The 72,089-nt window shown below is 37.4% G+C and overlaps 1 protein-coding gene across 1 annotated transcript; it reads right to left on the bottom strand.

Moving 5' to 3' along the window:
• Positions 1-22,248: 22,248 nt before the first annotated feature.
• Positions 22,249-60,968, bottom strand: LOC135083249 (uncharacterized). Its single transcript, XM_063977984.1, has 7 exons — positions 60,621-60,968; positions 58,873-59,357; positions 57,362-57,463; positions 36,864-36,972; positions 34,075-34,221; positions 30,939-31,073; positions 22,249-23,078 (listed from the first exon to the last, which is right to left on the bottom strand). The coding sequence occupies exons 1-7, from the start codon at positions 60,835-60,837 to the stop codon at positions 22,945-22,947; spliced, it is 1,329 nt and encodes a 442-aa protein (XP_063834054.1). The 5' UTR covers positions 60,838-60,968; the 3' UTR covers positions 22,249-22,944.
• Between the last annotated feature and the right edge of the window lie 11,121 nt (positions 60,969-72,089).

Here is a 72,089-nt window from a genome sequence, read left to right as displayed (position 1 = left end):
GGACCGAGGAAGAAGAAGAAGAAGTATCATACGTGTCCATCGTATGGTACTTAGGTTATGCGAGGCAGGAAGGGTTTACTACTGCAGCATCCTTCCTTAACTCTAAAATTATTGATGGTGATAATTGTGAAAAAAATATTTTTATTTAAAGAAGTACTACCCCCTTATTAATAAAAAGTTACACCTAGGAAGAACCTTGGATTAAAATGACATTTCCATACCAAATGACAATTTAAGCTACTTACTTACTACTTACTTCAACTAGGGTGTAACTTTTATTAATAAAGGGGTTAAAGTTTTATTAATTCTTAAGGGTTTTATTATGAGTTGCTAAAGCGAATAAACCCACAAGACCCAATAAGTCCACCTACAAGATGGACCGACGACCTCATAAAGGTAGCGGGAAGGCGCTGGATGCAGGCCGCCACCAACCGGCCATTGTGGAAATCATTGGGGGAGGCCTATGTTCAACTGGACGTCCTACGGCTAAAATGATCATGATGATTATGATGAAAGCGAATAAAGGGCTAATAGCTTGGGTAGTTCATCGTAGGTATAATCCTTTCCTTTTCAATGCTTCTTTTAGTTATATTAATAGATTGTAGTCATAATACATACTCGTATACATGGATGATCTGTTATAGTTTCATTATAATACTTAGTGGAATTACTGCTTTCAAAACGTGAATTAGAACTGGCCCCATAGCAGACATTTTCCTACATCTAAAGGCCTTTTAAAATATATATTGGTTATGGCTATTGGAGCGGGTACCACTTTCCATACATTTGTGCCCATCATCCTTTATCAATTTTCACATCATTATTTTGCCAGATGAAACTCTATATGCGCGAATAATTTAGTAACATAGTATATTATTTACGTGACTATGCGACGCAGAATATAGAAGGTAGACAGACGACCTCATAAATACTTCACAAAGCGGGTAGTCAATGGATGCATTGGGCTCCCCCAATGATTTCCTCGAAATGCCTCCGCATATGTACCTGTGTTATCGTGACTAAGTTTCTTGCGCTGCTTCTTCTCAGCACTGGCTCATTTATGGTCCCGAAGCAGTGGTAGGGTTAATACTGGGACGTGTAAAAGTGTTTTTTAAAAGTCTATTTGCAAAAAAGTTTTATGAGTTTTAGGTTCATAAAAAATCATCATGATATTTTAAGGAAAACCTCTTTGAATTTTATAGGTTTCTTATAGCACTTGGTTTGTATTTTCCTCCAAGTTTTATTACACTTACTCAAAATACGATATATTACATCAACTAGAATAATTCCATCTCCATCAATAAGAAAGCCACTCAAATTGACATCCACCGTAACTTTTATGAAAGTTAAACAAACGGCCGATCTGGACAAAGACAAATTAAAGTTTCAGAAAGGACATTAGTACGGTGGAAGCGGACGACTAATAGAGCTGTTGTTAGAATGTAAGGCTGGGGGTACGTTGCATCAGAGCAAACTAGCTTATTTTTCTATTTTTGTGAGGAAATCATCATCAAAAGAGGAGGTGAACAGCTGAGCAGGGTCTACACGTAGACATCGGACGATTCGACTTCAGAGGGCTTAAAGGTAGGGACGAAGCGAGCGTGCGCGAACTTAGGTTCGTGAGCAGTGTTTGTTCGCGAGCGGTCGTGGATGATCGGCGACTACCTACTCCCTACGAAGAATTCTTAGTGAGCGTTATTACGTATTGTCTGCATTATATTTCTTTTACTTTGTTCAGCCTAACATTTACATTAGCTCTCTACTGAACTATTATACTCAGTTTATCTCAGACTTTTTCTTAAATCCCGTTTAGATGAAATTTGTCATGGAGATAGCTTAAGACCCAGCCAAAAAGGGATAGTTTTTATCCCGGTTTTTGGAAACATGGAATCAAGAACCGTCTTTCTGTGACAGACGAAATTCAGGCAGACAAAGTCACAGGCAAAAGCAAGTTTGTATCTATTTCCTTTTTTTTCTCTCCTACCCGCTTGACCACAATAAAACCACAGCCTAAGGGCGAAGTAAATGATTAATTGTCCACTAGAGAAGGTAAACTTTTAAAATTGCCCCACGTTAAGTTTTCGCGTCATTTTTTACGATGAAGCGTTTAATGGGATGATCATAAATCATAGATCCAATATTAACGAAGTAAATACCAACTTCGATTATTACATAATATTTTATCATAAAGGCACTGGAAATTAGGACAAAACGCAAATTGCGATTTGTAAGATATTTAATCAGCCCAAATGGGAAAGAAAACTTATTATTTTTGCGTCATGTGGTGTACTCAAACCAGTACCTATACATTTAGGCAGTGCTCAGGAAATATGAGGCTTGGCTGTTTCGTTACCACAAGAACTATTGTATAAAAGAAAGAAATGAACAGTGACTAACGCCCGTATTCACAAAAGATAGATCAAATAAGAGAGAGAAAGAAGCAGCAAATAGAATAGATCTGTGAGATTCGTGTGCGCACTGTGAGACCTCATAGTAATGTAAGTGAATACGGGCGTAAGGCTGAGTTGCACCATCTTACTTTAACTTTGACAAACGTCAAATCTGTCAAACTCCATTCAAATCACCGGTTATTGTCATAGTTACGGTTAAAGTAAGTTGGTGTAACTCGGCCTAAATTTTTCACCTTATGCGCATATTTTATGACAACAGCGAAACTGCCATACCACAGTTTTTTGATAACCTAGATATTTTTGGCTTTGACGTCAAAATACTAGTTCGATACAAATAACCAACAAAACTAGCAAACCTTATTAATTCTAACCATAAAGATAAACGGTAATTTGCGTAAAAAACAAACTTCTATCTTACCATAGCCGTTCACGAGAAACAGCGATTTCAGTGCTGGTAACGCACTCCTGTTAACCCCATCGTATTAGACACAGTTTAAATTATATTAAAAAACCTTTTTTAAAAACAAGCTTTATCCTGAAATGCAGTTTGCAGTTAGGTTCCAAGAATTTCGAAAGCTTGTATCGCGCATGGAATTTATTTATCTTTTTCTCTGTTTGCGCTACAAGCTTTCGAAATTTTTGGAACCTAACTGCAAACTGCATTTCAGGATAAAGCTTGTTTTAAAAAAAGGTTTTTTAATATAATTTTATTTTACACTTTTTAGTTGTATCTCAATCTCTGGGCCCTGGTCATCATTATAGCACCAAAGTGCTCGGGAAGTCGAATCCAACGAACCCAAACTCGCAAAATTTCCGCCGTTTCGTTTAGGAGTTCCTATGTCCACCTCCTGACTCCATCATCAGACCAGCTCAATGGTACCATAACATTGCATTGTCATCGTACTTACATAAGTATACCAAATTTCAGCTCAGTCGGTTGAGGAGAAGTGGTCTTAAATTCAGTTGCAAGATTTGTCCCACACATACTAACTAGTGAAGTCAATATAAAGCTTGTAATAAAAATAAATAGGAAATAATAGGTTTGATATTGAAGCAAAATGCAGACAAAAATCGCTCGTGGAAACAAGAAAAAACTGCCCACACTACGTAACGTTTAGATAAAAAACACAATTTTTTCTTTCTTATAATGAGAAGAAAACTTACAGTGACAAATCACTTTAATAAAAAATGCTGCCGATGATTGTAAGGTAAATATTTTCCAACATTAAATAGGTACACCTGGATTTAACTAAATGTAGGCGGTAAGAAAATAAAAAAATCTTATAAAACTCATTTATTTTTGCAAATAGGCTTTTAAAAAGCACTTTTTCACGTCCCAATATTAACCCTACCACTACTTCGGGACAATAAATGGGCCAGTGCTGAGAAGAAGCAGCGCAAGAAACTCAGTCACTATTCTATAATTAATTTTGGAGTTTGATTTTCTTGTGAACACACATTAAGAGTCAAACATTGACCTTTCATGTTTGATGTGTCAAAATAAGGGATTGTACCCACCAATCCAGTTTTTCGGGATTCCGTAATGCAGGATCCCGCAAAACTTAACTGGCATGTGAACACACATTATTGTTGTTTACGAACACTGGTTTAAAATGACATTTCCATACTAAATATCAATATACCAATTTAAACCAGAGTTCAACCAGAGTCTAACACCCGTATTCACAAACGATGCTTGCATAAGTGAAGAATCAACTCGAACGCACATCGTTGAATAGACCTCTGAGATTAGTTCGTGTGTGACCCTGTGCGTCCACGCGCACTGTGAGACCTCATAGTAATATTTGTGAATACGCGCGTGTCTTATTGTAATAAGGCCGTTAATGTTTGATTTGTGAATAAGACAAAATCGTTCACCCCACCGGAACACATAATTTGTCAGCGATCAGTTGGTAGCAAACTCAAGGACAGTACCGGGAATCCGGGATATTACTGAAAGTAAAGTTGACATAATACAGTGTTGTGACGCAACCTTCTGTGTCACGCGAAGCAAGCATTATGGTTGTAGAATAAAAGTATGCAGTAATGCCTTGGATTTAGATTGATTTCTGCATAGCGTCATTGTTCAGTTTTACTAACTTTGTTAGAAAAAAATGTCCTTCTTCTTATCGTGTCGACAACAAACTTACACAGTGTCAGCCCAAAACTCCGCCACAAGAGTGGCGTTGTCAGCGGCATTCATTAAATCCTCCTGCGTGCAGTTGCTCGGGCACTCAGGGCACGACATCAGGTGCTTCATCGACTGGGGAACAAAAAGGTGTCCTAGCATCTCGTGATACTACTATGCAGAAATGTTTCTCGTACGACGAGATTTTGTAGAGGTGTAGTGTAAAGTTGCTAATGGTATTATGTACGGGAAAGCCTAAGGCTAAGCAGTTTTGTTGCTAAGTCACGTCTATTATTACAATGTCAGATTTCAGTGTTTAGCTTGTAGAAAGTCTGTCAGATAACATTGAAGAGAAAACAGGACTTAGCGCAGCAGTAAAAGCGACTTGTCATAAAATTTACACCAGACTGATTACTTGAGAAAGCTTAGGTTTCTGTTAAACATGTTTTTTTGTAAAGAATAAATAGCCCAACGTACCAAATAGTCACGTAAGCCCCTCGCACTAAGCTAAATTATGCTTGTGTTGTAAGTAGGCTCAAGCTCACCACAAGAATTATAGTCAAGCGGCGCCGGGTCTCAGTACTCAATACTCAATCGTTTATAGCATAACCACATTAGCATTCACATTAGGTCTTACAATTTAGGCAGTTATACAATGTGGACCCAGTTAGGGCACAACAACTTTAGGAAGGAGACAGAACGACGATCTTAATAGTTTCAAAAGAAATTAATGTACACATTGAGTTTGGTGGAAATGTCATTATTAAACGTTTCGATAATTATAAAATAAAGATAGAATTAACCTTGTTCTTCGTCTCGAACCCACGTCCCTCGGATGACGAGTCAGCCAGTGCGACCCCGATTTAAAAAGTGAAGACAAACAAAATACTGGATCCGTTGTTTCAAAGTAAACGGGTCTACTAAGTCCAGCTATATTGTGTCATTTGGACCGCCATTCGTCGTTTTCTATCACCGACACAATTGTCGACCAATTCTCCGACGTATCTTACAAGGAATATGGACGTATATTGTGAGTTGTGACAAACGTACAGGAAAGAAACAGTTCCGGGCTATTTGGTAATGCGCTGGGTTTCAGCTTTTAGATTAATTAATATAGTTTTCTGGTCACGTGACGTTGTATGGTTTGCAGAATTGTAGCAACAGAATCATTGCGTTATTATACAGTCAAGCTCGTATTTACAAACATTACTAATGACTATAAGGTCTCACAGTGGCCGTGGACGCACAGGATGACACACGAACCAATCACAGAGCTCTATTCAACGCTGTGCGTTCGATTTTCTGCTTCACTTGAGCAAGCGTAGTTTGTGAATACGGGCGTCAGTCAATACATAGTCAGAAGTGACCCCTATGAAAACAATGTTCCTGTTATGTGTTACCATAGGGATTGATGGCGAAAACGGGAATCAGTCACCCTCAAGGTGGTCCCACGACATAATGGTATTCAGGTAGCAGGAAGGCATTGGATGAAGGTCGCTACCAACCGGTCAATATATGGAAATCCTTGGGGGAGGCCTATGTTCAGCAGTAGACGTCCTGTAGCTGAAATAATGATAATAAAGAATCATTTACAGATTTCCAATAAAATTGTGAGATGAAATGGCAGGGACAAAGTACATTTTCATATTATATTTATGGGTCCATAATAAATGTAATTTAAGTTTCATTAATGTAAAAAGTACAATACATAACATACCTAAGTAATACCGTTTATAACAACGAGTACATATGAACAGTTTTAACTTTTCGTAGGTACGATTTAACTCACACTCACTGTCAAAGTCAAAATCAAAATTCCTTTAATTGCATGGACTATTAAAAATAGTGCTTACGAATCGTCAAATATAAAAAATAAAAAATTTAAAATAAAAGACTTATTAAAAAAAATCTTTAAAAGTTTTGCTCTTATGGAGCCTTCACATGTCTCATAATCTTTTTGCCCTACCAGCGCTTCGAAATTATTAACATTTGGCAAGTGCTGAGAAGAAGCGCGCAGAAAACAAGCAAATTAATGTTTGTTTCTATTGTTCTAACCATGTAACAGGGAAAGTAATACAATTTCAAATTACCCTGAAGGTGTTTCAGTTATTCAAAACCACCCCAAGGTACCCGAGAAAATGAATCGCGCCCCGGAAACACTGCCTAGGAAACGCGTTCCTTTCAGCCACTATTTCAGGTTATAAAAACGCCTTTAAATTATTTGCCCCTGTTAAATAATTATGAACTTAATTACTTCATTACTGAGTAAGAAGTTTCCTTGTTAGCCAAATGATACAAGTACAAGTAAGTTTAGTAGTTAGAGTAGTTTAAAGTAAATAATGTAACATCGTGGCCTTCGTTAGGGGTCACGGGTTATGCTGGGGTCGTTTTGTAAAGGACACAATGATATTTGGTGACCCTAGTCTATTCATCATCATTCGTTTGAAAGACGTCCACTGCTGTACAAAGGCCTCCCTCAAGGTTTTTCACAAACACCGGTCCTACGCCGCCCGCATCCAGGCACCTCCCGCGACCTTCACCAGATCGTCGGTCCACCTGCCCACACTACGTCTTCCGGCTCGTGGTCGCCACTCGAGAAGTTTTCTGCCCCAGCGGCCATCAGCTCTACGAGCTGTGTGCCCCGCCCACTGCCACTTGATTTTAGCGATTCTGTGGTCTATGTCAGTCACTCATCAGTCATCATCATTATCATCATTTCTAAGCCACAGGACATTCACTGCTGAACATAGGCCTCCCCCAATGATTTCCAGATTGGCCGGTTGATAGGGGCCGCATCCAGCGCTTTCCTGCTACCTTTATGAGGTCGTCACACCTTGTGGGTGTACGTCCTACGCTGCGCTGTACGTGGCCATTCCATTGCGGGAAGCTGGCACTTGAAGGGTAACCTTGCTGCCGTATTAGCCGTCAGTTTTGCGTGCTATACGTCTCTATTACCTTTTATAATAATTACCTACTAGCTCGCCCCGGCTTCACACGGGTGCTAAGTATATTCCTCTTGAATCTCTCTATCTAATAAAAAAAACCGTATTAACCCTACGGTGGTCGCGCTCTAAAATATTACGTTAATGGTCGCGCGGATTACATACGTAAGCCATTTTATGGAGTAAAAAAAGAAGACATCTCTTTATAAAAACATGTTTCTTTATTTTTTATATTTATTGTTATGTATTAGTTAATGAAATAATCAAACAAAGAAACGAGCAGTTCTTCTCAGTTTTTATAAATTAACCAAAACATAGAAATCATCATTTTTCATCAAGAAAATGACAACTTCGGCAGTTTAGAAATTATTAAGTACTAATTGCACTTATTTATTAATTATATTTTGAACAGGAGATACAGGCCATCATGGAATGATAAGGACAAATAAATTTGTTTCACGAATTACAAGTATTTCCAGTACTTTGATTTCGCTTTCTTCCGTAGTCAAAGTAGCGACCCAAAAAACTCCGCTGTGATAGTTCTGAGTTAGATGGCTAATCACTGGTCTGAGAAACTTGTTCTCTTGTGGAAGAATGTGCATTTCTTCATCAGAAACCGAAGAGCTGCCAGAAGATACGCTTTCATTGTCAATTACTTCTAACCATTCTGCAATTTGTGCTTTTTGTCTATTGTTCATGATTTTTATCTGAAATACAATAATTTTATTGAAAACACAAATGTAAATACATACCTACGGCGTAATTATTTATTATAAAGCATTAATTTACACTAATAATGCAAAAACAAACACATTAAGTAAAAAAGGTAACATAAAAAATACTTACGTAATTGGTCGCGCGGATTACACGGTTAGGCCATCGGCATTTACGGGGCTCCTGCGACACATCCACAAGCGACCTGGCGCTCACACGTCATTAAGTGTGATCTTCGACTATGCAACTTAAAGTACACGAAGTATCAAAACGATCGCGTTGACCGATTTCAAAATATTCGACAATTTGCACGAGTGGATTACGGGTGTAATCCGCGCGACCACTGTAGGGTTAAAATCCGTTGCGTAGTTTCATACATAGAGACAGATAGCGGAAGGTGACTTTGTTTTATACTATGTAGTGATTACTTTATGATGTTCCATTCTAATACTAGTTTTATTATTTCAACATCAAGTTAGATACGCTCCACTTACCCACAACTAGCGCGTATTTTGAGTTATATTTGGTCCTATTCCAACATTTCAAATATAACCGCAGTCAAATATAACCACTATCGCCATGAATTCCACATTTAACGCTTCCTATCGATAAAATTCAAATGCGAGTGAGGGTCACTCGTTCGAATAGGTCGCATTGAATATGAAAATTCTGGCATGTAAAAATTTATGTGCTTTTACGTTTGCCGTATATCGAAAGTTAGGTTTGTTTTACTCTATGCAAATCGTCTAAAAGCGCGAAAATAATTTAATTAATCTAAATAACTCAAAGGTGTCTGACTGACTGATCTATCAACGCACAGCCCAAACCACTGGACGGATCGTGCTGAAATTTGGCATGCAGGTAGATGTATCCGCTAAGAAAGGATTTTACGAAACTCTACCCTAAGGGGGTAAAACAGGATCCACGCGTACGAAGTCGCCGGCGGCCGCTAGTTCAATATAATACCTATAGATTGGTAGGTAGTAGATAGGTAAGTTCTATTGATATAATTTTTGTTTTGCCCTAACGATGCGACTGTAACATAGGGGCATTTCTACGGGGACGACCGATCGACCTACTGGGGCGAAAAAAGTACCTTTTAAATTGAAGTACGGACTTGAAAAAAATCACACGTATTTATAGGACTCTTGACTTGATGGAGAGCATATTTAGAAGACCGCCAGGTTTTACATCTCGCCTTGAAAAAATCCGAAAGTTCAAAAACGGGCGAAATTTGGCCTAAAATGGAGTGTCCGGTTTCCAGAATTTACTCGTTTTTGCTTCTAACCTTTTGAAATAATAACTTCCTTATTATGAAACCCACATTCACAGAACAAGGGATAGTTAATAAAGCTATATAAATGAGTTTCTTTATTGCAAGTCCTTGGGTTTTAATACAGTAACACATTTAAATTTTGTCCGACGTGTGTGCCTCAATTCCGTGATTTTTACTTTTATGCTCCTATATCACTAACAACGCACAATACGAACACCCACGCCTGATTCCCATAAACTAGCAGTTGCACTCGAGTGGTCGAGCAGTATAAAAGAGGGATCAGTCGCTTTGAGGAGCATTTTTCAGAGGTTTGAAATCACTCAGAATTTTTGGTCACTGGTCATTTCTCAAACCGGTGTGCGATATTAATAATGTTCATGAAGTATTTAATGAGATTACTGCTGAATTAATTGAGTATTTAACTGATATCTGCCATTACGTTTGGTAGAAATCGTTGTAATTTATAATATTTTCGAGTAATTTGATGAAATGTGATTTTTCATCAATTCCGTGGATCTCAATTCCGTGGAATATGGGGCATCGAATTGAGAAAACACGTACACCGAATTGATATTAAATGAAAATAGATACTTTTATTGTGCTATAAATTGTTTGTGTAACTTAAAATAATAATGAAATCAATAGAGCATAATAATAGGGTGAACTACCAATCATTGGACCGTACCAGTCATTGGACAGAAGACAATAAAACTAATTTTTTGAGGTTTCATTAAAAAAAATACACTGCTATTGCTATCTTGTTAAAATAATTCTTCCAGGTTCTTCCCTCGACCTTCACCAGATCGTCGGTCTACCTAGTGGGGGCCTGCTTACTGGTTCGTGGTTTCCACTCGACAACTTTTCAGTCCCAACAGACATTATCTGTAGGAGCTATGTGCCCCGCCCTCTGCTACTTGATTTATGGGCTATGCCGGTCACTTTGGTTCTCTTGCCGATATTCACATTTCTGATTCTTATTAGGCTCATAGTAAGCGATAGTAAGCAAGTTTCACATCCATACACCATCACTGGCAACACACACTGGTAGAAGACTTTTGTCTTAAGACGCTGCGGTATTTCAGACGTAATAGCGAAGCTTCCCGATCGATGCTTAGCTGAGTTGAATTCAGCGATAGACCTCTTTCTCAAAGTTGGACCTAACTATCTGGACTCTTGTCCCAGGTATACACAATTGTCAACAACTTCGAGTGTAGTCTCCAACCTTCAGAGGAGTGGGTGCACGGACATTTGACATGATTTTTGTCTTGTCCATGTTCATTTTGAGACCCACTTGTTGAAAGGCTCTACGGAGGCCATGACTCCGATATCATCCCCGATATCGCGACTCCTTGGTCTTCTGTATAATCTGACGTAGCGTACCTGTGTGTATACCATAATACTAAAGCCTTTTCGGAAACAAGCTTGTTCGGAAGACTGGAAGTCGTTAAACAGCTTGTAAACACGCCTCATAAGTGAGATGAGTCTATAATGCTATCACCACACTTCTGTGCCATGCCGAAGGTGTTTTTTCTTCGAGAATGACGGAATTGAACTGCTTCTGTAGAGCCTTTAGTACCGGCGAAGCTCAGCTATAATGCCGTAACACCTGGTGCCTTGTTGTATTTCAGCTATTTGAGTGCCATTTTAATCGTGTACAAACTGACGTCCGATATAATATCTTCGGTATAGTGTCAGGTCAATCTAGCTCTTGGGTTTTGCAATATTTGTTTTATGGTTAAGGTTAAGAATTAGAGATGAAACGGATATCCGGTAACTATCCGGTAGGCCGGATATCCGGCCTAAATTTACTATCCGGCCGGATACCGGATAGTAACTCACTATCCGGCTGGATACCGGATATTAAAAAACTACGACAGTTTCCTATTTAATTAAATGTAATACATTAATCTTTGAGGTAAATATCAATAAAATGGCTTATAATAATGACGGCTTTTATTTAAAGTCCAAAAAGTTATAAAAAAGCCATATTAAGGCCTTTCAAAAAACTTATTTCTTTTCTGGGCTATTCACTCTAATGACGAATACATAAATAGTAAATATCTGTTAATGTCGAAATATTGCCAAATAAAATAGGCGATCTTTTTTTCACTGTTGGTCTGATGATTCAGTCAGATTACGCAGCAAGTAAACTAATTTAATTTTAGCTATTCAATCACACACTCACGATGGCAACCGAAATCGCCCGAATTGATTTGCCCCCTAGACAAGTGGCAAAATCTGATATTCTATTCGGACGAATTCGATTTTCGCAAAGTGTGACTAGTCTAGTCTACTAATAGACCCACTGATCGCGTTCGAAGCACCTGTGCGGCGCTAAACTCGTCACGACATGCAACGAGACAATGGGCCAACTATCCGGCCGCCGGATATCCGGCTATCCGGCCTAGCAGCTGGCCGGATATCCGGTATCCGGTATCCGGCCAAACAACTATCCGTTTCATCTCTATTAAGAATAAATAAACAAAGAGACCCTGTGTTATGTATTTATTTGTTTTATTTAAGTAAAATTAAAATAATATATAAAAATTAGGAATTTATTATAGTTCCTTATTAAAAAATTTAACATATTGATTAGGATTTTTGTTTTATTCCATTGGTATTTCAGACACATAAACCTAAAATGAACCATCTAACTAATAGACCAGCAATCAGATATCAAAACGTTTTAAGTATTTATTATATTAATTATTGAAATACATTATGTATTTCTTCATAATGTCATCAATTCTAAGTTTGCGGAGCGATTTTTATATTTGGAGATTCATTTCTCAATTCCGTGATTCATTTTCTCAATTCGGTGCTCTCTCAATTCGATGCATAACATTTCTCATAAACCACTTCACAATATTTAGTGACAATGCTATTTTTACATTCAGAATGGAGTAACATTTATTTTTTTGTATTGAAACTACTTAAAAAACTAAATATAAATTTTAGCACCGAATTGAGAAAAAATACACCGTACAGTAGAAATGCCCATAGCATGATAGGTGAATCTAAAATGCTGAAAAACAACTGCATGGTGTTAGAAATAAGTAAAAGCTAAATATTGCAAACACATTACACACAGCCATGATCTATAGCTTTGACTAATAAAACCCCAACCAATGAAGGTCGAGATTAAGCTAGAAAAAAATTATTTTAGCGTTAAACTTTATTTTAAGCCTCCAATTTCACTCAAAGGCCTTTTCTCGTTGTACTACAAAAAGTACAAGAGCATTTAAGCCGACTACGCCACAACTAAGTACCTAATCAATCTATCAACGCCCGAATCTCTCTAATTACTCTTATAATTAGCCCACGTCCTCTGTCAGACACAGACGAAGGCCTGGTTAAGCTTTGGTTCCACTACCAATGGCTAAGATATACCAACTTTAACAGGATTATGATTCAAGAATAGATAGCTATTACGATTCTTCGATTTTTAAGATAATCACCTTAATGGATGAGGAGATCCGCAAGAGAACCAAAGTGTCACATATCTCGTAGAGACGATGGCCGTTCGGCCGGAAAACTTCTCGAGTGGCGACTACGATACGACGAACGAATGGATGAGGATGATAATATTTCTGCAACATGACGTAACCATTTTACCATGCTTCACAAAGTATAAAGATTTTCGTACTTGTATTAGGACATGCCAATAAAAAAGGAAAGGTGTTCAAAATAAGTAATGGAAAAAGTTCAGTTGAACATGAAAACACACTGATTTTTTAAAAATTAATTTATTGTTAATATGTATTACTTTTTAAGTTTAAATTAACTGGTTAGGCAGGTTATTTTGCACATACGGTATAATAACGTCACTTAGGTATGCAATTTTTGTTAAAATTGAACTGCTTATGAAGAATTTTTTTATAGTAATTAGTAAGATGTTTGGTTTTACTTTAATGAAGTTCAAAATTGTAGTTAAATTATTATCATTTTATTTGTTTAGTCAAGGAGAGTTGGTACGTTGCAATAGGATGTTGAATTTTCAAATGCTTCCCCAAAAAAATTACATCATTTGCTTATATGACGTTATTGTACCGTATGTGCGAATTTTATACTTATTTGTCCTGCAGCGATAACATGATCTTAGGCGAATGCAGCTTCTCTTTTTTTTCGCCGTATCTTATACTATGTTGCTAACACCCGTATTCACAAACATTACTATGAAGTCTCACAGTGCGCGTGGACACAGGGTGACACACGAACCAATCACAGAGCTCTATTCAACGTTATGCGTTCGATTTGCTGCTTCACTTAAGCAAGCATCGTTTGTGTATACGGGCGTAAGTGATTGATATTTTCACTGCTTCCCTCAGAGCACATTTTCTCTCACACCTTTGATGGAAATGCGGCTTTAACACGTGTACTTTGCGGGAAATTTTACTTGTTTTCCTAGTGTAATTATACAGCACAAATATGATTGGGGTCGAGTAGGTAATTTAACTTATATTATTATAACTTTCCTGTTTTCATGCACTAAAATCACACACGTATACACGTATAGGCAAATTAAATAAAATTAAAAACTTTATCGTTGAATTAAATTTTTGAAAAAACCGGCCAAGTGCGAGGGTTCCGTACAAACCTGTAAGTATATAACTTTGATTTTGTTACAGCATGAATGTCATTGAAGGTACTTTAGACCTGAGTATTTGATATGAATTTCAATTTAATACCTCTTAGGTGTTCATGAGGAAAGTTTTTCTAAATTATTGTACAAAAATCTTAATGCGGTTCACAAAATACATCAACTTACCAAGTTTCAACAGCATAAAGCTCTTATAGTTTTGTGGCTGTGACATAGGGACGGACAGACAGACAGACAGTTTTTTGCCATTTGGCTACGGAACCCTAAAAAGGTCCTACAAAAATTGGTAAGCAATTAAATTACAGGAATGCAAACCTTTTCTCTTGCTACAGTTTGGGAATTTAATAATCTTTTGGCCATCTTTTCAATTAAGGCTTACTATACACATTTATTATATTGATTGATTATAACGTACAGGGAAAAATCCTCTGCCTATAATTACATTGCTCTCAATGAGATATTTGATACCAATTTATTCACGTTATGTACTTCCATAGACTTGGATAAGAGGAATATTTTTTTAAACAAAACATCTAACGTTAAATTTAGCTGAATTATAGCAATTTCTGCTAACTTAATTAACTAACTAGGTAAGTGTTTATAGCTTTTAAAGCCACTAAAAATTTTATTTATTCAACAATTTTTAAGAAATAAATTCAGGGCTTGCTAATGAAGTGGTTTTTAACCGACTGTGCCAGAACGAGGGTTATATTTTTTTAAAGAAGTTGTGTCTAAGAATTCTTAATGAGTGAACTGTCTACTAAATAGGCTAGTTCCCTAAAAAAACTTTTAGTCCGTCAATTGTATCAAAAAATGTTAGACACGTATTTTTTGTTATTTGTGAATTAAACAAGTAAATACGAAGTTATGATGTATTGAAGTTCCGCGTGGACGTGTCATAGTGCTACACTTTTAAGCACTCCTTGACGTCACGGGCCTCTTCTTTTGAACTTTGGTGGGCTATATCTCTTAAAATTTTCATTAGTTTGAAAGTACGTGTCGAGTATTTTTTGATAAATTAACTGACGGACTAATTCAAACTTGTTTTTTTACTCAAGAAATATCCCTATCATGAATCCTTTTGAGAAGTGGCTGAAAATATATGTTTGCAGTGCCAACTACCCATATTATGGCTATTTAATTGTGATCTGCCCTGAAATTCAGCGGGAGTGCGGTCACTCCCATTCAACGGCCCCGCAGCGTACGAGGCGGTAATTGCCTCTGAAATCCAGCGCTACTGATGAATTCTACTGAGCCACAGCCGGTGAAGAACAGCCAGCTCATTAGGCTAAAATTTAAATGTTTATTTATTAAGATTACTAACAAGGTTAAATTGGCCATCATTCACAAAATGACATAAATACAAATTTTGAACGATATCTCTTCCTTGCTGGTTTGAAAGGTAAAAGAAACTTATTTCCCCCTTTGTCCCAGGGTCCAAGTTTTAAAGAAGCTGACGTGTTTATAATTATGTTGCAATAATCTTAGAAAAAATTGCCTTATAAAAATAAGACACTGTGGGTGTCACATGGCACATAAACGTGAGAACTATGGTATCCTCTTGGCCTGAGACGCCGCGATAAACGGTTATCACGCCATTTTATCGATTTTCCCCATACATTTTGACGTCGATAAAAGTTATCACGGCGCGCATCTTAGCCCTACTCATCATCAGGACATTTAGTCTACTTCAGGAGCACGACCCTCTCAAAATTACCAGAGGCAAATAGAGAAATTAAGGCTTCTACTCCCCACCATCGAGTGACCAGCGGTCACTCGCCAATGTGGTTTCTTAAACCTATAGTTGTATTAAATAGATAAGATTTAGCGATTAATGGCTGTTCAATTTGAGCTGTGCCCTCGTTGCGGTAAGTACATTAATTGCGCTGCATGTGCATCATTATCGCACCGGAATTAAATATTGAACGGGCATTGTGAAGTCTTTTTGATGATTGTGGCACAGACAGCACTATTAAGATAAACATTGCGTCTTTATGTAGTTGGGATAAGTGCTATTTTGTAAAAACAAAGTGTAGCCTGACGTGCTATCGAATGAACAGTTTACTTACTGCAAAAGTAGTAGAGAATACCTGTTGTGATACAATACTTTTAAGACTTCTAAGTACTTCTAAGACTAGACTTAGGTGACATTTCATCCGAAAATATCTCATTCGCGGATGAGTTGTCTCCCTTTCATAAAAGTTTTTATTTTACAGGCTTTTATTCGGCCGATAGTTGGGCCCGATTCTTAATTTGTATGAAGAATCGGCCGATACCAAATCGGTGTAATTCTGATTAACAGTGTGACCCAACTATCGGCCGACAAAAAGTCTGTGGTCTGCGCTTAGGCTTTTGATGTACTAGCAAAGCCCGACGTGGGAAGTGTACTTCTATACATATAAACCTATGACTTCACTCAATAATTGGCTAATTTGACGTCACTTAATTGGCTAACTATACTAAAGCCTGGTCCGTGAGCACGTAGAATCCCGTCCAATGACCCCAAGCTACCCATCCCTATGGCTCGCGCGTAATTTTGTTGCTGTCGCGCTCGCACACTCACTGCGGACGCCCGTCGCACAGTCGCGACAGCAATATTATTACGCGCGAGCGATAGGGATGGGTAGCTTGGGGTTATTGGACGGGATTCTATGTGCTCACGGACCAGGCTTTAGCTACAAATCTTTAGCATTATTAAGGCCCTGGCGGGATTAAAAAATGAATCTCATGCAACCTCTATGAAAAAGTGTTCACAAAGATTTTTAATTAAAACATATTTTTAGAAATAATGTTTAAAACAGTGTTTAAATCCACAACAAGTTGTGACGTAATCGTCCGTATCGTAGAACACCAAGTTTTTACAACTTAATCGCCCAAGGATTTTTATTACAACACTGTAAAGTAGATTAGGACGTTGTTTTTTATTACCTACACCCTTACTGAAACTCTAGTACAGTAGGGTCAGTTTATACTTATAAAATTTAGAATCTAGCAAAACTTAGCCTATAATTTTTAAGTGACCCCTATGAAAACAAAATTCCTCTTACGTGTTACCATAAACCCCTTAAAAAGGATACGGGCATCAAATCAATCATACAATAAAAATCAATAATTAATTGATTCCGCGACCGCTTGGGGATTGATGGGCTTATTAATTTTAAATTCTACAAGGTAATTTTTGCATTAACTTAACTAACGTAACTTTTTGCATTAAATAGTGTCTTTTAGTTTATCGTTTTACACTGAGTCGCACCAATTTACTTTATCCGTAACTATAACCATAACCGGTGTTTTTTGTGTGGATTTGGACAGACTTTTGATATATTTTTATAGATGGTGCAACGCACGCTAATGCCCGGTTTCACCATCAATCCCTAATTTTTAAGTGGCCCCTATGGTAACACATAACAGGAATTTTATTTTCATAGGGGTCACCTTAAAATAAGGGATTGATGGTGAAAACGGCCTTAAGTCACCAATATGGTATTTGCCACTACCAATCACATACACCAACTATCCAACTCAGTCACCGTCTAGGGTTAACCAAAATCTATCGTAATAGGTCAAGCTTTGCCAAGATACTCTACTAGGTACCATTACTGAGTCTACTAAGTAGTACTTAGGTTAGGCTGTACGTAACAGTCTGTAATCACGCCTTATGAGCTGCAATCAAGGTCTATGTGCTACTAGACAGGCTTAGCTGAATCAATAACTCAACAATGTAGGCAGAGTTCATACACAGTGAACAAAAGTAACCAACATAGCCCGCAGAATTGCGAGACTTAAGTGGCAGTGGGTGAGGTACCTAGTTCGTAGAACCGTTTGCCGTTAGGGCAGAAAAAACTTATTGATAATGTAGGCAGACCTCCCACAAGGCGGACCGACGATCGCGGTGAAGGACGTGGAAAACATCTGCTTGCGGATAGTGCAGGACTGGTCATTGTGGAAATCTTTAGAGGACTTTGTCCAGCAGTAGACGTCTTTAGCACTCTTTAGGCTAAGGCTTCAATCACACCAACGCGTGCAGATCGCCATCGCCGGCGCGATCATAGGCCAATGACAGAACGCGCGACTAATGACAGATCGCGCTGCTAGCGTTGAAGTGGTTAAAGCTTATAAAGATACGAATCAAACAATTCATATTTAGTCGTCACCATCGTTGCTATCACGTGCAATGTGTTCTGTTTTTGGGTATATTGCTGCGATACCGGCCCCGCCCCCTTGTCTCATCTCACTTTACTATGTGATCTGTGGTTTCAACCAAAAAACGTCCACCTCTAGATAAAGGCCTTCCTAAAGAATATCCAGAGCTCAAAAACTTTTCTGCCCCAACGGCCATCAGTTCAACGAGCTATCTATCTTGCAATTTATAACTTATCTAGTTATTTATAAGTCTATGGCAGCAATATCTACCTATTATGAATTTAGTCCCGTCCGCATATCTCCGGTGTTATTACCGATGTCCATCCAGTGATCCAGTGGGCGATGTTAGATGTCATTCACAATAAGTTTGACACCAGGATTCAAAGGTCAAGCGTTCAAGACATGAAACTGACTCGAAGTAATGGACACTTCTAGTAAAGGATTTCTTCTTTTAGATAGTTTTATTTTGGGCACATAAACTTGTAAAAAGCGAAACTGAAACTTTCGTTACAACAGCACAATATCAAGCTACGAGTAAGTATGTAGGTATAATTCACGCTAAATAAAGTTTCCGATTATTCATCTCACGTTTAATGTTATAACATATATTTGCATCATGTGACTTCTCTGTCAGATCTTTACCCAAGACCTGAAAAACTAAAGTTCTAGTTGATCTCGCAGATAAATTCCTAATTGACAATCAGGCATTATCAGAAAGCGAGGAAACTCAAAACTAGATCAACCTTAAGCATGGACTCAAGTCTGTGCTTGGTCTGAATATTCAAATGAGTTTTTACTTAGGCTCTTTCAAACATTACTAACTGATAGTCATTTGTCATTTTTATTCCAACCTAGTTTTTTTTTCTGCAAATGAACGAATGACCTGTTTAAAACGTCTAATTTTAAAGAGGCTTATGCCCGTTTTCACCATCAATCCCTAATTTTTAAGTGACCCCTATGGTAACAATACACAAGCATTTTGTTTTCATTAAAAATAGGAATTGATCTTGAAAACGGGCATTAGACATACATAGGCTGAGTTGCACTAACTAACTTTAACGGTAACTATGACGATAACCGGTGCTTTTGGTATGGAGTTTGACAGATTTTTGACGTTTTTCAAAGTTAAAGTAAGATGGTGCAACCCAGCCCTACTGTATTTAATTCCTTTATGACTTGCCCAACTCTAAATCGTGCTCCGAAGATTATACGAGACGTTTTAATCTTTCTCAATATTAAAACTACGAGGAAATTACGGTTTCAAGTTGTGACTTTTTTGTAGCAGATTAACTGAACAACTTTAAGTGAAAAACTTGAAGAGTGGATAAATTTTCTCAGAAAATTAGGTAAGTAGTAAATGTGGCATGAAAATCTATTTTAATCCTTGAAGTTACCTACCTTTTTAGACTCCCTGAAGACTACAGACTTTTAAGAGTAAGTAATTATAATATTCGTAGGATAGAGGTAGGGCAAAATGGATTATGGTCGATTTGCCACAAAGTCGATTCGACACGAATAAAAGCATGGGTAAATTCGTCGAAATTTTATGCTTAAAGCTTGTATGTTTATGAGGAATTTACTTTCAATGTATGGAACTTACATAAGTGTGAGGAAACGTTGTATATGTCTAACACATTACTCAGTCAGTGCCTGAGGTTTGGAATCAGCACGGGAGGGTGTTTTTGTTAATGTCAAACGTCAGCGAGACTTCAGATGTGCTTCAGATTTGTAAGCGGTAACGTCATAGTAATTATGTCAGTGTCACTCCTCCCATACCGCTTCCACTGGCACTGACTCAGTTAACCTCTAAAGCCCGGTCCGTGAGCACGTAGAATTTTGTCCAATGACCCCTAGCTACCCATCCTTATCGCTCACGCGTAATTATATTGCTGTCGCGACTGTGCGACTGGCACCTGCAGTGAGTGTGTGAGCGCGATAGCAACATAATTACGCGCGAGCGATAAGGATGGGTAGCTTGAGGTCATTGGACAAAATTCTACGTGCTCACGGACCAGACTATAGTAATTATTAAATTCAGACTTTACACAACTAACTGTAGCTACATACAACCACTCAGAAAACTTTTATCTTAATTAAAATTTGTGTGTCTAGACTAATTTAGAAATCTCTCTATTTAAACTGTTTAATTGTAAAACAAAGACGTTTTGTTATTTTAATAGTCTTTAGCAAAAGATTGAATGAGATTACGGTATGAATCTAAACCGTTTGTCCTAAGTAATGTACCTAAGTTATTATTAAAACAAAAGGACAACTATTTTAATTTATCTAACTAAATTAGATTACTACCTGATGTCTCAAAGTTTCTTTGAAACGTTTTTGCTACAATTTAAACTCGTTTTGCAATTTAAATTAATATATTTTACCAAAGCCAAACTTAATTAATTAAATTGGCCAAAAGACCAAAAAACAAAGATCAACGTGATAATAAATTAATAATTTTAAAATAATTAATTTCAAAAATTGTAGTAGGTACGTACTAATAAAGAAAATTAAAATATTTGACCAAAGTCAAACTTAATTAATTAAATTGGTCTAAAGACCAAAAAAGCAAAGATCAAGGCTATTATAATTTTAAAAACATTTGTAACAAAGAATAATAATCTTTACGCAGCATTATCTTTAATAAATACTTCAAAGTCACATAAAAAGAACATTTATGCCCGTTTTCACCATCAACCCCTAATTTTTAAGTGACCCCTATGAAACGAAAATTCCTGTTATGTGTTACCATAGGGGTCACTTAAAAATAAGGAATTGATGGTGAAAACGGGCATTAATATTTTAAACTTTCAAATGCAATTCATCGCGCCTAGCAAACGACGCCGCATCTTCTTCAGTCTGCCCGCGACCAAGACTCGTGCAACCGATTCGAAATGTCGGGAAGGTAAATACCTACCTTTTTCCGTTTTTAAATGTGTTTGTGTTGCCAAATCCTGTAGTAGTGAGAATTTAAAAAGGACGTAGTTACATACTTACCAGTTTTCACAACAACATACCTACTTACGCCCGTATTCACAAACATTAAGTACGACTTACATCAGTGAAATGTAAATTTCTTATGAGAATAAAGTTCTTTAAACCTAAACCTAAAACATTACTATGAAGTCTCACAATGCGCTTGTTCGTTCGTGTGTGACGCACAAGGTCACACACGAACCAATCACAGAGCTCTATTCATCGCTGTGCATTAAATTTGCTGCAACTTAAACAAGCTTCGTTTGTGAATACGGGTGTTAATTAGTTTTAGCCCAACCGCATCAAAGAGACTTACATGTCACCCGAATTCCCCTGACCTAATTACTCACATCCCCGTCCTGGTCAAAAAAATACTCATATCCAACTCCCTATTGTCCAATGCAGTGAACAAAAGCGGCAAAATTCGAGTGTCCAAAGCCGCTACTTACCCCCACTCTTGTCAATCAATTGTTTAGGTTAATACCATCAATTTAACCATAGACAATAGTCCATTGATTGAGAGTCCCAAAAATGTTTGCGAAACGAATTGCTGTGCCCAATTGGGAATTAACCGGTTGTGTTTGGATAACGATTTTTATCGGGGTTTGTCCAACCGCGGTTTTTAGTATGGAAATATGAATTTAACTTTTCCGGTTTTGATCATTGTTCAGTGGGATGGAATGTTGTTTTATTTATGCTGGAATGGGAATAAATAAATATTTTTAAATAATTTAAATACAAAAAGACTATACAAAGCTAAATACACTCTATTAATTCAAATAGGTACTAAATAGTTGAGTAAAGAAATTAATTTTTCAGTGAAAGGTAGGTATAATAAATTTTAATTCGAGATGTTTTGCGAATAAATTCTTTGTACTTACATAATTAGTAGGAGAATTACATACATTCATACATCAGCCAGAATCTGAAATAAATAATCGCTTAGAATTTTTAAGGCCTTTCCCACGCTGGGCTTACCAAAGCATACAACTTTACCATTGTTTAAAAAGGTCAAATAAAACAAAACAAATTGGCACGTTAAATTCAAAATCGTTATTTATTCTTATTATTTCAAATGACAGATAATTACATTTCCTTATACATGACTTACTAATATTATATTTCACAATTTATTTACATCGATACGTTATTGTACTCGTTTGGTATACGATTTCATTAAATCTTTTATTTTATTAACCGTGACAAATTTCAACTTTGAAAAATATTAGCGTTTAGCTACAAACAATCCTGAACTTGATTAAAAAAAAAATAATCAAGCCTTAAGTTCAAATTTTAATGAGCACAACATTATTATAACTCCAAATGAATGTGTAGGTATACCTAAATACAAACAAACCAGTGTGAATCAATTCAAATGTAATAAATTGGCACGATGTAGCGAAATTAATCAAAAAAGATTATTACTTACATTCAATGTGTTCCAGGAATTTCGCTTATCCCATATTTGGAATGTTCGCTAAAATGTTCCCTGAAGTTCCATTAAATGCATGTATTTTCCATTAATTGGACATTTAATTTTAAAAATGATTTCACTAATTTGGGCTCAATATTTCCTTTTCATTTAATGAAATAAATTTAATGAAATTTATTCAAAACTGTCGGTAAAAATGAAGATAAATATACAAGATTCATTTGTAGCCAAAACACGATACTTTAAAATCTGAGAATTTATAACACAGAGGTATAAAACAACATCGTATGTCTATGTATAATATACATTAAAACAAAATACGTTATCCGACTTCCTTATAGTACGAGAGTATAACTTTTATAGATACAACGATGACCAGTAATTGTATGAGTGTATGTGATTTTTGTGTAAAAGCAGACGAGCTGTTGCCGTGTTGCATGGCGGCTGGCGTCTCACCTGGAAAGAAGAAAATTTTGTTACAAACGTTTAGAATATGCTACATCCTTTATAAATTAAGGACTCGATTTCCCTACCAGCATCTGTGTTACCGAAATTGTACAATCCTAATACCTGCAAGCCACATAAAGGTCATAAGCACACCTATCAACCCGGAAAGGGATTAAAACCGTATCGCTGTGAGACGAGGCGTTAACGTTACGGTGCGGATAAGTGTGCATTGCAGTAAGGAGTTTCATACAAAAATACTGGCCGCCTCGAGTTAATACGGTCACGATCCGTTTCCGGGTGTATTAGTGTGCTTCTTCCTTATAAAGGCACTGTATGCAGGTCAATCTGAAAATCATTGGGGGAGGCCTATCTTCTGCAGTGGCTGAAATTACGATGATGAAGAAGGCCTGAGAATGGCTATGGAGCTATGGAGAAGCTCCCTTCATCATACTCGTAGATCGCATCTGCCTCCGGGTGAGATTGTGATCAAGAGCAAGCGAATACTACATAAAAATGTGGGTTTACTGTACTTTTTTAGACCTCATCCTTTTATAGGAAATTAGCCTTTATTACAACTGTTGTTAAGGTCTGACTAGACTTTACCTAAGATGTTTTTAAATAAATTAAAGGCGGACTGTGTTTCATAGGTATATTGTAAAATATATTATATTGCTAGTTCGCGTCTGTCTGACATCGGTGAACGGTCAGCCTGAGTGGGCGTCGGGCATGTACGGAGTGTGCCGGCGCCTCGCGCGGAGACGATGATGGCCGATTGATGTCGATGAAGCCCGAGGTCCCGAGAAGCGCCAAAAACTGCATTAAGTGCCAGTGTTTAGGAAAAGTACTGAGCTACATGGTTGATTGCATCAAAGGATTTAGCTTAATATGCTTTCGTCCAAATTCAGAGCAAGTCAGAAATCTACACCAATATTAGATAGAAAAAGGTCACTCTCGTTTGTCGAGGGAATCCCAGGAAGTTGAAACAGGATCATCTTTTTTTTTGACAAAGAACAGCGTTGGTTTTCAGCCAGTGATCTGGGAAAAACAAAGTTTTTCTTTTGTTTTTCATTATTTTTTTAAAACATAATATGCCTGGCGGCTGGCTTATCTGCTGCATCCCAAAAATTTTTTCTGAAAACTGTCATGAGAGGACTTTCAAACGAAAATATACTTATTGGTAATGATTCTTCTATCTATGACAAAGGATATACCAACCACAATATTTGCTTATTTCTGGAGAAGAATGGAAACGATATCAATCTATAACGAATTTTGTATTGTGCAAAGGCAAATGACAGCTTTTGATCAAATCTCTGACAAGCCCAAAATGTATTATTGAAAATGTCCCGTTCTAACTCAGTTAATTACATACAAAAGCAACTCAAATTGTATGAAATCACGTCAATTACGTCAAAATATAAGTTGTTAAGACCTGCCATTCGCTCTGAGAGCGAAGTTTTTAATCTCTAGACTTTGTAAGTAAATTATATACATTAAACAACTTCAATAAACCACTTTGTAAATAAGATTTGCGTGGAAGTTCATAAACTCGGCAACTTGGCGTGCGGACGCAGTTGGAAAATGTGCAGTAAGCATTTTGGGTCTTACTTTAAACAAGCAACGAAACCAAAGCCAGTCTGCTTGTGACTACGGCTACGGTAGCAACTGACTGTAAATACCCACTCATGTTCTTTCTTCTCAGCTAAATACATCTAATGCTACAAAGGATTCCCAAGGATTTTCACACCTTTTGAAACGTATGAACGAAAAGGTACACGCCTAGTACGCCCAGGTACACACGGTAAGGCACCTACACAATGTGGGTTTTAAGAGATATTAATGTAAGAGTACTTATGTGTCGTATTTTGTTGAAAAAATAAATTACACAGCAAAGAGGAGAGTGGTATAGTATACTGACTGCATTTCCTCGCTAGATAGTTTTTATTTAACCTTTGCTTAAGGCCGATTGTAGACATCCGTTTTTTCACCGGACGACGACGGACCGTCAAAAAACGGATATCCTTTGTTTGCTGTCAATTTCCTCGCCGGACCTATGTCCGATGCATGTGCACACGTTCATTATAAACCATACACCACCGCTAAATCCGGTGAAAAAATCGGGCCGTTGTCCGGTCAAAAAAACGGATGTTTACAAGCGGCCTAAGTAAAATTCCGACATTTTTTTTGAGGTTTTAACTGGACGCAATGAATATATATTTATTACTGTTCGTTTCAGAACTGACAGTATAGTCAGGAAGTTTTTGTACAAAGCTTTCTAAATCTTACCATGTTGTGGCATGATCCATTATCTTAAACAAAACGACAAGCATTGCTATAATTAGCTATGCGGTGATGCTACGAACAAAGTTGCAAAGTTGACAAACTCGACGTCGCTTAGAATTATTATGTTTATGGTAATTTTTAAGTCAGTATTTATTGCTTTTTGAAACGAGGTTATATTTTCCAACTTTGGAATTCCAGGATCTACAGTTTGACCGCGATGAAAGGGGCCAGTGAAGGCTGATTGTCCCAGTGGGTCTAGTCAAAATGCCATCACAAACCAATAGGAAGTTTTCACTAATGTCAGTCGCCGCGTCACCAGTAATTCGATTCGATCGGAAAATGGCAGCCAAAATGCACATTGAACCACCAACGACGCGGCGATATAAAAGTTCATTCAAAATCGAATAAAAGTTAAAAAATGTCTATGACTTTGCGATTGTTTTTACTTTTTCTAGCTTTTTTTTTTAAAATTAGTTTCTTCCTTCTTTCTGCTCTCTGTTTACGTCTATGCTTCGCTGTCAAACTAGCTGTCAAAACGACATCGCAATACGGATTTGTCAAAACAACCTTAGGGTGGGTTGCACCATCTTAGTTTAACTTTGACAAACGTCTAAAATCTGTCAAACTCCATACAAAAAACACCGGTTAACGTCATAGTTACGGTCAAAGTTAGGTGGTGCAACTCACCCTATTGGTTTCGATCGAATCGAAGCTTATCACCGGGGTTTTAGTAATCGCAATGAAAATGGCGGGTGTTGCGATTCGATTCGATTTTGATTGAGTCTTAAATGCATGTTGGCTAAGCCTTTGTATGGGAAATTTCAATCCAGTCTTTCGATTATCGATAGGTAGGGCTTTGCGATTCGATTTTTTGCCGTTTGACTAAGCCTTTTTTGTTATCGACCTCTTTTGCGATTTGTTTATTTGTTTGCGACTGGTTTGCGATGGGTTTGCGATTTTAAAGTGCGTTTTGACTAGACCCGCAGAGGATTGTTAAACTGTCATTGAACCCGCAAATAATTAAATCAGAAGAAAACAAGAGTGCATAAAGGTGAGTATAGACTGGAGCATTTGTATGTGTAATGTAACGTTCTTACCATAGAGATATAGACAGATGCCAACTGATGCACTGAGTTCGCAACTTAGCGTCACATTAGAAATTCACACACACAAAGAAATCAAAATAATGTGTTCATTATTCACTGCGGTATCAGTACTCAACGTTCGAATAATCTTTAGTACTACGCAAGCAATGTAAGCTGTTTACATTGTGACGTCGCTGCTGTCATCATTGCTTTCACGAGCAATGTGTTCAGTGGGTCTAGTCAAAACGCACTTTAAAATCGCAAACCCATCGCAAACCAGTCGCAAACAAATAAACAAATCGCAAAAGAGGTCGATAACAAAAAAGGCTTAGTCAAACGGCAAAAAATCGAATCGCAAAGCCCTACCTATCGATAATCGAAAGACTGGATTGAAATTTCCCATACAAAGGCTTAGCCAACATGCATTTAAGACTCAATCAAAATCGAATCGAATCGCAACACCCGCCATTTTCATTGCGATTACTAAAACGGTGATAAGCTTGGATTCGATCGAAAACCAATAGGGTGAGTTGCACCACCTAACTTTAAACGTAACTATGACGTTAACCGGTGTTTTTTGTATGGAGTTTGACAGATTTTAGACGTTTGTCAAAGTTAAACTAAGATGGTGCAACCCACCCTAAGGCTGTTTTGACAAATCCGTATCGCGATGTCGTTTTGACAGCTAGTTTGACAGCGAAGCATAGACGTAAACAGAGAGCAGAAAGAAGGAAGAAACTAATTTAAAAAAAAAGCTAGAAAAAGTAAAAACAATCGCAAAGTCATAGACATTTTTTAACTTTTATTCGATTTTGAATGAACTTTTATATCGCCGCGTCGCGAGTCGTTGGTGGTTCAATGTGCATTTTGGCTGCCATTTTCCGATCGAATCGAATCACTGGTGACGCGGCGACTGACATTAGTGAAAACTTCACATTGGTTTGCGATGGCATTTTGACTAGACCCACTGTTTTTGGGCATACTGCTGCGACATCGGCCCCGCCCCCTTGTCACATTTCCCTTTAGTTTCTGTGATGTGGTTCTTATAGTTCCAAAATACTGAACTGTCCTATCCATGACATTGACAGTGGGGCGCCACCGTCAATACCGGATCGCTGGTTCCGATTTTTGCCATGTTGGAAACCATATAGTTGAACGATGGTAGCGCCCCCCTGTCATTGAGTTTGGTGGGACAGTTCAGCGTGGGTCATCTATACGAATGGTTCAATAGGTAAAATGTACGACGTTTGGTATTTGACAGTATGATACATAGAACATAATTATCATAGAGCGGCTTGTTGTTCTGTTACAAGTAAATGATCTGTCTATAATCACCTTAAAACGAAGAACAGTGGGTCTAGTCAAAACGCACTTTAAAATCGCAAACCAGTCGCAAACAAACAAACAAATCGCAAAAGAGGTCGATAACAAAAAAGGCTTAGTCAAACGGCAAAAAATCGAATCGCAAAGCCCTACCTATCGATAATCGAAAGACTGGTTTGAAATTTCCCATACAAAGGCTTAGCCAACATGCATTTAAGACTCAATCAAAATCGAATCGAATCGCAACACCCGCCATTTTCATTGCGATTACTAAAACCCCGGTGATAAGCTTGGATTCGATCGAAAACCAATAGGGTGAGTTGCACCACCTAACTTTAAACGTAACTATGACGTTAACCGGTGTTTTTTGTATGGAGTTTGACAGATTTTAGACGTTTGTCAAAGTTAAACTAAGATGGTGCAACCCACCCTAAGGCTGTTTTGACAAATCCGTATCGCGATGTCGTTTTGACAGCTAGTTTGACAGCGAAGCATAGACGTAAACAGAGAGCAGAAAGAAGGAAGAAACTAATTTAAAAAAAAAAAGCTAGAAAAAGTAAAAACAATCGCAAAGTCATAGACATTTTTTAACTTTTATTCGATTTTGAATGAACTTTTATATCGCCGCGTCGTTGGTGGTTCAATGTGCATTTTGGCTGCCATTTTCCGATCGAATCGAATCACTGGTGACGCGGCGACTGACATTAGTGAAAACTTCACATTGGTTTGCGATGGCATGTTGACTAGACCCACAGATGACTAATGAAAAGAATACGACCTTTAAGGAATTATAATAGGTATCACGGAGAGTAAGTATAATGTTGTAAGGGAAAAATATAGGCTGGTTTTAGTATCACGCGGACTGTCAGTGCGGATCGCTCCGAATAGCCGATTTGTATGGACTGCTAGGGACCGGAGCGGTTCCTCCGGACCGCATTACTCTAAAACGCTCCCTAGAAGTTCATACAGATTGGCTGTGCGGAGCGGGTTTGCACCGGACGGTCCGCGTGACACTAAAATCAGCCATAAGCTTCCAATTCATTTAACAGTCGAGATCGTCCTAAAATAATAAAAAGAAGAGCAGTTTGAAGTAGGATAGCTTTTCGAAAGCAATAAATTAAATAACTATTTTATCAGAAGGGTCATAAAACACTAGTTCCGTTGCGAAATATAATATTTCAAAGTTACGATGAACAACTATTTATGGGTACGCTATTGTTTTAGTCGCCGAAATTGTATGGCCCTTCCAAACGATAGTTATGAGGCGAAATTACAGGCCACTTGAAACGTGTGTGTAGCTAAACGAAAACAGCCAAGAAAATACAGGTAACCGACCAACCGCAGCAAAAAAATAGCAAGTAATTGTGAGTGAAAAAAAAATGACTGTGCGGGGCAAGGAGAAAAGATTCAAGTTGGCTGGATTTCTTACTTAATTTTGACTTCACAAGCTTGTGAAAGAAATACCTGTGCGTAGTCATTTGCATAGACACTTGGACTCTCTTAACCCGAGGACTTGAATTATTTTTATTTGGAATTACCTGAGGCAAACGGAGGACTACCTAAGCTCTGAACTCCCTCTATGGCCAGACGGGTTGGGGAGGCCAGATGTTAGAATGACACAATGATTGCAGACAGGACGAAGATCGGGAAGGTTCTGGGGTGGAACTAATTTTCGGGTTTCACCATGCCACACAGGTAGTGGCGCATAAAATCGCCTTTTGTAGCGAGCCCAATACAGTTCAACTTTCTCCCGGGATAAAGTTGGCCCTCACTGGTAGGGTTTTTATTGGCGGTCAAACTGTAGATCCTGTCTACTGTTGCTTTCAATAATTTGTGCTGGCGGTTCTATTCCGGCTATTACCCTAACAGCCGATTAGTCCGGATATTTTTAGTGAAATCGATAACAATAATGATAGGGTTCCAGTAATTTTATGACCAATGAAAATGTTGGCCATAAAACATAACAGCTCAGTGTTTGGGAGAAGGCCAGAAAGTTTTAACGGTCATTTGTGAAAATATTTCAGTTAATTTGTTAGTTTGAAATGAGGTTGGATTTTCACTAATAGAGGTCACAAGGTATAAAATGACTCTTTCAAATTCGTTTGTTTCAGCCAAATAACGTCCACTGCTGGACAAAGGCCTCCCCCAAGGATTTCCATAGCGACCGGGTCTGCGCCGCCCGCATCCAGCGACCATCATCACATCGTCGGTCCATTTAGTGGAAATCATGAATTTCATCAAGGTAAATAAGGTTTAAATTCTATTGTAGTAATCGTCACTTTGGGGTAGCTTGATGTGTTTTTGTAACATAATTATTCACTTTAAATAACGTGTTTTAGCAATTCTGCGAGCTATGTCGGTTACTTTGGTTCTCCTACGGATCTCCTCATTTCTGATTCGATCACGCAGGGAAACTCCGAGGCGTGGGCGGGGCACATAGCTCGTAGAGACGATGGCCGTTGGGGCAGGAAAGTTCTCGAGTGGCGACCACGGGCTGGAAGACGTAGCGTGGGCAGGCCTCCTACTAGGTGGACCGACGATCTGGTAAAGGTCGCGGGAAGAGCCTGGATGCGGGCAGCGCAGGACCGTTCATTGTGGAAAACCTTGGGGGAGGCCTTTGTCCAGCAGTGGACGTCATTTGGCTGAAACAACAACAACAACAAATAACGTGTACAGATAGAGATAGATAATATAGCCTAGAGGCAGTCTTAGCGTTGGCAGGGACACACTAGGTGTAAAGCCTGGTCCGTGAGCACGTAGAATCCCGTCCAATGACCCCAAGCTACCCATCCCTATCGCTCTCACGTAATTATATTGCTGTCGCGCTCGCACACTCACTGCGGGCGCCGGTCGCACAGTCGCGACAGCAACATACGTAATTACGCGCGAGCGATAGGGATGGGTAGCTTGGGGTCATTGGACGGGATTCTACGTGCTCACGGACCAGGCTTTAGTTGACCAGATGCTTGGGTTATTTTGAACCTACTCACTTTAATGCAAAGGAATACAGTTCAAAATCCTTTGGGGGTAATTTATCACTATGTGGTAGAATGATGAGTTTTTGTTGCATATTATCTACTTACTCTGAACAATCTAGCAGCCCGGTCGACAGCACATGAATCTTCCAAAAACCCTCAACCTATTTTGAATCTTATTACAAAGGCAGAATCCTACTCACTTTGAACAACGTGAACAGTCACAGAGGCGGCCTTCGCGTTGGCAGGCACGCAGGTGTAGTTTCCAGCGTGCTTTGGTTCCGCCTTGCCTATCACCAGCTCGCTGGTTTGTCTGCCGTTGTGGACGTTGACTCCGTCTGTGAAAAGATAGTTTTATAAGAAACATGTAATAGACTGCTAAAACCAAGTGGCAGTGGGCGGGGCACATAGCTCGTAGAGACGATGGCCGTTGGGGCAGAAAAGTTCTCGAGTGACGACCACGGGCTAGAAGACGTAGCGTGGGCAGGGCTCCTACTAGGTGGACCGACGATCTCGTAAAGGTCGCGGGAAGAGCCTGGATGCGGGCAGCGCAGGACCGTGCATTGTGGAAAACCTTGGAGGAGGCCTTTGTCCAGCAGTGGACGATATTTGGCTGAAACGAACGAACGAACGAACGATGTAAAAGACAAAGGATGTGATGAAAAGTAATTTTAAAAATGCTTAGACCTATTGGAGCGGTTACGCACTACATTCTACACAAATCCGATCTGAAGCTTTAAGAATGTAGGTAGTTGTAGAACTGTCAATTAGGGCCACGTTGCACCACCTAACTTTCACAGTATCTATGGCGCTAACCGGTGTTTTTTGTATGGAGTTTGACAGATTTTGAAGTTATTTTAGATAGTACAACCCAGTCTAACAGGCTAGTTTCCTAAAAATATCTTTTAGTGGTACGTCAATTACATTATCAAAAAATATTGGACACGTTTATTTTTATTTGTCAATCAAATAATTAATTACAAAGTTATGATGCGTTGAAGTTCCGCGTGACATCTCAAAGTGCTACACTATTAAGCACTTCTTGACGTCACGGGCCTCATCGTTTGAACTTTACCTCTTTCAATTTTAATTAGTTCGAAAAAGTGAAAAATACGAGTCGAGTATTTTTTGATAAGTTAACTGACGGACTAATTCAAAATCTTGCTTTTTTTAAACAGGAAACATCCCTGTTTGATAGTTTACGTACCGAGATCCGATATGCAGAATCTAAGGTTGCTAGATGTTGATATTTTTGTGTCTATGTAAAGTTTTCAAAGCATTAGAAATCCAATACATCTAATCAACCCAATACACAGTTTTAACAGGCTTCCCAGCATCAGAATGTTCTCACGTTCCCGAAACCTTGCCACGTTCAGATCAAAGGAAATGGGAACCCGACCCGTTTATCTACACCAATATTATAAAGAGGAAAGATTTGACTGTTTGTTCATTGAATAGGCTCAAAATACTGGACTGTTTTGAAAAATTCTATCACCAATACTACATTATTTCTGATGAACATTGGCAGCAAGAAGTTCGGTGAGTCAGCTAGTTGCATAAAAATACGCTTTAAGGACGTAGCACATTTATCAACCCGGAAAGGGATCGTAACCGTGTCAACTCGAGGCGGTCAGTATTCTTTGTAAGAAACTCCATACTGCAACGCACACTTATCTGCACCGAAACGTAAACGCCTCGCCTCGCAATTGACAGCGCGTGAAAGGCGATACGGAGTTGATCCCTTTCCGAGTTGATAAGTCTGCTATGAGCTTTATTTTGAAGTAATTTGCCCTAGGTAATGGGTTTTATTCACTAGAAGCCAGAATAATAAATTAACCATCTGCTATGACTATTTTAGGACTGGATGATAGTTCATTTCAATCGTGAAACCTATCTTATTAATGGATATCATACATTTATGGTATCTTCAATGTTCATAAATATAACACGTGGCTTAAAATAAGTTCGATACTTATATCAGTTTCTTTTTACTTTTACACGTGGATATAACCAATTACTAGTGTTGTAGAAATCTCGATAGTTTCACCACCACTAGTTTAATTTTAGGAACGAAAAACATTTGTTATTTTGATTTGATTTTGATATTGACTCATAAAATTCAAGTGTCTATTTTTCAAAATTTTCTGTCCCGTTCCCGGGTAAGCTAGTAGACAATATTTTTAGGTAGATCGTCTCATGAAATTAGAGTAAAAAAATCTATCTACTCAATGGACTGATGAACTTAGAAGGTAGCTTGCATAACCTGAAAAAATCGAGGGAGATCATGCGCCGTTACCCCCTTGACGCTTCTTGAGGTAAGCTTACGATCAGCATATTTTGACAGTGATTGGTTGGAAAGATGTTTTTTTACTGAGAAAATGTCGATATCAGACTATCGATATACAGCAAGACCTACACTATTAGACCTGTCTGAGTCCTAAGTGTTCTCATCCACAATCTATTACCGCACAATGGATTTCTATTCCTGTCCATTCTATTCTTTCGCGCCCTAACAATAGTCGGGAGTTGGTCCGGACATCTGAAATGATTTTCTGTGTCAACAAGTTCCATAATGCAATTAAGGAAGAGGGTTCTTATTAAATACTAGTAATTTACAATTCATACATATACTTGCAAGTGGTCTGTATCATACATGTTCATGTAAAAATGTGTAGGAGAAAAGCGCTGCGTTGCATTTCACATTGCTGGCCCTTATCCAGGGAGCCAGAGACAATCTCAGTGAGTAACGTGACAGCGTCTTCGGTTGATTTGTGGCGTCTGAATCCGAATTGTCTTGGGGATAGTAACTCGTTTTGCTCAATGAAACTGGTCAGGCGGTTATTGACAATTTTCTCCAGCATCTTGGAGAAGACACAGAGTAACGAGATAGGTCTGTAATTACCCGGTACATCTTTAGGACCGTCTTTGTAAATAGGAGTTACCAGAGCAATCTTCCAGGATGCAGGAAAGCAGCCATTTCCTAAACTCAAGTTGAATATGTGTTCTAAGGGTGCACAGATAATACTTCTAGCACATTTAACAAGAGCGGTACTGACTTCGTCTACTCCGGGTGCACAATCAATTTTTAGTTAAGCAATCATAATATCAAGGATTTCATCTTGATCAGTTGGGTCGATGAAGAAGGAGTGTGCAGGTGAGTGTGTGTGCTTAACACTGGAAGCTAGATGGTTTTTTAGTTTCTCCAGTCTGAGACATTATGTTATTTGCCAGTGACTGACCCACGCCGGAGAAGAAAGCATTACATTCATTTAAGGAAACCTTAGGGTTATTTTTATAAGGTTTATAGTATTAAGGCTTTGCTTAACAAGCTATACTTACTCTGATCGTAGTTGATCATCCGATTCTCGAAGTACCAGAACACATACGAGGGGGGTTCCGTAGATCTCTTGACCACGCACACCAGTCGCAGCATGGAACCCTCGTGGATGATTTTCTCGGATTCACCCACTATTTCTGCGTACGCCGCTGTTAGAAAGAAATAAAAATTCGTTAATTATTACACATTAATTTGTAAAAGTAAATAAGCTTTTGGAAGGAAATATATTTGCAGTGCTTAATGGAAGTATACCTAAGTATTCCAAAATGTCAATAATGAAAAAAAATGGTCGACGCCATTGACCAGTAGGTATGCGCTAAGCATTTCCTATTAAAAATAAAAATAAATAGTTTAAAAAACTAAAAACACGCCTTAAATTACTGCACTAAAAGTCAAATCCAACAAACCCAAAGTCGATGAGTTTCCTCCGTTTCATGTGACCACGGCTGCAGCATCGCAGCCGAAACGTCAAGCCGTGGGTACATAATGTAACTCATTAATAAACGTCGCGTTATGACCCGTGTCTTACTATTTTAGTTTCCGCCGTTTCGTTTAGGAGTTCCTATGGCCACCTCCCGACTCCATCATCAGACCAATTCGCTGGTACCATAATATTGTATTGTCATCTAATCTACGTAAGTGTTAAGTTTCATGATGATACAAGAATTAGAAGTGCGTGTAATTCAGATTCTTAGATTCCATTACATAGTTACATACACGACGACCTAATAAAAGCGTGTTAATAAAACTCTCTTGTGTATTGACGTAAGTGACAAATTCTAATTCAAATATTTGATTATTTCAGACTATAGTTGGTCCATGCCATGGGTTAGTACAAATGAAATATAACTTATGACAAAGAATTATGCTGATGGTTACGAACCAATGAAGACTGAATCAAAAGAAAAATTAGGGTCACCCTGCCATCGGGCCGTTATATCGATTAAAACAAAGTAACTGAACTTAAGACGAAGTTGGGGTAATAATGAGAATCGACGTTTTAAAGACGTCTGAGGATGAAAGTTCTGCAAAGTCTTTACAGGCTATTTTCTATAGGTCGTTCCTGCTAACAATCGATGGGGACGCCTAATGACTGTGTTAAACTTTCAAGCGAACCCACCAAAAACATTCTGTAAAAAACTAGCCAAGTCTCGATGGAGCTGCTTGTTTATCTCTAAAAAGTAATGAAATCTAGACTAAGTCGTGCCAAGTCTATGGTTCCTTACTGCGATTTCTTTATTAATATAGTTAATGTTGTGTGACTTGGCCGTTGAAGGGTACAAAACCAGGTGCTCCATGACACCATTGCACCAATCTATCGCCAGAACCGCTACCCATTGACAATGGAAAATTGCCACTTGGAAAACGTTGATTCAATGACCAGTCAATTGTAGGCTTGATAAAGCTGCGTATTTCAATAATACTTATGTATGATTTTATTATCTTAATAAAGATAGTTCAACGGCCAAGTCATACAACATTAACTATATTAATAAAGAAATCGCAGTAAGGAACCATAGACTTGGCACGACTTAGTCTAGATTTCATTACTTTTTAGAGATAAACAAGCAGCTCTATCGAGACTTGGCTAGTTTTTTACAGAATGTTTTTGGTGGGATTTCACTTCTTTTTGTAGAAAGTGGCATAATTATTTAAAGTCGTCGTCTTTTAATGTTATCCAAATTTTTTTTATGATATTAAATTAATAATCTGGACACCGCGGTGCAGAAATTCGACGCTCAAAGTGCTAGCGCCATCTAGCGGTGAGCGGTACAGGCGAACACCACGGTGCCGGTGTGGCGCTAGTAGTATTGATTATGAATGTGGTGTTACTCCAGATCTTCGAATTTCCTAGTTTTAATAGTTTTCCCTTTATGTGGCCATTAAACCCTAACTCTGTACCAAATTTCAGCTCTCTGAGTTTATGGGAAGTACTAGTTCTATTTTGATGATCATCAGTGAGTGAGTGAGTGTCATAAATGCGAAACTTTGCTTTCGCTTAACTTCGGAACTAAATGACCTACAGACTTGAAATTTTGGATTTTAAGTACGTGATTATAGCTTACTAGATGACGAAAATTTCTGCGTTCTGGTCTTATCCAAAGGTTCTCAAATAGGGGCCTGAAAATGCGGCGAAATGGTTCCAGTAAAGGATGGTACGGCAGTGTTTGCTTCGCGCTCGACTTGGCGGGGGCACTACCGTGCCCCCAGATTATCATCCATATGTACCATCCTAGACTGCATCTCACTTAGCACCAGGTGCGATTGCGGTCAAATACCTGCCTTGGCTAGCATAAAAAAAAAAAAAAAAATATTATTCACTCGTTATTTATGTGGTTTTGTTTATATCGAGCTCCGTGCCAATTTAGTGGGTGGCCAATATAGCCTAAAATTACACCAAAATTGTGAAACCGTTGCCTCGACCTTTGTGATCAAGTGGTTGAAGACCTCTTAACTTGGAAGGTCCTGGATAAGATTCCCACACACAAATTGAAATCAGTGTCCCTCATTGTGCCTGTTTTCTTTGGATATTCAGATCACAATTATAATATCTTTTCCAACTATACCTAATCAAGGTTTTAGTTAGAAAAGGAATATGATTCTGTGTTTTGATAGGGCGAGCTAAGGCTATACATATCATAGTTCGAAAGAAGGTGACTAATGTTATACAGTTGCTACATGAGAAGATAATTTATCGAGCTGTGGAACAAAGAGATTCACTATACGGCATTGAGCCGCAACGCAACGCGTTTATGTGTGCTAGCCCTAAGAAAGATATTGAAAAACTTACCAACAAGAACAAGTTTGAAGAATATACTAGTAGGCGGGTGTGTGGGCACTTGACACTCATAGTAGCCCGCGTCGGCCGAAGTGGCGAAGCGAATGTGCAGCGCCCAGTCCTGGGGAAGAAAGATCAAATTAAAATTCAAAATAGTTTATTCAGTACATAGGCCCTTTCGAGGGCACTTATACACGTCCCAAATATAGCTTGCCCTACCAACACTTCGGGACAACATATGGGCTGGTGCCCACTGAGTTTCTTCCGCTACTTCTTCTCAGAACTAGATGGCGCCGCCATCGTGTCAACATTGGCTCCGTACTTGTTACTTATTTAAAAATAGAAAAACTTCAAAAATGTGATCAAATTGGTGAACATTGCGTGCAGTATTGTAGAAATAAACTGTGAAAGTGTTATCTATAAAATATATTAAGGCGTTGAACAGAAAGTGACGTTAATTACTTAGTGCATAAGTGACAGTGAAAAGAGACTTATTTGTGCAAAATTCATGGAAAAAACTATAAATCAAACCTTCGTGAACTTTATATAAACTGTGTGAAGCAATTCGACAGCAAAATGAACTAATATAAGACTATAAATCTAAAAACAGTGATTCGGACGGTTAATTTTATTTAAACTTGGTGTTGTGCTACTGGAAACTAGACCTTATTCATACAATGCTTAACACCATTTTCGTGCGAACTTGAAACAACGCCATCTGTTGACAGTCGACTACATCATGAACCATCAATGCTAATAGTACTTATATGCAACTAGCGACACCTGTTGTGTACTGAGAAAACTTCATCATAGTAGAATACTACTCGCTATCACCGAGTAGTTGATAAATTCGTCAACAACGTCATCGTACAGATAGCCTGGTGGAGCAGGTACGCTGCCCAGATCCAACAAACCATAGTTCGAATCTCACTGACGACCAAAATTATCTTTTTTCAATCGAAGAACCTATAAAGACCATAAATAAAATGTCTTCAAATAAAAATAAAGCCTCAAATAAAAAATGCGACAAATGCAAAACCGACATCCCCAGACGAGAATACTTGACATGCTCACAATGCAAACTAAAACTTGATCTGGGATGTGCAAATGTGACATTTGCTAGATTTAGAATTATGGACGCTGAACGCAAGAAAAAATGGAAATGCGATATGTGCGTATCACCTGCAATAAATCCTCGTTCATCGCCATCGTCACCACTACGTAACAATGTTAGCACCGATAGGCTACTTGATAATGTAACCACCCGGCAACGAAATAATAAGCTGAACAGGTCCTCGGTTGAACTACTGGACAAATCTATCGAGGGCTCCACGATTGGCAGTGGCTCAACTTTGCTTGAAGACACGCGTATGAGCTTGCCAGACCTAAACGTACATGCTAATAAAGAACTTCAGGAAGAAATCAACACTCTTAAAACTGAACTAGCAAGCGCTCATGCAGAAATCGACCGACTAAATATGCAAGTCACCAATATACAGAAAAAAATGGACGAACAACAAAAGAAAAACCAAATATTGAAGCAGCTGCTTGAAGAGCCAGCACCGCGTAGATCAACCCCCTTGAAGCAAAACTACCATAGAAGCTCACATACGAGCACACCACGCCGAAAGTCAACTCTTGCATCTGACTCATAAGATAATTTGCAAAAACGAAGTAATGCCCATTCGGGGCCTGCGACGCCGATCTCGAGGGAAAATGAACCAAGTGTGGAAATCATCAACACTGAGTCACCGAAATCAACATCGACCTCAGAATTTATCGCTGTATCACCACCAAAGATTTATATCTTTGGCAGCCAGCAATGTGTTGGCCTGGGACACCAACTCCTTCAGTCAAGACTTGGCAGCAACTTTGGACAACATTCAGTTTGCGCCCTCACTAAACCTCACGCTACAGCTGAAGAGATATTAAAAGGGTCTAACAATGTTGAAGACTCACCTCAAAACTTCATAATATTATGCGCTGGTGAAAATGATCATAATCCGACAAAAGTTTTCATAGAGTTTGCATCAACCCTAAAAAAATTTAAATGTATTAATATTATTGTGCTGAGTATTATTAATAATAAGTATCTAAATACCACCGAACTGAATAAAAGTATTGCAAATGTATGTAGAAATGTACCTAATTGTGAATTTGTTGACATAACTTCTAACCAATCACAATTTAATGGTTATAATTATTTAATATTGACATGTAATAAAATAAATTTTCTAATTGACTATCACACTTACAGTTCTAAGTACCTGTCGTCTAAGGGACTAAAAGAAATAATTAAAAACAGTGCAAAACATAAAAGTAAAGTACCTAAAAAATCATCCTCTATGAAAGGCACTATTCCTTATTACTTCCCTGTGATTAACAGGAAAACTAGTAGTTCTCAGAGTAACTTAATATCCCCACCTGCATGTCCAATGGCTAATTTTTTATCCAAAACGAGCAAACAACTGGGAATAAAAAGATAACTAATGAGAGTGGGCAATTTTTTACCATACTTCACCAAAACATTGCAGGAATCCTTAATAAAAATGAAATATTTGACTTGACAATCACAGAACTCTCTAAAACACTAGGACGTATAGATTTCATTTGTATGACTGAAACATTTATAAAAAAGGGATCAGAGTCTAATTTACAACTACCTGGATATAAACTTGCATCCTCATATTGTAGACAAAATCAAAGACGAGGAGGCTCATGTATACTTATTAAAAATGGCTTTGATTACAAACTCCTAAATATCACAAGTGAATTGGCATGTTCATATAGCTTTGAGTGCTGTGGCCTCGAATTAATGAGCCACGGACTTATTATAGTATGTATTTATAGGATCCCAAACTCGAATTTACAGATATTTTATGATAAATTTTCACTACTCCTGGATAAAATCACTAAAAATAATAAAAAGCATGTGATACTTTGTGGTGACTGGAATATTGACGTCTTGAAAGATACTCCACAATCGAGGGAGCTCAAAGCCATTCTCTCTAATCATAACTTATGTCCGCATATAAATATACCTACTAGAGGAGCCTCCAGTATCGACCAAATAGCCAGTGACTTACAAGATGTTAAAGTAACCATACACCATTTAGCCTTATCAGACCATACGGGACAATCTTTATTATTCTCTGTTCCCAAACTACAAACTAACGTTAAAACCACAAAAAAATGGTCTGAAAATCGCCGAGACCTATGTCAAGAAAACATAGTAAAGTTCTGTAAATGCATATCGTCCCTATCGTTTAATGAAGTTTACGAAGAACATGACTGTAACGAATCATTTGATATTTTTCACGACCTATTAAAACTATTTTATAATCTCTGTTTTCCATTAATACAAGTGAAAATCGGGAAAAAAATAATTAAAAATAAATGGATTACTAAAGGACTAAGAAAATGTTGTATAAAAAAGAGGTCACTATACTTTAGATATCAAAACGATGCTATTAATAAAAAACATAATAAAGAAAAATACATGACTTATACAAAAATTTTGAAAAAATGCATCCATAAATCACAACAAATCAATAATAACCGATATATCGTAGAGTCGAAAAATAAATGTAGTGCTGCGTGGAATGTTATTAAGAACAATGTTAATTTAACTAATAATAAAAGCGACATAAATACAATTAAAAAAGAAGGCAACATTTATATCAAACCTAATGACATTTGTGAGTTATTTAATGACCATTTTATTAATTTGACAACTGAAAGTAATAATAATCCTAACATTGACAATAATACAAACGATATTAATAGTATGACTAATAGCATGTTTATAGAGCCAATTATCGAATCTGAAGTAATAAAAATTATCAACACTCTAAAAAACACTACCTCCGCGGGTTACGATGAAATATCCACAAAAATTATTAAAATTATCTCAATCTTTATAGCCTCACCATTAACTGATATAATAAATAAGTCATTTGAACAAGGTATTTTTCCTAGGCGACTTAAAATATCAGTGGTCAAACCTATTTTTAAAAAAGGTGACCCTACTGATATGGGAAATTATAGACCGATCACTTTAATACCAATATTATCCAAAGTATTTGAGAAGGCTATGCTTACGAGAATGGAGACCTTTCTAACCAAAAACAATATTCTAGCACCGAACCAGTTTGGGTTTAGAAGGGGCAGGTCTACCATTCAAGCATGCTTTTCTTTAGTAAGCGAAATCACTGAAGCCTTGAATAGAAAACAAATAGTAATGGGTCTGTTTCTGGATATGAGCAAAGCCTTTGACTTTGTTTGCCACTCCCAGCTACTCCATAAACTTCAAAAGTATGGCATAAGAGGCAAAGCACATGAATGGTTGGAGAGTTACTTGTTCGAGCGTTCCCAATTGACCGAAATCAGCAAAGTATCGGGCAATAAAAAGGTTATTTCTCAATCGTCCACAAAAATCAATTGCTCTGGCGTGCCCCAGGGCAGTATTCTTGGACCTCTACTTTTTATTTTATACATTAATGATCTGCCCAATGCATTGAAACATGAATGTATAATATTCGCGGATGACACTACGTTAATAATAAAATCTAAAGACAAAAATGCCTTAGAAAACTCATGTAAGGACGAATTAAGAAGAGTTGTAGAGTGGCTTGAACAAAATAAATTAAGGATAAATCTTCAAAAAACAAACGCTATACACTTTAGAGCATATCACCAGGCAGATGCACCTTTGAGTATCAATTACAACAACACACCTATACAACAGGTCAACTCTGCAACATTCCTAGGCATAACCATAGATAAACACTTGAATTGGAAAGAACACGTTGATAAATTATGCGCAAAACTTGACAAATTCGTATTCGCCCTGCGTCGCTTAAGATTAGTGGCCTCTCGAGACACTGCTTTATCGGCATATCACGGTTATGTGTCTTCAGTATTACGATACGGACTAATCATATGGGGACACTCTGTAGATGTACAACGAGCGTTTATGGTACAAAAAAAGTGCATTAGAGCCTTATGCGGTGCTGATTACTTAGATCACTGCAAACCATTATTTAAAACCCTTAAAATCCTGCCGTTACCCTGCCAATACATATTGGATCTCTGCATGTTTGTAAAAAAACATCCACATTTCTTTCCTTTACATGACACGGTGCTTGGAAAATGTAATAGCAGAGACAAGAGTAAACTATATGTCCCTGTGCAAAGACTGCAAATATTCTCTAACAATGTGTATTGTATCGCAATTAAAATATACTCTAAGCTTCCCTCTAAAGTAAGAGAATTGACATTAAACAGATTTACATGCACGTTATATAAATGGTTAATGCAAGAGTGCTTTTACTCAATTAGAGAATATCTTGACATAAAAATAAAAGAATCAATGTTTGACTGCTAACTGACGACTCAAGAGGGATATGTGACATTGTTGTATAGTAATTAAGAATGCGTAATAATAATGATTAATATAAGTATGTAGACATCGATTGTAATTACCTATGATTTATAATATTTCTACGCCAACAAAATACGGCAGAATATGTAGAACTTTGTCATTTTAAGAACTGTTGTAACCATATTCTTTGAAATAAACTATTCTATTCTATTCTATTCTATTCTATTCAAAGAAGTGGCGGAAGAAACTCACGCCCGTATTCACAATCATTACTATGAGGTCTCACAGTACGCGTGCACGCACACATATTATGATCAAGTCAAAACCTGAGGGCTTAGTGTGAGTTTACATCAAATGTCGTCACTAGTGAGTGGGTTTAGAAAATCTATGAAAATTTAGATCTTGAATGTTTCCGTTAGGGGCGCTGTACAAACCGTCATGACTCGCTCATTAGTGACGCCGTTTGATGTAAACTCACACTAAGCCGCTGCCCGAAGAGCACAATATCATAGAAAAAATTGTATTTACTCCTCAGATCATAGAAGGGAATAGATGTGAAACGGGGGCGTGGCGCGTGTCTCCGCGATATGCCCAGAAACGAACATCGGCCGCGTAGCTAGGTTAGTCGCGATTCAGTCGTACTAAGGAAATGTTCTCCGATATTTTGGATAATGCGTCGTTACGTGCAATAAAACAAGTGAAACGAAGAACTACAGGAACAATGGAGTCATTTACTACATGTAAGTATTGCAAATCCATTGGTATTTTGCTTATAAATAAAAAAAACTGAACATTTTTACGAACGAATTCAGTGCCGTAACAGTTACTGCGATATCGAAATCAGTGGTGATAAAAATTCGAACACACTTGTACATTGACGATTTAGTTAGCAACCACTTTATGTCATGCTCAACTACTGCGCAATGTATTTAATTTCTTCCGATATCCACTGTCGTGTGAAAATACACAGTACGGCCGCATGTGCCGGTCGTAACATAGTGCCGTGCTCGTGTTCTAATGCGGTTTTCTATTATCGATAAATAGAAGTAAATTATAATTTTCTATTTTGTAATTTTAAATAAAAAAATGATGACGTGTTACTTGCGATTATAAGATTTTACAAAAAAAAATAATAACAGTAGAAGTAATTAGTAACTGTCAACTATGTAATTACTATAAGAGCTAGTTATAGGCATTATTTTTGATAAACATATGCGGTACGCAGATCGCCATAATTAAAAAGTAAATGCGTGATAGTAGTTAATAATAACGTATAATAATAAAAAGGTTTTCATACATAAGCATTTTGTGAAATCAGTTTCGAGCCTTGCCCCTAGCGATTTAAAGTATCGATATCTTGTCGACTCCATTTTATCTTTGTTCTCTCACTAGCGTTTTCTTAGTGTGCGTCACGTCACGCGGCCATTGATTGGCCATAAGGCATGCCTTCTGGCCAATCACAGCACTTTTAAGCCGGTTGCACATGTTGTCGTAGACTCTCAGTCGCTTTGTTTTTACACAGTTGAATGTGTGTGTGGGAGCTGTGGTGGGGGAAATGTGGGGACACTGGTTCTCGTTGTAGTTACGCGCGACTTCATATCTATTCTCTTTCTATGATCTGAGATTTACTATGACAATATCCAGTGTGGCAAATCCTTAAATCCTCGAACTCTATCTAAGAAGTCTTTGAGAAAAAGTAAGGTCAAACATTAATTGATTGGTTCAACAGTTTTCCCAGTAATATCAATTATTATTAAAAGTTTCTTATTTGAGCTCTTGCCGTCAGAAATTCTAGGAATAACTCAAACTGTGAGCTTTTTCCTTTGATAAAAATACTCCACTTTGACGTTTTAAAGTACCTATAAAGTTTTTTACTATTATAGAGTTCCTGAATTGTAGGCTAAAATAGAATTTTACAAATTGATACCAGGAACCTAGCAATATCCTCGTAGCAATTGACAGGTTTTTTTGTCATTTATTCCAAGTAGGGACAGAAGCCTGTCAAAAAGACAAAAGGTTAGAGTAACGATGTCTTAGTTAATTTTAATCAGACTGACAGCTATAAATAGGTGTAGCGTTTAACTTAGTAACTGAGGTATGGGAGCGGCTCGGGAGGGGTGGTTTTGTAACGGTCAAACGTCAGCGAGACTTCAGATTTATATGCCCTGTTACGTCATAATATGTCAATGTCACAACCCATACCTAAGGCAGTGACTGACTTTCTTTCTTTCTTTCTTTTCTTTAATGTGGCTCAATATCTGTTAAAAACTGTTCTAGAATACTTTCATATAAGCTATTTTCCTTGCTTTAATAACAGCATGTTTTTTAATAAAACAAAGTGAAACAAGTAGGCTAGATAGGTATGCTTAATAAAATGTCATACGAGTTAAAGACAGTTATTTTAATAAACTCAAGTCCCATTTTCCATTTCAAAAATGTCCACAGACATTTAGATAATAGGTTTTACAAGAATACATTTCCTAGCATCCAGCTCCAACTCCAATAGATCACACGTTGGAGTTGATATCGTCTTTATTATTTGCGAAATAAGATCGCATATCGCAGTGCGAATGTAACGCTTGATGTGTTCATCATACTGCATACAAAAATGTCCGTAATGTTCCTCACGTTTGGATTCTGCCAAAGAATAAAGAGAAATAGAATGTTTGCGGGACGAGTTGTTAGTTGCGACTATGATAACATAAATAATGATTGGTTTGATAGCTTTTGTTGATATTTTGTTCCTTGTGGACTGTTGATAATGCAATATTGTAATCAACGATAATTGAATTAGGTAGGTACTAATTTAATGTCATCCCTATATTGTTTACATTCCACCAGCACGCACTAAGAGTTTCGATGACTCTTTTATAATGCGAACAGCTAGGGACTGGAATTCGTTGCCTGCTGCTGTCTTTCCCGAAGACTTTAAACTGGGCCTTTTCAAGGCGAGAGTGAATAAGTACTTGCAGGGCAGATATGTACCATCCTAAACTGCATCCCACTTAACATCAGGCGCGATCGCGGTCAAATACCTGCATTGTTATGCATAAAAAAATAGAAATTACTGTAATTAAAAAACAATTCCATTAACTAGGAAAATTTTATTTGAATGCTACGCTATTTTTTAATGCAGTTGACACTACACCTGCAACCTACAAAAAAGTCAAAATTTACCTCCATTTAAATGTAAAATGCACATAATTTTGCACTCATAATAATAATTTATCTTCTAATCAGCAAAATCACTCATCAAATAGAGAATAAATCTTCAGTTATAAGTTTTCATATTTATGATCATGAAAATCTAGGTATGACTCATAAAATGGTAATAGATTTCATTAAACGATTCTTTATAGAATAATAAAAATGGAACTTTCATAAGGTCTGGATGAATATTAAAATATCTTGAACGTATAAAATTGTAATCGATTATATTTAACGATTTTATCTCGAACTTTTATCGAATAATGATAATGAGAATCGTTTTAAGTTCTTAAAATCCAGTTTAACAGATCAGTGATTCAAATAACGGTAATTTAAACTATAATACTCGTATTTTATTGAACGAGTTTATTATTTAATCAGCAGTAAAACGTGATTAACCTTTCACAAAATGAAAAAAGTTATCAAATTCTATCAGCCATTTTATTTTCTTGCTTATTACCTATTGCTATTGTCTTTTACTTTCGTGAATTACTCGTTTATTGGCCATTTTGAAAATAAGTTTTCAGTTTGAAAGTCCCAAGCTCGGCAAAAATTTCATTAAATACCAGCCCAAATGGCAATAACACTTAATTTATACGAAAATGATACACACAATAGATATAAGTGCAGTAGACTTACTAAGGACGATGACACTTTGAATGTGTGCATCAAATGTAACCTATCCCTACTAATATTATAAATGCGAGAGTAACTGTCTGTCTGTTACACTTTCACGCTTAAACCATAGAACCGATTTTGATGTGGTATAGAGATAGTTTGAGTCCCGGGAAGGGACATAATATAGTTTTCCCGGTTTTTAAAACAGGGACGCGCGTGAGAAATTTTGGCTCTTTCAAAAAATAAAGATACCTCCCGGTAAGGTTTCTTTGGAGCCCAAACTGTGTAGATTCTGACTGTACGTACAGGAGTTGCAGTCGTGGGAAAGGAAGGATTAGTCCCATAGATTTCTATTGCATAATGTTCTTTTACCTTTTGCTTCTTCAAAACAAATGACAAATATTTTTTCCATGAGCAGTGTTTTGTTTTTATCATTCACAAAAAGACACTGATCTTCGATCGCACTGCATTTGTTTACACTGTGGCAGCATTGTACAGCTTGACCAAACAATTTGAAATTTCAATTCAGTTAACCACAAACTCGGTTGTAATCACTAAATTAAACAAAACAATAACCGAATTGAATGAGATTTTGCTATAATTGGCATTCTTGGGCGAGAATCCTATCAAACTTATTGTTGACCAGTTTTATTTGAAGGGCGGATAATTTTGTAGAATGGACTTTCATTTGGCAATACTGGGTCGTCGGTTTCACTTTGAATTTGTTTAAATAAACTCTTTGATATTTTCATAGTCAAAGACAAAATTATTTATTTGTAGTTTTGAAAACATGCTCTCTTCTCACACTCACAAATAAATTACTTTCTACACATCAATGTCTAAGATGTCGATTTATGGGTCAAAAGAAAAACTTATTTGATTCCCGTTTTGTCAGTAACATTAATGCATTTTTACGTAAAACATTTCAGTTAAATTACATATTAATAGAGAACAAGAACAACAATATTCCTAGAAGACCGATCGACATGAATATTATAGAAGCCATCTTGAAGGCACTACAATATAGTGTTACAATGTAGAAGGCGGATTATGTAACACAATCTAGCTCACCTAAACAAGATCCTAAGCCAAGAACCTGGGACTAGCAGCGATGAAAGAAGAACGGTCATCTGTGACCCAGGCCCGACAGAAACGAGACATACCTCAGTTTTTTTGTCATGTCTTAATTAGTAAAATTATATATTTTTTATATTCGAAATCTATGTATAACACCAAAATATTATCCTTTGTTTTTGTTTAGGCGTTATACAAAAACTAATACAAAATGCCTATTTATCACCAAAATTGGTAAATGTATGTACCTAAATGTCTATTACAGCTGCTATGGAATGTATTTAGGTGACCCGGATTATACAGAGTGGAAAAAATAATAAGTTACAAAATCCAAAAATTCAATGTTACCAGCTTCCATAATCTGTACCCTATTATTGGTACCATTTGAAAGAGCTCATGAAGCACTTTCAGAATCAGTAACTAGTTTTTCGATATCTTGTATAGTTTAGAAATAATCGAGTGAGATCACTTATCGTTCCATATGTATAACCACCCTGTATAATCCGGTTGTATCTCCAGGTCACCTAGATACATTCCATAGCAGCTGTAATAGACATTTAGGTAGTTACATACATTTACCAATTTTGGTGATAAATAAGCATTTTGTATTAGTTTTTGTATAACGCCTAAACAAAAACAAAGGGTAATATTTTGGTGTTATACATAGATTTCGAATATAAAAAATATATAATTTAACTAATTAAGACATGACAAAAAAACTGAGGTATGTCTCGTTTCTGTCGGCTCTGGGTTTTTTTTGTATGGGGCGTGACCGTTCTTCTTTGGGACACTGTTTATTTATTTTTTTAAATACTTTATTGCACACACATAAGAATGATCCGTACAAAAAGGCCAGCTTAATGCCATATGGCATTCTCTCCCAGCTGACAACTGTTCGTGTTAACACCAAACTAAATAAATATCTTTGGACAATTTCACACAGCAATATCTAGCCCCAAAATAAGCAACTAATATGCTTGTGTTATGGGTGCTAGCTTAACGGATATACTACTTATAAATATAAAATACTTTTTAAATACATATACAGGGTGTCCCAAAAATAGTGTCAAGCAGAAGCCCAGAGGTAGAGCATTACTAACGACTAAAATAACAACTGTTTATTTAAAACTAGCTTTCGCTCGCTACGTCAAAATACATTTCGGTCTGTTCAAAGACCTTTCAAATACTATCTATGTAATACATCTGGGTATACAGGTTGACTTAAATAAGCTCTATAGAACAATTTTACAATAAAACTTTATCGTAATTATTTTTAATCGTGATAGTTTTCGCCAAACAAATATTAAAATCTAATTCGCGGGTGCCCATAATTATCTTAAGTAGACTGTTACTCAGCCTGAGTATGAAACTAACCAAACTATCGGCCGACTTAATCTGTAATCTACGGGGACTCCAAAAACTCCAGGGGTATAAAATGTAAAACAATCTTTACGTGTTTGCTGAGATCAACTTAAAATCCGTAATACGTTTTCAACCTCTTGTAACACCCTGTATAACATCAAAACACGCTTCGTTATTACGCGCTAATTACATAAATTCCTTGGTATATTACGAATCAGCTAGACAGCTGCAAAGCGACAGCTGGAAATGCAATGTTCATAACACTAGAGATTTACTCCAAATTAGAATTGTTCATTTTGCGCGTTCGCCAACCCAGTTGCGCGATGCAATTTGGGTCGTTTAAATATAATAATACAGGGTGATGATTGGCAGACATATTGTTTTAAGCTTCCATGTTTACTTATTAAGGCAAGTCGTATCAAAATGGTTTTAATGTATTTCAGCCGGGCTAGATAAATCTTGTCGATGATTTTAGACGATAAATGTATAGGCTTATCTAATTAAATAAAAGGAGAAACTGACTCACTGACATATAAACGCACAGCCTAAACGGCTAAACGTAGGCACTTGAAATTTGGAAGGGACGTAGCTTAGGTACCGTAGAGGTGCAATAAGAAAGGAATTCCCGAAATTCCCACGGGAACGGGAATTAGCGGGAAAATCCTTTTGTATGAAAAATCTAAACCGCTTAAGTTAGACGCTTGAAATTTGGCATGCAGGTACCTTAGTAAACTTAAAGCTTAGTTACAACATGATATTGTAAAATTCTCACGGGAACAGGAGTTAGCGGGAAAAAACATTTGTATGAAAAAATCTAAACCGCGTAAGATAGATGAAGGGGGTAAAATGGGATCCACGCGTACGAAGTCGCGGGCGGCCGCTAGTCACTCAATAAAATGCCTTGATAAAAGTTTATCATGGCTCGCAACCTAGGCCTAATGTTCTCTAAAATCACGGATTATTTACATTACGGTAATTGAAATCTGGAATGTAATTGAAATTATGATTAAATGTAGACCGTTTTCAGGTTACGTTCACTTTCACTGATTTAATGAAAGTTTTAGGTCTTGTTATCTCAGGACTTACATTTTGAACCTTCAATTCTCCGTAGTTCGTTATTTTTCAACCGACTTCAAAAAAGGAGGAGGTTCTCAATTCGACCCGTATGTTTTTTTTTTTTTTTTTCTATGTTTGTTACGCGATAACTCCGCCAATTATGAACCGATTTGAACAAATCTTTTTTCGGCGTATACGTAATACCTCAAGGGTGGTCCCATTTAAATTTAATAATAGAAAAAACAACCCCCAAGGGTGGAAAATTGGGGATGAACTTTTTTATACGCAATATCTCCGCCGATTATAAATCAATTTGAACGATTATTTTTTTGTTGAATAGGTATTATCAAAAGGGTGGTTTCATGCGAATTTGAACAAAATATTTCACCCCCAAGGGTGGAAAATTGGGGATGAACTTTTTTATACGCAATATTTTTAATTTTTAGTTTTTTTTTGTGTTCACGCATTTGAAGTCGGTTTTTTTTTTTTTAAAGTTAATTATATAAGATGTCATTTAGCTTTTCACGTGGCAAGACAATTAAATAGTTACTGTTAAATAAACTCTTAATAAGTTTCCATTCGACCAAGGTTGAGTAGTTTTAATTATGATTTAAAGGTGGATTTACACTAGAGCATTTTTATGTAATGTAGCGTTCTTACGAATGATGAAATACAGGTTTGGAAAGCTCAGAGGTGGAATCGTGTAAAATCAGATAAACAAAGCCTTTGACAGAATAGTCGTACGTTATGAATTGTCAAATGATAACGATTGCTTTACTTACACAATTCCACCTCAGTTTGGTTCATATAACATTCATTAAACATATTATCATAAAGCGGCTCGTTGTTCTATTTAAGTAAATGTTCTAATCTATACTAACCTTAATAGTTGGTGTGATTGTAATGCTATGCAAAAACAAACACTCTCTTTCAACCTTTCTAAATCTTCGACAAACTAGAGTCCAAACTACTGCATCCACGTCCCTTTATTTCAGCAGCTCCAACCTAAATCTGCATTCAATTATTTAGTGGCACAGCAAGCTTTACAATGCAGAAGCCCCGGGCCCTTGTCACAATGTTGCTGCACCAGTTGTATTCAGGGTGCAAAGACTCGTTATCGCGAATGGAGGAACGTAACGAACTAACGTTAAAAAAACGAGCTTTAGTTCTGAAACGCTTGCGTTTCATCTGGAATTTGTAGTGTTAGATGTGTACGTTAGCAAAGTCTCTTTTAGAACACCCTGTATTTTGATCTTAATGGCATGGTAATCATGTCAAAAGATATAATGTAATTTTGTCATTTATAAGAAGAGATTTTTCTGATAAGTCTTATTACCATAATTATTTTAGATAAACAACATATTTATTTCGATGTAATAACGTAGAAAACTGTTTTGTAGATTGATTGGTAGACCCCTCATCTCTACTAGTTTAAATAGTTTAACCCCCGACGTAAAAAGAGAGGGGTATTATTGAGTTAAATATGCTGCTGTCATAGTGACATTGACGTAATGTCAATGTCACACTAGAAACGTCAGATTAGAGGAACATGCGTGGACGACTCCTCGCTTTTGTGCTAAGCTATGAATTGTATTTAAAAATGAGGCAATATAATGTGAAAGTTATGTATCCAGTGTTTTATTTATGAGAATAGATCTACCGTCCTTTAACAGTATGTATTTACTGTGAAGGTTCACTTCATGTCGCTGTAATATTCCTCAAGCCGCGGGCGTTTCTCGCTGTGGCTGAACCAGGTCAATTCAAGTCGGAAGTTTTAGAGTCGTTATCTGAGAAAAGGGAGGAATGTAGGATGTACCGAACAAGGGGCGTTGGAAATAAGAATTTTAGAAACTGGTACGTGTACAAAATCAAGCGGGGCAGAAAAGTTCTCGAGTGGCGACCACGGGCTGGAGGACGTAGCGTGGGCAGGCCTACTACTAGGTGGACCGACGATCTGGTAAAGGTCGCGGGAAGAACCTGGATGCAGGCGCAGGACCGTTCACTATGGAAACCTTGGGGGAGGCCTTTGTCCAGCAGTGGACGTCAATTGGCTAAAACGTAACAAAATCGCTTTTAACAACTACTATTTCATAAGCATCAGATGTCACAATGTTAATGCATGTTTTATGAATATTAGATGTTGTCTATAGTTACCTATAGAAAGTTCAAGTCGTCGACATGATTCTCTTGAAATAACACAGATACTATCGCCCGTATTCACAAACGATGCTTGTTTCACTGAAGCAGGAAATCGAACACACAGCGTTGAACAGAGCTCTGCGATTGGTTCATTTGTCACCCTGTGCACCACGCGCACTAAAAGACCTCTTAGTAATGTTTGTGAATACGGGAATAAGCCACGGGTAAGTCGACGGGTTTGGTGTTTTGTAGTCGATTTTTGGTAAAAATAAGCAATTTATTCTCGTCCAATTTTTATAAACTATGCCTGTATAATTTCACTCGACAACCAGAAATGATTATTTAGTAATTGTTTACAGGAAAACAAACAACAAAAAAAGTAATCATGAAACATGAGTTCTGACAATAATTTGTTCGTAATAACACAAATTATCGAGCTTGTTTCAATAATTAGGTACTCGAATTTTATCGTAAATACGGGAAATTCCAGAAGGCAAGCATCCTATGGCGAGGTATTAGGAGCGATTTTGCAATAAATAGCCTGTTGTGCTACCTTTTTGTTGTTTTGATACCTTGTTTTGAGTTTGTAGCAAAATAAATCGCTTTTGCGTACCTAATTATTTTATATCTAGCTTTCCGCCCGCGGCTTCGCCCGCGTGGAATTTTGTCTGTCACAGAAACACTTAATCGCGCGCGTCCCTGTTTCAAAACCGGGATAAAAACTTTGTCCTTTCCCGGGACTCAAACTATCTCTATTCCAAATTTCATCAAAATTGGTTCAGTGGTTTAGGTGTTAAAGCAAGACAGACATACAGACAGAGTTACTTTCGCATTTATAATATTAGTACCTATAGATTGTATTTATAGAAGCTAGTTTACCTCTAAAGAAAATTACAAATCTTTTATTTTATATACAGTTTAGTTTCTTTATAAAGATTTCACTAAGTGGGTCTTTCGTTAAAAGTATTTTGTAAATTATGTTCCTTCAATTTACCTTTTGTCTAAAGATTATCTAAGAATGTTTTTAACACCTCTTTACTAAAGTTAGTGTGGTTTAATCGCCGTTGTTAGTTGCAGTAAGTTCGAGAGCTGGCAACACCCACTTCAAAGTTTAAATCAATAGAGCCTCTTATGAAGTACACCTGTATCTTAGTTCGCCGAATACGAGTAATTTGTTGAAGTAGTTATCAAGATTGAATTCTAAGAATATGTTAACTATTGTTCTCTAAAAATAAAGAAACAATATTTATTTTAACTTTTTTGAAAAATAGAGACTTTATAATGTACTAGCTTTTGCCCGCGGCTTCACCCGCGAGAAATTTAGTGTCACAGATCGGCATAAATTATAGCCTATTTATGTTAATCTGGGTTACAAAGAATAATACTGTAAAGTTTCAACAAAATCGGTTTAGTACTTTTTGCGTGAAAGAGTAACAAACATTCAGACATCCAGACATCCAAACTTTCGCATTTAGAATATTAGTAGGACTAGCGGCCCGCCCCGGCTTCGCACGGTTGCAATGGAATTTCCCGGATTTTCTCTTAATATGCATGTTTTATACTTATAAACCTTCCTCTTGAGTCACTCTATCTATTTAAAAAAACGCATCAAAATCCGTTGTGTAGTTCTAAAGATCTAAGCATACATAGGGAGAGACAGCGGAAAGCGATTTTGTTTTATAATATGTAGTGATAGTGATAATACGAAGTAATAGACAAATTATGATGTCACGAACAAGCGTTTAACTTAGAATCAATCAATAAATTGAAGGCTTGGTTAAATGGTGTCCTTGAAGGAATGTCACAAGTTAGATTAGTTATCGATGTAAGTAATCTAACAAAGTAAAAAGTAAGCCAACTTTTCATAGCTTCCAGGATCTATTTTTTTTCATATACGAGTAACAAGTAAATCACACTTGTGATATTATTCCTTGATGTATCTATTTTTCTACTGAAGACTTCATAAAAATAGTCCAACGAAATATTATAAGCTAAATAAGTAGGCCGCACTGTAAAGAAAATCATCTCAAGCAATGAGCTAGCTGTCTCAATGTTTTTATATTTCTTTACTCTTCAATCACAAATACAGTACTGTAGTAGTGATCAATACCAAATTTCTTCGTATTTAAACCCAACCATCACCACAGAATAAATAATAGTAGTAGCACTTACGAAAATCATTAGAAGGTCTATAACTAGGGTTATTATAAAACCATCAAGTGTATCTTCAAAATAGATTAGTCAAATAAATGTGGCTTCTATTCAACCACAATAAAGACTAAAATCTGTAGCTAGGTCTGTATTATAGAAATTTATTTTGAAGCTTTTAATTGGTACTTCAGTATTTAGACCAAGTAAAGGCGCTTTATAAAAGCCTATTTACAGAAAATAAACGAAGTTTAGTTCTTTAATTATGGGATATTAACTTAAGCTAAAGTCTCTCTGTAGACTACAGAATTGGTCGGCCGATAGTTTAGTCGGGCTGTTAATATTTATGAAAGTACGAATATTACACCGATTTGGTATCCGCCGATTGCTCATGCAAATTAGATCGGGACTATTCCCACCTCTCGTTCCCACCGCTGCAACTCCTGTGTAGCCAGGATCTACAGCTTGACCGCCAATAAAAACCCAACCAGTGAAGGTCAAGTTTTTCCCGGGGGATGTTAAACTGTCATTGGACCCGCAACGAAATTAATCCGAAGAACATAGGAAGAGTTCGAGGTTAAGGATAAAATTAAAAGTCGACCAAACTATCAGCCAGTAGGGAGGGTGTAGTTTTATCTAATCTACACTAATATTATAAAGAGGAAAACTTTGTTTGTTTGTTTGTTTGTTTAGTTGTAATGGATAGGCTCAAAAACTACTGGACCGATTTTAAAAATTCTTTCACCATTCGAAAGCTACATAGCTCACGAGTAACATAGGCTAAATTTTATTTTGGAAAACAATAGGGTCCCGTAAAATATTTGGGATTTTCATAAGACGTGGAAAAGCGCCATCTATCGTCATTGCTTAAAATCTTCTTGCGCCTGACAAAAATTTTTGAGGTACGTAAATATTCATGAAGGCAAAGCTGTCAAACGCCATCTATCGACATCATTAGTAAATTAGTAACTAAAATTACATGTACTATGAATAGCGCTGTTCGTAAATAATATTGAAAATTTAATAAATAAAGATATTTTATGTAATTGAACCATTCACTGTATGAACCTACTTGAATCATTCACTGTGTTTAAACGAGCAAGTCAAAGGGTTAATTAGTGACTTTTTACAAACTTCCTTGCAAATTCTTACTATGTGCCGCCATCTACCGAGATACATGATGAATATTAGGGTACGGTTCAGCGGCGGACAAATGGGATGGGCGCGTGGGCGATTGTAGTTAAATAGGATAAGAATTACTTCGTTTTTATTTTCTGTATGTAATTTGTTAATTTTTTGGTAGGGTCTTTATTTTAATTACTTAGGTTGGTAGGTAATTACTTATTTGATTTTAATGATAATTACTATAGGTACGTATAATTTTAGTAGAAAGAAAGGTAATTGAATGACTAAGTGACTCACTCACTCATCACGAAGTCTCAGAAACTACAAGTCTCAAAAGAGTTCTCATAGGGGTTAATGGTCTATTCCACCTGGCTTTGACCACCAAGATGATCAAAGTGGACTCCAGTTAAATTATTTTTTTAGTGTTCTTTGATCACCTATAAATAAATCATACCTCTGAATTGTCACATACATGTCCAATTTGTTTATTGCGGTTTTTAGAAAATATCAAAAATGTTACAAATCAAAATATGTAGTACAACAATTGGACATGTGACTATTCAGAGGAGGTGAATTTTTGTTTGTAGATGATTAAAGGACACTAAAATAATAATTTAACTAGAGTCCACTTGGCTCACCCAGGACATCGTATCCGTGGGTGATCAAAGGCACAGAATAAATTCAAAGGTCACTAAATTGTCGCTGTAAGTCCACTTTGATCACCTGGCTGATCAAAGCCAGGTGATCAAAGTGGAATACACCTCCTTTTAGAACGTAGGTAGTCACTAAGACGAAATTTTGCAAAATTCAACCCTTATGGGAGTTAAAAAGGGGGTTGGAAGTCTGTATTGCAGTCCTCGGTTTTTAAAGTAAGAGACTTGAAAGTTAAAATGTATGCTCATATGATCTCTAGATATTGTGGAGGTGTACATATACTGTTCGGTACACTGTGGTACTGTGTACACATCGGTTTGCCGACGATATTATGGTCATGGCAGAATCGTTGGAAGATCTTGGAACAATGCTCGAAGACCTTAATCGATTTTCCCAACAGGTAGGCCTGAGGATGAACATGGACAAAACGAAGCTTATGTCGAATGTCCATGTTGCACCCTACCCAGTTTCAGTTGGGAGCTCAATTCTCGAGATTGTCGACAAGTAGGTATGTCGACCTCGGACAAACGATCCAGCTAGGTAGGTCCAATTTCGAGAAGGAGGTCAATCGTCGAATCCAACTCGGCTGGGCAGCATTCGGGAAACTACGCAACATATTTTTGTCCAAAATACCTCAATGCCTGAAGACTAGAGTGTATAACCAATGTGTGTTACCAGTGATAACTTATGGCTCGGAAACGTGGCCTCTCACTATAGGCCTTATACAGAAGCTCAGTTGCACAGCGTGCTATGGAGAGGGCTATGCTTGGTGTTTCAGAAATGTGGAGATCCGTAAACGAACCAAAGTCGCTGACATAGCCCAACGGATTAGCAAGCTGAAGTGGCAATGGGCAGGGCACATAGTACGCAGAACTGATGGCCGATGGGACAGAATGGTTCTGGAATGGAGGCCGCGTACCGGAAAACGTAGCGTGGGACTTCCACCTACAAGGTGGACCGACGACATCGTAAAGGTAGCAGGGAAGCGCTGGACGCAGGCCGCTTCCAATCGATCAACATGGAAAGCATTGGGGGAGGCCTATGTTCAGCAGTGGACGTCCTATGGCTGAAATGGTGGTGGTGGTGGTGGTACATATACTGAAAATGTATCATTAGAAATCAACCACGGGGGCTAAGGAGATAAAAGGAGGGTTGGAAGTTTATATTATGAAAGTCCTATGTGTTTAAAGTAAGAGAGTTGAAATTTAAAATGTATGCGCTATAGATGCTAAGAGCGGATTTTACGAAACTCCACCCCTAATGGAGTAAAACGAGGTCCACGCGTACGAAGTCGCGGGCGGCCGCTAGTTAAGATATAAGGACAAAGCACACTCGTATCAACCTGGAAACGGATCGTAACCGTATCAACTCGAGGCAGTATTGTATGAAGCTCCGTACTGCACCACACACTATATTTTTTTTATCCACAACGAGGAAGTTCTTGACGTGTATCACACCTGATGGTAAGTGATGATCAGGCCGAAGGTGGAAGCGAGCTTCACCCGGAATCCTCAACCACGGAGGAACTGGCTATCTTACTTCTAACTGCCGGAACATAAAAATGCTGTTAACATTGTTATTATGGCGACAGATTTAGGTAAAATATGCACCGTAACATAAACGCCTCGCCTCGCGGTTTACTGCGCGGCGTTGATCCCTTTCCAGGTTGATAAGTGTGCTATGACCTTAAAGCGAGTTTCGAACTTTGTTTTGTTGAGCTGAAAATATGCTGTAAAATTCTTACCTTGACGTGTCTGCCGTGCGCTGAAAAAAATCTGCTGTCTGCGCTGTAAGTGACGAGTCCCACTGACAGCAACGAGTAGTCTTTTTTCCTTATCCACGTCACCTGGTGGCAAAATATCAAAAATAAATTCCAAATTATAAAAAATATAACCCCTTCTTTTGGCGTTGCGGGTAAAATTAACACAAATACTAAGTTCATAAAATACTGCACGAAATTTTAAAAGGTTTCGTGTACATTGCACAATATTAAATTATATCCAGTTTGACGGGTTTAATTTTTTATTTCACATAGCCTACATGAACTTCATTTTTTGGTTTCAGTGGTCTCAAAAGGCTGAATTGCACCACCTGACTTTGACCGTAACTATAACCGATAACCGGTGTTGTATGGAGTTCGACAGATTTTTGACGTTTGTCAAAGTTGAAAGATGGTGCAACCCAGCCTTATTATCTCAGTGAGGTTATTAACCTTACTATGTAATGTTAATGGGTAAAGACAAACTGTTTGCAATATCAGCTTTAATTGTTTGCAAAACCAATATCTATTGGATTTGCTCCAATCTTTCATTTGTCAGTGCCAATAATAACAGCTTGAAATAACAAATGCTTTCGTAATTACACTATTAGCAGTAATCGTGTGTTCGAGTAAATTATCTCAATGACACGGGCTAAAATCCCATAATTAGTCATTGAGGCCTAAATTATAGCTGAATAGTTCTACTAATTGAAACACAATTACTCATAATTATTTACATAAAAATCGTTCCAATAGTTTTCAAATAGAGCTCAAATTCGACGAGCGTAAAATCAACAATAACGACCACTTATATCTGCCGTTTGTTTTGGATTTAAATAAACATGATCTAGCAATTATCAAGCAACTAAAACTCAAGATAGTAATTAGGAAACAAGCAAAATAAATGTGTAATTTTAAGCACAGCTTAAGAACTTCTGTGTAATTTAAGACGACTATTTTCCGAGATGTTAATTCTGAAATGGATTGTTCATTTATCTCGAAAAATATAGCTGTAAAATGGTCTCAACTTAAACTATTTAGTGTCTGAATAATGTTTTCAAAGAGACCGTTTGACACAGCGTCTGTTGAAATTTTAAGAGCCACATAAAATATTCAGTAGTGTTGCTTATAAAAAATTTTAAGCAGGCTCAATTTATTTCGAAAATGTCTCTCAGCTACAACATTTGATAATAATAAATGACAAAGTTTCGGACTCCAGGCGGGTGGGGTCTCGATTTTATAGCGAAAATTTTCGCAATTATCGTATGAAACTAAATTGAGAATGTTCAAGAACTTTTCTACCCTAAAGCCTTGTTGAGTCTTGTATTTTAATCTTTCAATGTAGTGAATTCATAATGTCACCAAACACGTTTTTCTTCCAATAACTTTTTTGGGCATATAATTACAAAATTTGAGTAAGATTGTAACGCTAAAGTAAATTGAAAATTAAGCAGAAAGGTTGTTGGAAAAAATTTGACTGTAATGAAAATTCTTACCGTATTTTCGGTGATATCACTAACTTCACAATGCAGTATAGCCGTTGTGCCTATTTGAGCTATAACTGTTGTACAATTCTCAGTCAAAAATATACCACTCTTGCCACCCTTACCACTTAACTTATTCACGGCAGACGCCGTGGAATCTCTGTACATTTTCTTAACTTTATTCAAAGACTTCTTCAATGAAGCCTCTTCTAATTCTTTAACAATTTCTATATCTGTTATCCTATGCTTCCCATGGTGTTTCTCTCTATGTTCATGAACTTCATCAATGAGTTTATCTAAATTATGTACATCTTCATTAAATTCTTTATCTAGTATTGATGCTGAGAGGCGTAAGGGTTTGGGTAGTTTTGGATATGTGGCTGTACTCAAAATATAATCTGTTGTTGATTGATAAGCTTCAGTTGTTTCTTCATCATTGTCTGTCGTGAGAAGAACTGTTGTTTGTATTGTTGACGTTGTTGTTCTTCTTCTGTGACCTGGAAAAGAATTATCATTATAATATTTGTGGTATACAGTGGAATTTTCTAGAAATATAGTTGCGCGTCAAATTAGAGTCTGAAACTAAATGAGGCACTTAAATTACTTCTGAAAAAGCATTAAATTTGATCTTTACAATTTTTCCACGTATTATATTTTAAGTGATTCTTTATAAAATTCTATTAACTAGAATGTTCATTTGAGGGCTGTCATTGAACATGTTTTCTTTGAAATTAGAAAATATTCGGATAGGCAATTAACCAATGTGAATTTTATTGGAAATTTTTTAAGGTATCACATAAAAATTGCTTTTATGGAATTATAGAGAATTTCATTGAAATGTTTAAAATATTTTTTTTTTATGAATTCATACAAATAAGTAGGCATACATACAATGTAGCATAAAAATAACGAATGCTCTAAAAATCTCATCAAAGAAATACGTTAACAAAAACGATGTTTTTAATGAAAAGGCAAAATATTTTTAGATTAATAATTCTTTAGAATTTGTACGAGTATGGCATATTGAAAGGCAATCTTATTATGTCGTCCAAAAATAAATTAACTTCAGGTCAGATTGAGTACTTTTTGTGAATCTCTCAAGGAGCGAAGATGTAGTAAAAGAGAAATAAGTATATTAACAAGTTCTTATCGCGGTTTTACCCATAAATGAATAGCTTTGGACATTTTACACTGCGCCATCTAGTCCCAAACTAAGCAACTTTATATTATGGGGACAATTACACCATAAATAATTGATGGATATAAACATACTCACACCTTTGAGTTTCAGAAAGTTTTAGAGGCCCTTCACGTACCTAATCAAAATTATAGGGAATATTTAACTTGAGAAACGTTTGATTCTCTGTTATAAACTTTTACCCTCTATTTGCTCTTGTTTAAGATGTATCGACGACCTCATAAAGGTAGCAGGAAAGCGCTGGATGCAGGCCGCCACCAACCGGCCATTATTGTGGAAATCATTAGAGGATGCATAAAATATGTTCAGCAGTGGACGTCCTATGGCTGAAATTATGATGATGTTGAAAATATATCAAATATATTCTTCGGTCCCTTAAAATGTTTATATCAAAGTTATTAAAGTCGTTATCAACAAACTATACTGTCAACAGGACATCAGATTTATTTTCTTTGTCACCATCATCTATTACGACTACTTAAGATGCCACGGTGCTTGTCATGCTTTCGTATCTACGACATTGTTAACGCATTTTAAAACAAAATTGAAATGTTATTATTACCTTTTTTGTGATGCCGTGTGAAGTTACCAAACACACTGCCCAGTCTTTGTTGATTCCTAGAAGTACATAGGTCTAACGACCTAAGATCGTCCGCGTTTTGCGCCACTAATATGGAAGACCTCTTCGACTCCATAGCACCCGTGTTCACTAATAACTCGGCTTCAAGCAACAGGACAACAGTGGCGTAGAGTAGTTTCAGTTCTTTACAGCAAAACATTGTTTTGGCACTGTCAAACGTCACATCTGGTGCAAGAGATCATTTTCACTTAAATTTATAGTCATTGTGGGTTAACACTGCTATCTTCTCGGGGAGGGTGTGTCGAAGGCGGCTCGGTGAGAAGGCATTCTGGAAAAATAGAAAAAATGGTTGAAAAATAATTTATAAAACATTTATGGTCATTTTACTGATTAAAAGCCGCCATTCTGCTTGTGACCATGGCTGCAACACAGCAGCAGAAACGTGAAGCTTTTTGCTGAACATAGGCCTCCCCCAATGATTTCCACAAGGGCCGGTTGGTGTTTTTAAATAGTTAATAATAGTATGTTATAGGTACTTCTCACAATATCTTTCATGAAAATTTGTAGGTCAATAATAACTATTAATTTAATGAAAATCCGTTGATGTGTAGTCAAGATGTTTTCTATGTTTAATAAGTATGTATTTACAAAAAAAAAGTATTTAAGTATGTTTATATCCGTTGTCTAGTACCCATAGTACAAGCTTTGCTTAGTTTGGGACTAGAAGCGCAGTGTAAAATGTCTAAGAGTGGTATCCGATCGGAATAGATCATATTTATTAGTAGCCACATGGTAAATAATAAAAAAATGATAGGCACTCTTACAAAGAGTTTTGATTTAAAGTGACAATTCATATTTAATTTAATCTTCTAACGTCTAACATAAAAAGATTTTACAATTAATATTCTTCAGAATTTTAAATTCATTCATTATTAAAAGGTCTATTCATAAGCGGCCATATTAAAACTGCCACCGGAATGGACCGCTGCCCTTCGGAGTCCCTAATCCTGAATTTGATTAGATCATAAGCCGAACCTTTGGGACATGTGTTTTGTAAACTTTAGGGCATCGTTTCTCAAATGAAGGACACGAACCCCCTTTTAGGACTGGGAAAATTGCCTATCAATACTCGCCGATAGGTCGACGGTAAGTTAAAACCACATGTGGCGGTCTTAAGTACTAGATATGACCAAGATGTCCACCGTATCAGTACCGTACATTACGAGTACATAGATTAGTTATTATAATTACCACATACATTTGCAATGCTGCAAACATTATCATTAATTGAATTTGTATTACCCTTCATTCTTCTCTTTTACTAGATACTTTCTCGCCCGTATTCACAAACATTACTATGAGGTCTCACAGTGCGCGTGGATGCACAGTTTCACACACGAAGCAATTACAGAGCTCTATCCACCGCTGTGCGTTCGATTTGCTGCTTCACTTATTAAGCAAGCATTATTTATGTGAATACCTACGGGTGTCTGTCTTAAGTTAATTTGCCGATGGGGCAGCAATATTCTGGAGTGGAGGCCACATACCGGAAAGCGCTGCGTGGAACATCCACCAGTAGGTGGGACTGACGACCTCAGAAAGGTAATTTAAAAACAGGAAGTCGCTGGATGTAGGCCGCTACTAAAGCTGGTAATTAATATGGAAATCATTGGGGGAGGCCTATGTTCAGCAGTGGACGTCCTACGGCTGAAATAATGATGACACAATATTAACTCGTATGAAAGTGGACTGTAGCTTTTATTTTATTAGCCAACAAAAAGTGCGCGATTACCAACTTTAATATTACGGGACTATTTCCAGATCTCGTTCCTACCGCTGCAACTCCTGTGTAGCCAGGATCCACAGCTTGACCGCCAATAAACACCCAACCAGTGAAGATCAAATTTGTCCCGGGGAAAAGAAAAACTGTGTTAGGACCCGCAACGAAATTAATCAGAAGAACATAGCAGGTATTCGAAGTTAAGGTTCAACTTCCCTCCATTGCAAAGCGGATGACAGGTTTACTAAATACATGACGTAAACTTTAAAACTTAAATATTATACACTTTAGGGGGTTATCGTCACAGGGTTTGAGAACCGCTGCTCTGCAGGAAAGTAGATTAATTTGCGGTTTTGTTTGAACTCCCACGTGAATGCTAAAGTAATTTGTCAACATCGGTCGGAGATGTGTATAGGTGGGGTGTTTTGGTTTGGTGATATAAGTTAATCTGTTATAATGGAAGTTTGGGAATAAGTGATTGGGGTTTATTTGGATGATTATATTGAATTTGCGAGTGTATTTAGTCAGAATTTTGAAAGGGTTTTTTTATGTAGGTTAAGTTACTTCAAACAAATAAATTATGAATGTATCTACATAGGCGACGGCAAATCAATTTAAAGAAATACGTCATTGTAGTAAGTTATTTTTGGGAAGGGAGAATGTACAGTCTGGTGTACCGATGAATTTTGGTTTGTCACATAAAGTCTTATCGCACGCGAGTTCCCCTCTGAAAAACCGGAATGAAAACTGGAATACCTACGTTTTTCCCTATCCCTGACCTAAATCGATTCAGTGGTTTTATCCTGAAAGGGTAACAAACATCCACCCATTCATCCATCCTCTTAAAAGTAGGATTAAGTTCATAGAGAATTATTAACTTGGAAAGGGATCAAAATCGTATCACCTTTCGCTAGCTGTCATCACCTGTCGAACGCGAGTCGCGAGGCGTTTACGTTACGGTGCGGATAAGTGTGCATTGCAGTAAAGAGTTCCATATAAAGAATACTGACCTCCTCAAGTTGATACGGTTACGTACGACCCCTTTCCGAGTTGATAAATGTGCGACGACCTTGTAGGAAAGGATGGGATAATAACACCAACATTTCTTCCAATGGAATTCGAACTTGCCACCACTGGTCTTTTTTTTACTTCGACACAATAACAAAAGGCAGTCGCCTGTCAAATTTAAATCGCAATTCAATTTTCAGCGAACCCATAAAGCATTTAAGAGCTTATTTTTGACATTTCACAATCAAAATATTACAATCCGCCCCAAAAAAGGTCAATCCGATACCTTTGTTTGATTTCGCGTTTCTGCTTTTTGAACTTTAAGCTTTCAGGAATAAAGATCAATTTTTACCAAGCTGTAGACCCTTTATTTTACTCCATCCTTTATTAATTGGAAACATAAAGCTACAATATAGAAAGAAACAGAAAATTTCCTCACTTCATGTACCTACTTGATTAACGCCCGCATTCACAAACATTATTATGAGGTCACACAGTACGCGTGGACGCACAGGGTGACACACGAACCAATCACAGAGCTCTATTCAACTGTGCGTTCGATTTGCTGCTTCACTTAAGCAAGCATCGTTTGTGAATACGGGCGTAAGCTCTCATTTATGTTAGAAGTTATAGTTTAAAAGACTACTGCTCTACTCGTATCTTTGATTATTAATTGATATTAAGTTTATGATAGAAAATTCCAGATATATAATTCTAAAAATAGCGACAGATACAAAAATAAGAGCCAGCTACAGTTATGAATCTTGATGATAGAAAGACTGAATCGTCAACGAATTATACACCTTATGCCCACTGTATAAGCTTACTCTTCCAACCTTCACCATAACTGCAGAAGTTCTATGAAATCCCGGTTACCTGATTCCGATCCATACTAATTAAATGATTAAAGGATCCAATTGTAGAGCGAGTTTGGAACAACGGATTCGTGTAATCGCATTATACAACGGAATGTTAGGCCTGAACACAGGTTAGGACACATGCTACTTTTATTTTAGCATCGACGATCGGCGATTTTACGAATCGATGCTAATCACGTTTTGGCGACTCTCTGCGTTCGATCGCAGTATGGGAATCGCGCGTTTCAGCCATACACTTAAAAACGCCAAACGCAACGATTGTGTCCCTTTTTGGAAGTTCGACAAAGCGTCTGAACGTCGTGAGCATGAGCGTGTGAACAATCCGTTTGCATTGATTTGGCATCTACGTCTACTACCATACTATAACTACGTCGGCCAGCGCATTGTTGCCGATCCAGCATGGAAGAAGTTTGCTAAAACGTGCGATTCCGATCGCATCCGAATACATGAAGTCGCAAAATCGTTATGCTGCATCGATAGAGTCCCAAAACGCGCGATTACGATACCGCGTCCGAATGCATGAAGTCGCGAAATCGCGATACTGCATCGATAGAATCGCTAAAACGCGCGATTCCGATATTACGAGAGTGGCTAAAACGCAATTTAGCATCGATACAGTCGCAAAATCGCCGATCGTCGACGCTAAAAGTAGCATGTGTACTGCCCTTATGTTTGACGTTAAGTAATGGGCATTCGATGAGGTTAATGCGCAATCAATATTGCTTAACATACCATGTTTCTGACTTGATTTTTGTACGTGAATAGTCGTTAGTACTCAATACACAATCATTTATTACTTTACTATGTTAGCGCGTTTACATTTAAGGTCTTACGATTCAGGTAGCAACACAATATATATCTACAATACTAACTTTGGAAAGAGACAGAACGATCTCCGTGCTACTTACAAACTTAATTAGATGTCCATTGCAAAACAGAAACTATTATAACTACGTAAATTGCCATAGTATTTACTACACGGTCTACTATCTTTACATAAGAGTATGTACTTACTAAGCGCTAATATACATAATGTAATTTTGGTTGGAAAATATTTCGTCGTCGTTAGTCTCAGCCAAATGACGTCCACTGCTGGACAATGGCCTGCCCCAAGGTTTTCTACAATGAACGGTCCTGCGCTGCCCGCATCCAGGCTCTTCCCGCGACCTTTACCAGATCGTCGGTCCATCTAGTAGGAGGCCTACCCACGCTACGTCTTCCAGCACAACATTGACTATACCTTCAACAATACAGCAGCGTGTACATTATTATCGAAATTTCTAGAATCCAGTCTAAAGTACCAAGAACTTACTGCTATCAAATATTGATTACCCACCTCGATTTCAACCTAAACTGTTTAAGTTAGTAATTGTTTTAAACCTAAAATCTATTTCGGTGTAAGTCGATAGCAATGTGTTAGTTAAAAATTCAAAACATAAACGGGATTGTCCTACTTATTTAAGGTACGTTTGTTTTAAGTATACACCTTGAGTTTAATAATGTTTAATTGAGTTTAAACAAGAATGTTAGTCTATCTTCTAGTCGATAAAGATATGTATGTACAGTACATTATTATATAGGTCTAACGCTTAACTTAGGCCCAGGTTTTTGATTAATAAAATAACTAATTGTTAAATTTTGCTGCTAATGGTTAAATATTATCAAAATGTAAAGTAATAGTTAAAAAATGTACTAAAAGTCAAACTAATCCGGAGCCGGCCGCGCCCGGCGCGGGCGGCGCGAACCCAGAGGTCGATGCTGGTTGCAAATTGTTCATCCTTATTCCTCACACGATGTTCACACGGGTCACCACTTAAGGTAATTTAATGCGTTAGGTTAATTTATAAGTTACTACTATACTATCTATTCGAGTTCACCTGAAGGTTTGGGAGATAAGGACATAAAAGGAAAACAACGACCAGTTCACGTATTGGCGTGTAATCCACTAAAACAGACAGCGGCGGGCGCAGCCGCCGCAACGCACACATACAACTAAGTTCGGGCACGGTGTAGGCACGCATACACGCCGGGATTCCTCTAATTACACTAGCTAGGCAAACGATGTACTAGGTGTAATGTGTCCCTACATAATCATTGTTCGAAAATCATTTTTTTATATTTAACCACTTGTTTGACATCTGTCAAATTTAACAATTAGTTATTTGAACTATGAATCAAAAAACTGAGCCCCGATTACGGTAACTTTTAACGTCAACAATCCAGACACGCTTCTCGATTCTGCGATACGATTGGTCGTTCAACAGCGTACGTCAGCTGTTTTGACCAATCGTATCGCAGAATCAGAAACGCGTCTGGATTGTAAACGTTAAAAGTTACCGTAATCGGGGCTCTGGGCTTGTTAGTGCCTGAGGTATGGGAGCGGCACGGAGTGTTTTTGTAACGTCAAACGTCAGCGAGACTTCTCCTTCAGATTTATGTGCTCTGTCACGACATAATAATGTCAATGTCACCCCTCCCGTGCCGCTCAGGTACTGACTGATTTAAGCACAAGACTTATAATTCTACGCTTAGATAAGTAAACATTTGTTTTCAAAGTTCGATACAGTCGTTTTTCGTTTCGTGTCTTTATATCGTAAACTAGCGGCCGCCCGCGACTTCGTACGCGTGGACCTCGTTTTACTCCATTAGGGGTGGAGTTTCGTAAAATCCGCTCTTAGCATCTATAGCGCATACATTTTAAATTTCAACTCTCTTACTTTAAACACATAGGACTTTCATAATATAAACTTCCAACCCTCCTTTTATCTCCTTAGCCCCCGTGGTTGATTTCTAATGATACATTTTCAGTATATGTACCACCACCACCACCACCATTTCAGCCATAGGACGTCCACTGCTGAACATAGGCCTCCCCCAATGCTTTCCATGTTGATCGATTGGAAGCGGCCTGCGTCCAGCGCTTCCCTGCTACCTTTACGATGTCGTCGGTCCACCTTGTAGGTGGAAGTCCCACGCTACGTTTTCCGGTACGCGGCCTCCATTCCAGAACCATTCTGTCCCATCGGCCATCAGTTCTGCGTACTATGTGCCCTGCCCATTGCCACTTCAGCTTGCTAATCCGTTGGGCTATGTCAGCGACTTTGGTTCGTTTACGGATCTCCACATTTCTGAAACACCAAGCATAGCCCTCTCCATAGCACGCTGTGCAACTGAGCTTCTGTATAAGGCCTATAGTGAGAGGCCACGTTTCCGAGCCATAAGTTATCACTGGTAACACACATTGGTTATACACTCTAGTCTTCAGGCATTGAGGTATTTTGGACAAAAATATGTTGCGTAGTTTCCCGAATGCTGCCCAGCCGAGTTGGATTCGACGATTGACCTCCTTCTCGAAATTGGACCTACCTAGCTGGATCGTTTGTCCGAGGTCGACATACCTACTTGTCGACAATCTCGAGAATTGAGCTCCCAACTGAAACTGGGTAGGGTGCAACATGGACATTCGACATAAGCTTCGTTTTGTCCATGTTCATCCTCAGGCCTACCTGTTGGGAAAATCGATTAAGGTCTTCGAGCATTGTTCCAAGATCTTCCAACGATTCTGCCATGACCATAATATCGTCGGCAAACCGATGTGTACACAGTACCACAGTGTACCGAACAGTATATGTACACCTCCACAATATCTAGAGATCATATGAGCATACATTTTAACTTTCAAGTCTCTTACTTTAAAAACCGAGGACTGCAATACAGACTTCCAACCCCCTTTTTAACTCCCATAAGGGTTGAATTTTGCAAAATTTCGTCTTAGTGACTACCTACGTTCTAAAAGGAGGTGTATTCCACTTTGATCACCTGGCTTTGATCAGCCAGGTGATCAAAGTGGACTTACAGCGACAATTTAGTGACCTTTGAATTTATTCTGTGCCTTTGATCACCCACGGATACGATGTCCTGGGTGAGCCAAGTGGACTCTAGTTAAATTATTATTTTAGTGTCCTTTAATCATCTACAAACAAAAATTCACCTCCTCTGAATAGTCACATGTCCAATTGTTGTACTACATATTTTGATTTGTAACATTTTTGATATTTTCTAAAAACCGCAATAAACAAATTGGACATGTATGTGACAATTCAGAGGTATGATTTATTTATAGGTGATCAAAGAACACTAAAAAAATAATTTAACTGGAGTCCACTTTGATCATCTTGGTGGTCAAAGCCAGGTGGAATAGACCATTAACCCCTATGAGAACTCTTTTGAGACTTGTAGTTTCTGAGACTTCGTGATGAGTGAGTGAGTCACTTAGTCATTCAATTACCTTTCTTTCTACTAAAATTATACGTACCTATAGTAATTATCATTAAAATCAAATAAGTAATTACCTACCAACCTAAGTAATTAAAATAAAGACCCTACCAAAAAATTAACAAATTACATACAGAAAATAAAAACGAAGTAATTCTTATCCTATTTAACTACAATCGCCCACGCGCCCATCCCATTTGTCCGCCGCTGAACCGTACCCTAATATTCATCATGTATCTCGGTAGATGGCGGCACATAGTAAGAATTTGCAAGGAAGTTTGTAAAAAGTCACTAATTAACCCTTTGACTTGCTCGTTTAAACACAGTGAATGATTCAAGTAGGTTCATACAGTGAATGGTTCAATTACATAAAATATCTTTATTTATTAAATTTTCAATATTATTTACGAACAGCGCTATTCATAGTACATGTAATTTTAGTTACTAATTTACTAATGATGTCGATAGATGGCGTTTGACAGCTTTGCCTTCATGAATATTTACGTACCTCAAAAATTTTTGTCAGGCGCAAGAAGATTTTAAGCAATGACGATAGATGGCGCTTTTCCACGTCTTATGAAAATCCCAAATATTTTACGGGACCCTATTGTTTTCCAAAATAAAATTTAGCCTATGTTACTCGTGAGCTATGTAGCTTTCGAATGGTGAAAGAATTTTTAAAATCGGTCCAGTAGTTTTTGAGCCTATCCATTACAACTAAACAAACAAACAAACAAACAAACAAACAAACAAAGTTTTCCTCTTTATAATATTAGTGTAGATGTGAAAGTAACTATAAAGTAACTTTGTATACAGGGTAACTTTCTGTCTGTCTGTTTTGTTAAAACCACTGAACAAACAGCGATGATGATATTCTAGACATGAAAGTTGTTTCACAATGTTTATGTTGAGAAACACAAAGAAAAAGGACAAAGGTACATCATGTAGGAGCTACTTTTGTCACAAACATTGAAATGGGTGATTACATAAATTATGTTACGTTGCTATGAAAAAATATTAAAATAGGCAATGAAAGTTTCTATAGGCAGCTTATCAGTACTGAAATGACGAGTCAAGTTCATTATTATGATATTTTTATGCCTAGGTTGTTGACTTCAACGACAAAAGAAATTAGATCTTGAATTTTTTTATAACAAACATAAAATATCATTATTTTCTTCTTAATTATAACTTAGGATAATAATATTGTAGCCTTAAGTCTGACTTGGCTAGTTCTTAAATACAAATATGTTAACATGGGCTAGTGTCGGCTTGATATTATTTACCTAACACCCTGTATAAACTTATATTCGGAACACTACTTATTAACTGTTTATGGAAATCACAGATTGCTATCCGAAAAAGTACATTGTGTTTTATGAAAAAAAACCTGTCGGTCGGGCGGAACATTCTTATCTTTTATTCATACGAAGTAGTGAGAGGGGATTCGGAGGAACATATTTGAGTACCACTCCGTGCGTGGTACTACTTGTATGTTCCGGAATAATTTTAGCATACGTAAAATTATTATGGCATTCTTTATGGTTTGTAATGTAACGATTGGTATGTATGTGAAGGTTATGAGATTACTTTGATTAATGTAGGAAGTAAAGTACTGTAAAGGTCACTGCGTAGAGGCTAAAAAAAAATGCGTGGCGGCGGCTGTGCGACGTCGGAGCGGTGTCGCTACATCGTCTAAGGCTCTAAGGCAATGTATTCACCTGCCATGTAGCACGTAACGTAGCATGTAACGTGTCCAACCTTCAAGTGAGTACGGCTCGTCCACGGTCATCGCGTATCTAGCTGCGAGCTAATGGATCCTACTGCGAGCCGCCTTTGTGCTCGCAGTGATACCGCCAGTCAGCAGCGGGCTCGTGCCTATGTACTCACTTGGTACAGTATCTGATACATTACATGCTACACGGCTAGATGAGTACCCTGATTTACATAGAAATATCTGTAGCAGGCACACGAGCGGTGCGGCGCCGCTTGGCTCTCATGGTGTCAATTTGTTATAGCTGAGTTAAAGCGTTTAACTATTAATCTATTATCTACCACACTTTTCCGTGTTAGACAATATGCAATTTACCATTATGTGGTGTGATCCCTAGAAAGTATTAAGTTTAAATCACCTGGCTAACCAACTCAAGTCTTCCAAGAAAAATATTCTATCGCAATGTCTACGAGTACCTAACTCTACCCTAGCTATGTAGTTGGATGGTTGAAATGCTACAAAAAATACTACTACTAAATACTAAGACTACTAAAATTCATATAACTCAAGATAGAGATAGAGAGAGCGCAAGAAAGAGTCTGAAGATAACCTTTTTACCCGACTATTACGGCAAAGCAAAAGGAGGTTTATGATTTTGACAGGCTATGTATGTAATGTATGTAATGTATGTATGTATGTTCATCGGTTCCCTCGTAACTTCCAAACTACTTATCAGAATTTGACAAATGACATATCATTAGAAGCGTCTTAATTGTCCGCTGGTTATAGGCTATATGGGGTTTCACAAAATCTAATGTGGCGCCCTCTAGCGGACAAAACATACAGAGTAAAAAAATAATTACATGAAGAGATCTATCTAGATTATGTGTCTTTAGGCATGATAATGAATCACTCATGAAACCACTAAAAATATAGTAAAACTAGCAATAATCGCAAAGGCCGTTCACGGCTTACTCACATAAGCATGGCTTACGGATCTGTTTACATTACGCAATCATCCAATTATCCTACTAACAATAGTTGACGACAATAGTTTGTCGTTGCTATGAAACATTACTCTCCACGGTATATAATGTAGGTTAAACTTCTTGTGCTATATTCTCTGTCACGCACTTAATAAAGATACGGAAATAGATATGACATACATTACACAAGTTTAAGCAGAAGGCTCGGTCATAATTGCTTAAAAACTATGAAATTGTGAACGAAATTCGTGATCCGTGAAACTAGTTTCAGCTGCATAAGGATTCACTCCAGTGGATTGAAAAAGAGGCTGACAAAGGTGACTGAGTTTCTTCCGCCACTTCTTCTCAGCACCAGCCCATATGTTGTCCCGAAGTGGTGGTAGGGTAAGCTATATTTGGGACGTGTATAAGTGCCCTGGAAAGGGCCTGTGTGCTGAATAAACTATTTTATTTATTTAATTTATTATTCTTTTTATTCATTTTATGAAAAAATACAAGTCCCTTAAAACCGCGCAAATAAACAGGTAATCTTGCTTCCCTACATAAAGAAACATGTGCACTTTTCTATATTTTTAGTGTGAATGAGGTCTGTTGCCAGTCTCCTTTCCTAAGTCTTATGTGCCTGCACAAAAACAAAATGGCGTTTTAATTTCATTCGCGGGTTTTGCGAGTTAGGTCATATCTTTATGGCCGAATGTTCTCCACAACGAACATTGACTCTTAAAGCTTTCAGGGGAGCTTCAGTAACGTTTCAGTAACGTTTCATGACGTTTCAATATCGTTTAACGACGTTTCAGGACGTTTCAATAA

Source organism: Ostrinia nubilalis, chromosome 23 (genome assembly GCF_963855985.1).
Source record: "Ostrinia nubilalis chromosome 23, ilOstNubi1.1, whole genome shotgun sequence".
NCBI classification, from domain to species: Eukaryota; Metazoa; Arthropoda; class Insecta; order Lepidoptera; family Crambidae; genus Ostrinia; species Ostrinia nubilalis.
This window is presented reverse-complemented; position numbering and strand designations above follow the sequence as displayed.

Coding starts and splice junctions, on each gene's coding strand:
- LOC135083249 (XM_063977984.1), bottom strand. CDS start 60,837: ATGTTTTGCTGTAAAGAACTGAAACTACTCTACGCCACTGTTGTCCTG. Junction 36,973..57,361: donor CGCACGGCAGACACGTCAAG/GTAAGAATTTTA, acceptor TTTCTTCCCCAG/GACTGGGCGCTGCACATTCG. Junction 23,079..30,938: donor GACTGTTCACGTTGTTCAAA/GTGAGTAGGATT, acceptor TCTTCTTTCCAG/GTGAGACGCCAGCCGCCATG.